The 69,650-nt window shown below is 37.1% G+C and overlaps 8 protein-coding genes, 1 long non-coding RNA gene and 3 pseudogenes across 12 annotated transcripts; 6 read left to right on the top strand and 6 right to left on the bottom strand.

The window, feature by feature from the left end:
- Positions 1-23,005: 23,005 nt before the first annotated feature.
- Positions 23,006-24,177, top strand: LOC112696116 (S-adenosylmethionine synthase 3-like; annotated as a pseudogene).
- A 381-nt stretch (positions 24,178-24,558) lies between these two features.
- Positions 24,559-26,849, bottom strand: LOC112696110 (thioredoxin-like 3-3). 4 transcript variants are annotated; one of them, XR_011864041.1, is made up of 4 exons: positions 26,270-26,757; positions 25,251-25,425; positions 25,134-25,159; positions 24,559-24,933 (listed from the first exon to the last, which is right to left on the bottom strand). XR_011864041.1 is itself a non-coding variant. In XM_072199502.1 (4 exons), the coding sequence occupies exons 2-4, from the start codon at positions 25,389-25,391 to the stop codon at positions 24,800-24,802; spliced, it is 285 nt and encodes a 94-aa protein (XP_072055603.1). In that variant the 5' UTR covers positions 25,392-25,425; positions 26,270-26,810; the 3' UTR covers positions 24,559-24,799. The 4 variants fall into 4 exon arrangements, 1 of the variants encoding a protein (XP_072055603.1); XM_072199502.1 differs by having other exon boundaries at positions 24,559-24,917; positions 26,270-26,810; XR_011864040.1 differs by lacking the exon at positions 25,134-25,159 and having other exon boundaries at positions 24,559-24,952; positions 26,270-26,849.
- A 330-nt stretch (positions 26,850-27,179) lies between these two features.
- LOC112696025 (S-adenosylmethionine synthase 3-like) lies at positions 27,180-28,869 on the top strand. Its single transcript, XM_025748612.3, has one exon. It carries the CDS (start codon positions 27,661-27,663, stop codon positions 28,840-28,842), a length of 1,182 nt encoding a protein of 393 aa, XP_025604397.1. The 5' UTR covers positions 27,180-27,660; the 3' UTR covers positions 28,843-28,869.
- Positions 28,870-29,191: 322 nt separating this feature from the next.
- On the bottom strand, positions 29,192-31,458 carry LOC112746989 (uncharacterized). Its single transcript, XR_003818887.2, has 3 exons — positions 30,878-31,458; positions 29,799-30,090; positions 29,192-29,582 (listed from the first exon to the last, which is right to left on the bottom strand). It is a non-coding gene; the product is annotated as an uncharacterized lncRNA (long non-coding RNA).
- Positions 31,459-32,278: 820 nt separating this feature from the next.
- On the top strand, positions 32,279-33,451 carry LOC112696054 (S-adenosylmethionine synthase 3-like). Its single transcript, XM_025748640.3, has one exon. It carries the CDS (start codon positions 32,279-32,281, stop codon positions 33,449-33,451), a length of 1,173 nt encoding a protein of 390 aa, XP_025604425.2.
- A 350-nt stretch (positions 33,452-33,801) lies between these two features.
- On the bottom strand, positions 33,802-36,266 carry LOC112696067 (thioredoxin-like 3-3). Its single transcript, XM_025748672.3, has 4 exons — positions 35,489-36,266; positions 34,527-34,701; positions 34,409-34,434; positions 33,802-34,192 (listed from the first exon to the last, which is right to left on the bottom strand). The coding sequence occupies exons 2-4, from the start codon at positions 34,665-34,667 to the stop codon at positions 33,973-33,975; spliced, it is 387 nt and encodes a 128-aa protein (XP_025604457.1). The 5' UTR covers positions 34,668-34,701; positions 35,489-36,266; the 3' UTR covers positions 33,802-33,972.
- On the top strand, positions 36,056-38,090 carry LOC112696036 (S-adenosylmethionine synthase 3-like). The gene has a single exon (XM_025748622.3). The coding sequence runs from the start codon at positions 36,882-36,884 to the stop codon at positions 38,061-38,063; it is 1,182 nt and encodes a 393-aa protein (XP_025604407.1). The 5' UTR covers positions 36,056-36,881; the 3' UTR covers positions 38,064-38,090.
- Positions 38,091-38,413: 323 nt separating this feature from the next.
- LOC112696083 (thioredoxin-like 3-3) lies at positions 38,414-39,308 on the bottom strand. Its single transcript, XM_025748683.3, has 3 exons — positions 39,139-39,308; positions 39,021-39,046; positions 38,414-38,804 (listed from the first exon to the last, which is right to left on the bottom strand). Exons 1-3 carry the CDS (start codon positions 39,277-39,279, stop codon positions 38,585-38,587), a joined length of 387 nt encoding a protein of 128 aa, XP_025604468.1. The 5' UTR covers positions 39,280-39,308; the 3' UTR covers positions 38,414-38,584.
- A 4,135-nt stretch (positions 39,309-43,443) lies between these two features.
- LOC112696045 (S-adenosylmethionine synthase 3-like) lies at positions 43,444-44,913 on the top strand (annotated as a pseudogene).
- Positions 44,914-45,102: 189 nt separating this feature from the next.
- LOC112696092 (thioredoxin-like 3-3) lies at positions 45,103-46,153 on the bottom strand. Its single transcript, XM_025748695.3, has 3 exons — positions 45,826-46,153; positions 45,710-45,735; positions 45,103-45,493 (listed from the first exon to the last, which is right to left on the bottom strand). Exons 1-3 carry the CDS (start codon positions 45,964-45,966, stop codon positions 45,274-45,276), a joined length of 387 nt encoding a protein of 128 aa, XP_025604480.1. The 5' UTR covers positions 45,967-46,153; the 3' UTR covers positions 45,103-45,273.
- Positions 46,154-50,264: 4,111 nt separating this feature from the next.
- On the top strand, positions 50,265-51,437 carry LOC112696063 (S-adenosylmethionine synthase 3-like; annotated as a pseudogene).
- A 347-nt stretch (positions 51,438-51,784) lies between these two features.
- Positions 51,785-52,747, bottom strand: LOC112696100 (thioredoxin-like 3-3). The gene is made up of 3 exons (XM_025748706.3): positions 52,509-52,747; positions 52,392-52,417; positions 51,785-52,175 (listed from the first exon to the last, which is right to left on the bottom strand). Exons 1-3 carry the CDS (start codon positions 52,647-52,649, stop codon positions 51,956-51,958), a joined length of 387 nt encoding a protein of 128 aa, XP_025604491.1. The 5' UTR covers positions 52,650-52,747; the 3' UTR covers positions 51,785-51,955.
- Between the last annotated feature and the right edge of the window lie 16,903 nt (positions 52,748-69,650).

Below are 69,650 nucleotides of genomic sequence, written 5' to 3'. Positions count from 1 at the left end.
AACTCTAGAAAACCCTAGAAAATCCTAGTAAACCCTAAAAAATCTCAAAAAACCTAGAAAATATTAGAAACCCTAGAAAAACCTAGAAACCCTAGAAAACTCAAGAAAACCTTAGAAATCTCTAGATAACCCTTGAAAATCCTAGAAAATCCAATTAAACCCTAAAAACCCTCGAAAACACTAGATAACCCTAAAAAACACTAGATAACCCTAGAAAATCCTAGAAAATACTATAATAACCTAAAAAACCCTAAAATATCCTAGAAAACCCTAGATAACCCTAGAAAATCCTAGAAAAACCTAGAAAATCCTAGAAACCCTAGAAAAACCTAAAAACCCTAGAAAACTCAAGAAAACCCTAGAAAACCGTAGAAACACTAGAAAACCCTAGAAAACCCTGGATAACCCTAGAAAACACAAAAAAACCCTAGAATACCCTACAAAACTTTAGATAACCCTAGAAAATCCTAGAAATCCTAGAAAATTCTAGAAAACCCTAGAAAACCCTAAAAAATCCTAGATAGTCCTGGAAAATCTTAGAAAACCCTAGAATACCCTAGAAAATCCTAGAAAATCCTAAAAGACCCTAGATAACCAAAGAAAATCCTAGAAAACCCAAAAAAACCCTAGAAAACCTTAGAAAACCCTAGATAACACTAGAAAACCCTAGAAAAACCTTAGAAAAACTTTAGAAAAACCTAGAAAAACCTAGAAACCCTATAAAACTCTAGAAAACCCAAGAAAATCCTAGAAAATCCTAGAAAACCCTAGATAACACTAGAAAACCCTAAAAAACTTTAGAATACACTAGAAAACCCTAGAAAACTCTAAAAATCCTAGGAAACCTTAGAAACCGTAGAAAACCCTAGAAAACCCAAAAAAACCCTAAATAACCATGAAAAACCCTAAAAAACCCTAGAATACCATTGAAAATCCTAAATTATCCTAGAAAACCCTAGATAACCCTAGAAAATCTTTGGAAAACCTAGAAAATCCTAAAAAACCCTAGAAATCATGGATAACGCTAGAAAACTCTAGAAAATCCTAGAAATCCCTAGATGACTCTAGAGAACCCTAGAAAATCCTAGTAATCCCTAAAAATCCTAAAAAATCCTTGAAAATCCTAGAAAAACCTAGAAACCCTAGAAAACTCTAGAAAACCCTAGAAGACTCTAGAAAATCCTAGAAAACTCAAGATAACGCTAGAAAAATCTAGAAACCCCTAGATAAACCTAGAAAACCCTAGAAAACCCTAGTGAACCCTAAAAACCCTCGAAAATACTAGAAAATCCTAGAAAAACCTAAAATCCCTAGAAAACTCTAGAAAACCTTAGAAAATCCTAAAAAACCTTAGAAAATCCTAGAAATCCTAGATAACCCTAGAAAATCCTTGAAAACCCAAGAATAACCTAGAAAATCCTAAAATATCCTAGAAAATCCTAGATAACTCCAGAAAATTCTAGAAAACCCTAAAAAATCCTAGATAATCTTAGAAAAACCTAGAAATTATAGAAAACTCTAGAAAATCCTAGACACCCTAGATAATCCTAAAAAACCCTAGAAAACCCTAGATAACCCTAGAAAATCCTAAAAAACTCTAGAGTAGCGTAGAAAACCCAAGATAATCCTAGAAAATCCTAGAAAACCCTAGAAACCCAAGAAATGCCAAGAAACCCTCGAAAACTCTAGAAAATAATATAAATCCCTAAAAAACCCTAGATAACCCTAGAAAATCCTAGAAAATCCTAAAATACCCTAGAAAATCCTAAATTACCCTAGAAAACCCTAGATACCCTAGAAAATCCTAGAAAAACCTAGAAAACCCTATAAAATCCTAGAAACCATAGATAACACTAGAAAACTCAAGAAAACCCTAGAAACCCCTAGATAATCCTAGAAAACCCTAGAAAATCTTATTAAACCCTAAAAATTCTCGAAAACCCTAGAAATCCTAGAAAAACCTAGAAGCCCTAGAAAACCCTAGAAAATCCTAGAAAACCCTAGAAAACCCTAGAATAACATAGAAAATCATAAAATATCCAAGAAAACCCTAGATTACCCTAGAAAACCCTAGAAAACTCTAGAAACCCTAGAAAACTCTAGAAAATCGTAGAAACTCTAGAAAACCCTAGATAACCCTAGAAAATCCTAGAAAATCCTAGAAAACTCTAGAAAATAATAGAAAACCCTAAAAGACCCTAGATAACCTTAGAAAATCCTAAAATCCCTAGAATAACCTAGAAACCCCTAAAATATCCTAGAAAACCCTGGATAACCCTAGAAAATTCTAGAAACCCTAGAAAATCCTAGAAACCCTAGAAAACCCTAGAAAACCGTTAAAAAACTCTAGATAACCCTGGAAAATCCTAGAAAATCCTAGAATACCCTAGTAAACGCTAGAAAACTCTAGAAAACCTAGATAACCCTAGAAAATCCTAAAAAAATCTAGAAAATTCTAGAAACACTAGATAACGCTAGAAAACTCTAGAAAACCCTAGAAATCCCTCGATAACACTAGAAAACCCTAGAAAATTCTAGTAAATTCTAAAAACTGTCAAAAACCCTAGAAAACTTTAAAAAAAACTAGAAACTCTAGAAAACTCTAGAAAACCCTAAAAAATCTTAGAAAATCCTAGATAACCCTAGAAAATCCTTGAAAACCCTAGAATAACTTAGAAAACCCTTAAATATCCTAGAAAACCCTAGATAACCCTAGAAAATCCTCGAAAATCCTAGAAAACCCTAGAAAATTCTAGAAAAACCTAGAAATCCTAGAAAACTCTAAAAAATCCAAGAAAACCCTAGAAATCCTAGAAAACCCTAGAAAGCCCTAGATAACACTAGAAAACCATAGAAAACCCTAAAACCCTAAAAAAAACTTAGAAACCCTAGAAAAATGCTAGAAAACCCAAAAAAACCCTAGATAACCTTGGAAAATCCTAGAAAACCCTAGAATACTAGAGAAAACCCTAAATTACGCTAGGAAACCCTAAATAACCCTCGAAAATCTTAGAAAAACCTAGAAAATCCTAAAAAACCTTAGAAATCCTAGAAAATACTACAAACCCCTAGATAACCCTAGAAAACCCTAGAAAATTCTAGTAAACCCTAAAACCCTCAAAAATCCTAAAAAACCCTAGAAAAACCTAGAAACCCTAGAAAACTCAAGAAAATCCTGGACAACCCTAGAATCCCTAGATAACGCTAGAAAACTCTAGAAAATCCTAAGAACCTCTAGATAACTCTAGAAAACCCTAGAAAATCCTAGTAAACCCAAAAAACCCTCGAAAATCTTAGAAAATATTTGAAACCCTAGAAAAACCTAGAAATCCTAGAAAACTCAAGAAAACCTTAGAAATCCCTAGATAACCCTAGAAAATCCTAGAAAATCCTATTAAACCCTAAAAACCTTCGAAAATACTAGAAACCCTAGAAAAACCTAAAAACCCTAGAAAACTCTAGAAAACCCTAGAAAACCCTAGAAAACTCTAGAAAAAAAATAGAAAATCCTAGAAAATCCTAAAAGATCATAGATAACCCTAGAAAATCCTAAAAATCCTAGAATAACCTAGAAAACCCTAAAATATCCTACAGAACCCTAGATAACCCTAGAAAATCCTAGAAAACCCTAGAAAACCATAGAAAACTTTAGAAACCCTAGCAAATTCTAGAAAACTCCAGAAAACTCTAGAAACCCTAGAAAATCCTAGTAAACCCTAGATAACGCTAGAAAACTCTATAAAACCCTAGAAACCCTAGAAAATCTTAGAAACTCTAGAAAACTCTAGAAAATCCTAAAAACCCTAGATAACACCGAAAAACCCTAGAAAACCCTAGAATGCCAAAGAAAACCCTAAATTATCCTAGAAAATCCTAGATAACCCTAGAAAATCCTAGAAAAACCTAGAAAATCCTAGAAACCCTAGATAATGCTGGAAAACTCTAGAAAATCCTAGAAACCCCTAGATGACTCTAGAAAATCCTAGAAAATTCTAGTAAACTCTAAAAACCCTCGAAAACCCTAGATAACACTTCAAAACTCTAAAAAACTCTTGAAACCCCTAGATAACCCTAGAAAACCCCAGAAAATCCTAGTAAATCCTAAAAACCCTCGAAAACCCTAGAAACCCTAGAAAAATCTAGAAACCCTTGAAAACTTTAGAAAACCCTAGAAAACCCTCGATAACCCTAAAATACCCTAAATAACCCTAAAGGATCCTAAAAAACACTAAAATAACCTAGAAAAGCCTAAAATATCCTCGAAAACCCTAGATAATCCTAGAAAACCCTAGATAATCCTAGAAAACCCCAGAAAACCTTAGAAAAACCTAGAAACCTTAGAAAACTCTAGAAAACCCTAGAAAACCCTAGAAAACCTTAGAAAACCTTAGATAACCCAAAAAAACCCTAAAAACCCTAGAATATCGTAGAAAATCCTAGATAACCCTAAAAAATCCTAGAAAACCCTAGAAAACGCTAGAAAATCCTAAAAATCCTATAATTCCCTAGAAAACCCAAGATAACACTAGAAAATACTAGAAAATCCTAGATACCCTAGAAAACCCTAGAAACTCTAGAAAACCCTACAAAACCCTAAAAAACCCTAGATAACCCTGAAAAATCCTAGGATTTTCTAGAGTTTTCTAGGGTTTCTAGGTTTTTCTAGGGTTTTCTTGGGTTTTCAATAGTTTTTAGGGTTTACTAGGATTTTCTAGGGTTTTCGGGGTTTTCTAGAGTTTTCTAGCGTTATCTAGAGTTTTTAGGATTTTCTAGAGTTTTCTAGGTTTTTCTAGGATTTTCTAGGGTTATCTAGGGTTATTTAGGATTTTCTAGGGTATTCTAGGGTTTTCCAGGATTATCTAGGATTTTTAGGATTTTCTAAGATTTTTTAGGGTTTCTAGAATTTTCTACGGTTTTTAAGATTTTCTATGGTTTTGTAGGGTTTTTTATAGAGTTTTCTAGGCTTTTTAGGTTTTTCTAGGGTTTTTAGGATTTTTGAGGGTTTTTAGAGTTTACTAGGATTTTCTAGGGTTTTCTAGGGTTATCTAGGGGTTTCTAGGATTTTCTACAGTTTTCTAGTATTATCTAGGATTTCTAGGGTTTTCTATGTTTTTCTAGGTTTTTCTGGGATTTTCTAGGGTTATCTAGGGTTTTCTAGAGTAATTTAAGGTTTTCTAGGGTATTCTAAGGTTTTCTAGGGTTTTCCAGGGTTATCTAGGGTTTTTAGGGTTTTCTATGATTTTCTAGGATTTTCTAAGATTTTCTAGGGTTTCTAGGGTTTTCTAGGAATTTTTTGGGTTTTTAGGGTTTTCTAGGAATTTTTAGGGTTTCTAGGGTATTCTAGGGTTTTCTAGGGATATTCTAGGGTTTTCTAGAGATTTTCAGGGGTATTTAGAAATTTTTAGGTTTTTCTAGAGTTTTCTAGGGTTTTCTAGAGTTTCTAGGGTTTTCTAGGATTTTCTAGGGATATCTAGGGTTTTCTAGGGTATTCTAGGAATTTTTAGGGTTTTCTAGGGTATTCTAGGAATTTTTAGGGTTTTCTAGGGTTTTCTAGATTTTTCTAGAATTTTCTAGAGCTTTCTGGGGTTTCTAGGGTTTTCTAGGATTTTATAGGATTATCTAGGGTATTCTAGGGTTTTCTAGTGTTTTTCAGGGTTATCTAGGGTTTTTTAGGTTTTTCTAGGGTTTTCTATGATTTTCTAGGATATTCTAGGGATTTCTAGGGTTTTCTAGGGTTATCTAGGATTTTTTAGGGATTTCTTGGGTTTTCTAGGATTTTCTATGGTTTCTAGGATTTTCTAGGATTTCTTGAGTTTTTAGGGTTTTCTATGGTTATCTAGGTTTTTCTAGAGTATTCTAGCCTTTTTAGTATTTTCTAGGGTTATCTAGGATTTTCTAGGGTTTTCTAGAGCTTTCTAGGGTTTCTAGATTTTTCTAGGGTTTCTAGGGTTTTCTAGGATTTTCTAGGGTTATCTAGGGTATTTTAGGGTTATCTAGGGTTTTCTATGGTTTTCTAGGATTTTCTAGGATTTTCTAGGATTTTCTAGAGTTTTCTAGGGTTTATAGGTTTTTCTAGGGTTTTCGAGGATTTTTAGGATTTACTTGGATTTTCTAGGGTTTTCTAGGGTTATCTAGGGTTTCTAGGGTATTCTAGGGTTTTCTAGTCTTTTCTAGGATTTTCTAGAGTTATCTAGAGTTTTCTAGGATAATTTAGGGTTTTCTAGGGTATTCTAGGATTTTCAAGGGTTTCTAGAATTTTCTAGGGTTTTGTAGAGTTTTCTAGGGTTATTTAGGGTTTTCTAGGGTATTCTTGGATTTTTTAGGGGTTTCTATGGTTAGATAGGATTTTCTAGGATTTTCTAGGGTTTCTATGGTTTTCTAGGGTTTTCTAGAGTTTTCAAGTATTTCTAAGTTTTTTAGGGCTTCTAGTGTTTTCTAGGGTTTTCTAGGGTTATCTAGGTTTTTCTAGGTTATTCTAGGGTTTTATAGGATTTTCTACGGTTATCTAGGATCTTCTAGGATTTTCTAGGATTTTCTAGGGTTTCCTAGGTTTTCTAGGGTTTTTTAGGGTTTTCTAGGTTATTCTAGGGTCTACTAGGATTTTCTAGGGTTATCTAGGGTCTTTTAGGGTTATCTAGGCTTTTCTGGGGTTATCTAGGGTTTTCTAGGATTATCTAGACTTTTCTAGGGTTTTCTAGGATTCTCTAGGGGTTTCTAGGGTTTTCTAGAGTTTTCTAGCGTTATCTAGGTTTTCTAGAATTTTCTAGGGGTTTCTAGATTTTTTAGGATTTTCTAGGATTATCTATGGTTTTCTAGGGTAATTTAGGGTTTTCTAGAGTATTCTAGGATTTTCTAGAATTTTCTAGGGTTATCTAAGGTTTTTTAGGGTTTTCATGGGTTTTCTAGGATTTTTAGGGTTTTCTAGGGTTATCTAGGGTATTCTAGGATTTTTTAGGGTTTTCTCGGGTTATCTTGGGTTTTCTAGGGTTTCTAGTTTTTTTAGGATTTCTAGATTTTTCTAGGGTTTTCTAGGTTTTCTAGGGTTTCCTAGGATTCTCTAGGGTTATCAAGGATTTTCTATGATTTTCTAGGGTTATTTATATTCTTTTAGGGTAGCTAGGATTTTCTAGGGTTTTCTAGGCTTTTCTAGGGTTTTCTAGGGTCATCTAGGGTTTTCTAGGGTTTTCTAGGGTTATCTAGCGTTATCTAGGGTTTCTAGGTTTTTTAGGATTTTTGAGGATTTTTCGGGTTTACTAGGTTTCTCTAGGGTTTTCTAGGGTTATCTAGGGCTTTCTAGGGTTTTCATGAGTTTTCTAGCATTATCTAGGGTTTCTAGGATTTTGTAGGTTTTTCTAGGTTTTTCTAGGGTTATCTAGGGTTTTCTAGGGAAATTTAGGGTTTTCTAAGGTATTCTAGGGTTTTCTAGGGTTTTCTAGGATTATCTAGGGTTTTTAGGGTATTTAGGATTTTCTAGGATTTCTAGGGTTTTCTAGGGTTTCTACGATTTTCTAGGGTTTTCCAGGATTATCTAGGCTTTTTAGGGTGTTTAGGGTTTTCTAGGATTTCTAGGATTTTCTAGGATTTCTACGGTTTTTTAGGGTTTTCTAGGGTTATCAAGGGTTTCTAGGATTTTCTAGGGGTTTCTAGGATTCTCTAGGTTTATCTAAGATTTTCTAGGATTTTCTAGTGTTATCTAGGGTCTTTTAGGGTTTTCTACGGTTTTCTAGGGATTCAGGATTTTCTAGGGTTTTCTAGGGTTTTCGAGGGTTTTTAGGGTATACTAGGGTTTTCTAGGGTTATCTAGGGGTTTCTAGGATATTTTAGATTTTTCTAGTGTTATCTAGGATTTCTAGGATTTTCTTGGGGTTTCTAGGGTTTTTAGGATTTTCTAGGGTTATATAGGATTTTCTAGGGTAATTTAGGGTTTTTTAGGGTATTCTAGGATTTTCTAGGATTTTCCAGGGTTATCTAGGATTTTTTAGGGTTTTCTAGGGTTTTCTAGGATTTCCTAGGGTTTCTAGGGTTTTGTAGGATTTTCTAGGGTATTCTAGGGGTTTTTAGGGTTTTCTAGGGTTTCTAGGGTTATCTAGCATTTTCTAGAGTTTTCTAGGGTTTTTAGGTTTTTTAGGGTTTCTAGGGTTTTCTAGGTTTTTCTAGGATTTTCTAGGGTTATCTTGGATTTTCTTGGGTAATTTAGTGTTTTCTAGGATATTCTAGGGTTTTCTAGGATTTTTCAGGGTTATCTAGGGTTTTTTAGGATTTTCTAGGGTTTTCTAGGGTTTCTAGGGTTATCTAGGATTTTCTAAAGTTTCTAGGTTTATAGGGTTTTCTAGGGTTTTCTAGAATTTCTAGGGTTATCTAGGATTTTCTAGGATTATTTAGTTTTCTCTAGGATATTCTAGGGTTTTCTAGGGTTTTCCTGGGTTATCTAGAGTTTTTAGGGTTTTCTAGGATTCTCTAGGATTTCTAGGGTTTCCAGGGGGTTCTAGGGGTTTTAGGGTTTTCTAGGGTATTCTAGGGATTTTAATGTGTTTTAGGGTTTTCTAGGGTTTCTAGAAATTTCTAGGATATTCTAGGGTTTTTTAGGATTTTCTAGGATTATCTAGGATTTTCTAGAGTTTTCTAGAGTTTCTAGGTTTTTCTAGGATTTCTAGGATTTTCTAAGGTTTTCTAGGATTTTCTATGGTTATCTATGGTTTTCTAGGATATTTAGGATTTTCTATATTATTCTAGGATTTTCTAGGATTTTCTAGGGTTATCTAGGTTCTTTTAGGGTTGTCTAGGGTTTTCTAGGGTTTTCTAGGATTTTCTAGGATTCTCTAGGATTTTTTAGGATTATCTAGGATTTTCTAGGATTTTCTTGGGTTTTCTAGAGTTTTTTAGGGTTTCTAGGTTTTTCAAGGGTTTAGGGTTTAGGGTTTAGGATTTAGGGTTTAGGGATTTAGGGTTTTAAGGGTTTAGGGTTTGGGATTTAGGGTTTTGAGGATATGGTTTTAGGAGTTTAGGGTTTTAGGGTTTTAGGTTTAGGGTTTAGGGTTTTAGGGTTTTATGGTTTAGGGTTTTAGGGTTTAGGGGTTAGGGGTTAGGGTTTATGGTTTAGGGTTTAGGGCTTAGTATTTGTGGTTTATGGTTTATGGCTTAGCGTTTTGGGTTTTGTGTTTTGGGTTTATGGTTTATGGTTTATGGTTTAGAGTTTTGAGTTTAGGGTTTAAGATTTAGGGTTTAGGGTTTACGGTTTAGAGTTTAGGGTTTATGGTTTATGGTTTACGGTTTAGGATTTATGGTTTAGGGTTTGGCATTTTCGGGTTAGGGTTTTGGGTTTTGGGTTCTTGGTTTATGGTTTAGGATTATTACAAAAATAAAAATAAAATTAAAATTAAAAACAAATTACAAAATGAAATTCTTAATCTAGTTTCTGTGTGTCTTGTGCCTTTGAGTGATGTCCAAAAGTTTTATTTGCTTTGGACTTGAAGAATAGTGAATTGATTTGGATTTGGCCTTTGGATGAATTTGGATCAGGTGGGTCAGGGTGTGTTTAGTGAGGCTCCAGTGGAGCGCTCCGTTGGATTAGTGAGCGTTGCGCTCACTTGCCTTGTGTGCTTCTCTTGTCCCAGGCTCCTTGGTGTAGCGCTCAGTTAGAATTGTGAACGTAGCGCTACACATGCTGCCTTGTTCCCCTTCGAGCCTTGGTTGCTCCCCTTTGTGCCAATTTCCTCTTGGGGTAGCGCTCCGTTTGGATCTTTGAACGTAGCGCTCTTTTGATGCCTTGGTCTCCTCTTCGAGCCTTGGTTGCTCCCCTTTGTGAGTGCTACGGTTTGTTTTTCTTGCATTGGAAGCCCGAAAACGCTCAATTAAATGAGCGTAGCGTTCACTTTAACGAACGCTTGCCTTTGCATGGTTCATGGATAATTTCAACGCTCATTGCCTATTGAACGCTAGCGTTCTCTTTTATGAGCGCTCTTCCTTGCCTTTGGTGAGCGCTACGTTGCTTCATTTTAACGTTACATGCATTCTTTCATTGCTCTCTTTAGTAATGCCATATTTATTCATTGCATTCATTCACTTGACATTAATGATTTAGTGCTTCGTGCCTGCATTCATTGTATTTTAATTAATAAAGCCAATTGCATTAGAAATGTATGGCTTTAATGAATAATGCTAATGCATTAACGTTAAAGCATTCATTAATTCATTGGCTTTAATAATGTATTACATGCATGCTTGATTAGTAATGTCGTAAAGCTCATTCATTTAATTCATTCTAATTAAATGCATGCACTAGTTATTAAATCATGTATGCATACGGCAGTAATAATCATATGCATGCTTTAGTTATTAATTCATGCATGCATAAAGCATTAATAATTTAATGCATGCATGCCTTAGTTATTAATGATAAATTTATGCATAAGGCATTAATGCATATGCGTGCCACGGCTTCATGGTCATGGGCCACGCTTTTAAAAGCGTGGCCTAAGGTTCCAAAGCGTGCTCAATCTTCAAAGCGTGCCCAAAATTCCTCTTTTCTTTTTTTAGCTTATTTTGTGTTTTTTTTGCTTCTTTTTCTTCTTATTTCCTACAAAGTTTATAAAATCAAAAGATCAAAGAAATATGCCATTTAAGCACAAAAGAATGCAATATTTAAACACTAATCATCAATTTCTTGTACGAAAAAGCATAGAAAAATATGACATGATGACATGTCATCAAGTCCACATTTGGACGAAAGAGTTGTGAATTCATTTCCACATGTTATTAATAAAAGAGGTATTACAAGTTAACTCAAATAGTTGGTATAGACTATTAGTTATTTTGTTTGAAAATCTCATGTACATAAACTTGTTGACTATACATTGGTCATCTATAGTGATTCAAAAATCTCTAATGAGATCCAGCTCTAAATGTTAGAGAATGTAAGGATTCCTTTAGTGTTGATCCTCAAAAAGGTCAGGTCACTACAAGAAAAAAGGCCTATGGCCACGCTTTTTTTAGCCACGCTTTAAAAGCATGGCCAAAAGTGGTCAATAGCCACGCTTTTATGAGGGTGGCAATTGAAGAGAGATTTGGCCACCTTTTTTTGCTACGCTTCAAAAGCGTGGCAAAAACGGTTAATGGCCACGCTTTTATGAGGGTGGCAATTGATTAGAGATTTGGCCATGCTTTTTTTTCTATGCTTAAAAAGCGTAGCCATAGAGAAAAACAGGCACGCTTTTAAAGCGTGGCGACAGAGTTTAATTATTGTGTCATTTTAAAAGCGTAGCCGTTTCCTACAAGTCTTTTGGCACGCTTCAAAAGCGTGGCCAAAAGGTTCCAAAGGCAAAAAAAAAAAACATTTCAATGAAGTCCCTTCGAAATGACCTTGACTTACACAATTGGCACACCCTCTCTCTTCGAAACTTCATCTTTCTCCATCTTCATGGTGCACTGGCCCTATCCCGTTTCTCCCTCTTTCAAAGAACCTAAACCCTAACTCGTTCAAATGGCAGTGGTTAACCCTCTCTTCATTATCCCTCACCCTAAACACTGATGATTAACCCTCTCTTCAGCACTCCAAAGAACACCGAAGAACCCTAGCACTCCGCCAAGAACCACAGCGCTCTACAAAGAACATCGCCGACGCTCGCAATGCCTCCGTCAATGCTCCCTTCGCCGCCATTCCCTTCCTTTGCTGCAAACCCCTAACCTTTTTCCATTTTTCACTAGGCTATCGAGCCAGCAGGTAGTAGCATCTTCATCCCCTGCACCATCGTGTCGAGCCCCTTCGCCCTCCATCTTTGAGCCCCGTCCAGCCGTCGTCGTCTAGTGCCTCTCCCTTTCTGGTAGCCACTGTGTCTTCCTCCACTTCCTACACTACAGTCCTTTCAACATAGAGCTAGCGATCGGACATCGCAAGGTGCATGAACTTCACAACTTTGAACTTCTGTATTTCCAAATTTTTTTCTTCTTTTCATCATTCTCACTCTTTGATCTCTCCAAAAATCTCATTCTCCTCTCTTCCTTCTATGATTCAAAGGAGTTTTGCTTCGAATTTTTTCCCTTTTTCCTAGTGAGGGTTTTTGTGTTACGGAGAGAGCGAGAGAGAGAGAGAGGGAGAGAGAGAAAGAGAGAGAACGATGATGATTTCCATTTCGAGAGGCTTGTTCGGGTGGTGACCCGCCGCACGTACAACCGCTCGCGCCGGTATTGGCGCCGTAGGTGTCACCATCATCGTACCTTGACATAATCCCTGCCACTCTTTGTTTGCATCATCAAGAATGGAGCCTTTGACTCAGGTTGGTTCTTGATTTTTTTTTGTCTGATTTTTCACTGCATCTATTTGTTTTTCTATTCTGTTCTTGAGTTATTTCTGGTCTGTTCCTAAGTATTTCAGTTCTTGATTTTTGTTATAATTTTTAATTTGTTCTTGATTCTTGGTTGGCATATTTTTTGCAGTTCTCTAGTATTCTCTTGGTTGCTATTCTTGATTCTTGATTTTTTGTTATGATTTTTTAATGCTTCTATTTTTTCATGTTCTATACTTGAGTTGATTCTGTTCTTGATTTTTGTTTCTTGATTTTTCATTGCATCTATTTTTTCATTGCTCGATTCTGTTCTTGATTTCTATTCTTGTATTTTGTCTGCATCTATTTTTCACTGCCAGTTTCTATTCTGCTCTTGATTCTTGATTTTTGTTGATTTTAAATTTGTTTTCCAATTTTTGGACAAATACTGTGTTGATTTCACTGTCTACATAACTAATTTGGAAGCACTGGCCATTTTTTTGGAGTTATATTAAGTTTATAGCTTCTAACGGATAATGAATTTGGATAAACCAAAGTGAATCTTCCCTCTAATTTACCTCAAGTTTTTCACCAAGCAAGTTAATCCAATAAATAACTTATATACATGAGTGAAGGGTGAAGATTGCTAACATTCACCCTATAGCAGTGAAGGTTATAATTCTCTTAGAGGGTTTCTTAACCTTCACTCCTATAGAGTGAAAACCTTAAAGGTGATATTGTTAACCTTCACCATTATAGCATTCCCCATACATATATATCCACCAAGAAATTCTAGTTATGTCTTTCAACATTATAATGAGAAGTTCCAAAAATGGATAGGTTCATCTATCTTTTAACTATTATAAAATATTCTTAGGTAATACTTTTATTTATGAATAATAGTAAAATGTCATGATACCTCTATGATTTTTCTGTCTTGTTTGCCTTCAGTTGACTTAGTTAAAAACCTTGTAATATCATGTTATTTTAAAAAATATAATGTGCTGCATATCAAAGATGGTTGCTATATGTATTTTGTAAAAACCATCATTCTAATATAATGGTTTGGTTATTTAGGTCTTGCTCAGTCAGTGGTTTGGGAAGCCATGGTGCCTTCCAAAAAGAGGAGTTGTGTGGGTCGTCCTAAGGCTTCTTCTGTTGAAAAGCTGACAAAAGACTTATGCACTAGTTAATTGATGAGCAATGATGTCAATGATGTAGTTAATTGAGCAAAACATCTCTTTGCAAAACATCATATTCATATTTTTCTGCATTTGATTTCCAGGGTTTCTACAACGCAAACAAATTTGCCAAGCTTGTGAGAAGAAGAGAGTTCATGGCCAGCGCTGCCGAGGGAACCACCGGGGCTCTTACCTGCGCCACTTGTGGCTGCCATAGAAACTTCCATAGAAGAAAGGAACTAGCTGCACCATCCAGGTAGTTGCTACCTCTTTTCTTTCTTTCTTAACACAGACATAGATACTTCAATTCTACTTAGCTTCTAAAATTAAACAAAATGTTTGAAACTATTGCTGCTTCAATTATCTAGTTTTATTATTATTATTCAATTGTGGGGATTCTTGTTTTGTTATTGTTAAAGAGGGTTTTGATTTATTGATGGGGCTCATCAATGTGTAGAGTTCCATTTTGCTTTGTTGTATGTTGAAATTTTAATAGAAAAGTGTGGGCTTAAATGAGAGTGTTTATTTTTAGGCAAGACTATTATTATGATAAAAAAAATTAAATATATATGGTGGGGATCCTAGATTCTTAGGGGAAATGTTACTTTAAGTAGCCATCATTTTGTAGTTCTATTCACGTTTTTGTCCTAAAGTAAGACCAAATTAAAATTTAATGGCAAATTTGAATTTCTGATGAAAGAAATAACTAACTTATCCCAAGCTTGATGTTATGAGAAAACTATCAATCAACAACTTGATCCTTTATCCCAACTCTAATAATATGTATTTGGATGGCAATTGATCCAAGATGCTTAATCTGGCTTAATAGGGACTCATACATGAGTTTAATGTACCTGAAAGAGCAAATCCAGCATCAGCTGAGTTTCAACCCTCATGGATTTGGAAATGGCATGTTTGCTTTAGTTCTATCCTTTGGCCTACTGCTTATAGCATTGAGAAGCCGAAAAGCAAGGTCTTGGCGGTATGGTTCAAGTATCGAATTTTTTTTATCTGTATAGTTAATTTGTGGATTATTGATAGAAAGTTCCAAGAAATATTAAGCACTTCCATTAGGATATTCTTTAATCATGTTTTAAATAATTCTTATAACAAAATTTATGCGAAGATGATATGTGAGAACCGTTAAATTGATTCATATAAAAATATATATATTCATGTAAAATACTAATCAAACTGAAGACAAAAAGGACTTGATCTAGTAGTATTTTAATTGATTTTATTAGCAAAAATCATAATATCTAATCGAATATATATAAATTATATTACAAAATTTACGTGGCTGGTGAGTGCAAACATGTACGGAAATGATAGTTAACCGCTTTTGTGCGCTGAAAAGATTGGAGGGAACATGTACAGAAATGAAAAGTTGCTAGGTGTAATACGGGGTTTTATGGAAAATATTTTTTTTCCTATTTCATTTTATGGAAAATACTTGCCAGTCCTGCTTTCATTTTACAAACTTATTTGTACATCTCTATCGTTTCAATGTTTTCTCTTATTTTGTAGTCTAGAGACAGTGCCTATGTTAGGCTGTACACAATTCCCCAGAAGAGCTAGTGCCTTAATATTGAAGTAAGTTTTTCTATTTTTGAAGTTTCAAAATTTATACATAGCTGCTGATCCATGTATGTTTTCTCTGACATCATGAGTTTCTATAATTGATTATCTTCTAGTCATGTTTTTTCTCGCTTTAAGTTCCTGTGAGGTGGATTTCTACTATGATGATCAAAGATTCTAGTTGAGAGAGTGAATTTTAGTCGCCAGTTAAGGAAATTTCTAAACATGTTTTTTGTTCCCTTGTTGATTTTGCTATTTTTGAATTGCATACTTTGATTGATGTATGAGCTGACTGTTCTTTTTTATTTTCTGCCATAGATCGCTGTACTATTTATGCAAAGATGGTGTATTGATCAAGCACTTCAGAAAGCAATAGATTATGCTTGTGGGAATGGAGCTTTGTAGTGCTATTCTCCAAAATGGATCTTGTTACCAACCATTGTGCTGATGGTGTTGAATTGGAGTGAGGTGGGAGTTGAGATTTAGGTGGGTGTTGAATTGAAACTCTTTTAACTATAAATTGTGCAAATTTTGATCTGTTTTAGAGATTTATTTGTTCTTTATCAAAGTATGCATTTGGATGGTTTAGTTTTAGAATTTGAACTTGAGATTTATTTTGTATTTGAGTATTAGTTTTTTAATGTATAAAACAATTATAACAAAAATTATATATGTCACTAATTAGGTTTGATTTGCCTTGTAATAAAAATTGCATACTATATTTATAGGTTTGGTAATAAAAAACGACAGAAAATTTATATTGTGCAGCGATGAAGGTAAAATCAGAAAAAGGATTTTCTTTTAATTTGATAAGGCTGTCGCCACGCCACGCTTTAAAAGCGTAGCCGTATCTCGCTATTGCCACGCTTTAAAAGCGTGGCCATATCGATCTCTATCGCCACGCTTTTAAAGTGTGGCCATGTCTATCTCTATTGTTACGCTTCAAAAGTGTGGCCATATCTCACATATAGCCATGCTTTAAAAAGCATGAAAAAAAAGCGTGGTGATAGGTCACCAAAAGTGTGGCGATAGAGCAACCGTCACGCTAGCAGTTGTGACCCTTTTAAAAGCGTGGCGGTAGCTTAAAAAGCGTGGCGAAAAGCTATCGCCACGCTTTTTGCCATGCTTTAAAAGTGTGGCAATAGACGTATTTTCTTATAGTGGGTTTAACCCAACAAACATACGATTGCAGCAAACTTAATTTGAATGGGCAAAGATTTATCAAGTTTGAATAATGAAATGCGTGGTTTTGAAAATTAGATTAATACTTTTAAAGATATCCTTTTTGATCTCTGGATTTGAAGTAAACCTGCCCTAGAGTTCACCAAGAAGCCACCTAATTGGTAAAGAAAACATGTTTAATACAATGAATTTGCCACAAGGTAGTGGAAATATGGTTGTATCTAAAAGTGAACCTGACAAGATAGAAAGTTCAGGTGCAATTAACTTTATGTGAAGTTGATAGTTCATAGTTGTTAAATGATAATTTAGTCAAACCTGCCAAAACATATAATGACTCTCGACTATAAACTTCACATAAAGTTAACTGCGTTCTACCTTTCTTCAATCATCTCTCTCAAAAAGGTCAAGTTAAACACCATTAATTTTCCAAATACAAACTTACACAACAATATTATTATATCTATTTCAATAACTCCTATAATGATTTATATATCTTTTCAGGTCAATCCGTATCAATAAGTATTTACTATTCAAACAATGAACAAGCAAATGAGGTCAAACAAAGTCAAATGTCATTACTAAATTGGGATGAGAATGTAGAAATTAGTGCGCTCTTTGAAAGGAGCTATTCTAGAGGTAAGTCAATTGCAGGATATAAATATACTCAAGTCTAGGAAACACAAAATTTTAGAAAAATATATGACATGTTTGATGAAATTCTAACTACTTGATTAAACTAAGCAGATATTACAAAGAATGATGAACTTCAATGCACATAAACACAATCCATCCGAAGAGCATTTAATAACTTCGACGAAGCTGAGGGTGGCGCAACCAAAAACCCAAAAGCAAAATGATAGTGAGCACATAGGAGAAAGGATCAGCACAAATAGAAGCAATTCTAGATACATAGAGGAAGAGGGAGAAGAACTAGTTAGCATAGAAAGGAATTGGTGAGAAAACCGAGTGAGAAGAATGGTTTTGATTTGATTTGGATTGAGCTGTCTAAGTCCAAACTTTGATCTAAAGGTGGATTTTTTTTTTGTCTAGATATAAAGTTGGATTAAATTTACATTTTGAATATGATTAAAAATAGTCTTTAGCTGCTGTATCTTCATTCAAACCCAAACTTAGACGTTAATTACTTGATTAAATTACTTACTGTGGTTGCAGATGAGTTTTAAGCTAAACTGCTATAGAGTTCTCCCGTCAATACATTATCTGCAAAGCTGAAAAATCTAGCATCTTCAAAACTACTCTTATTGCTATAAACCTCAGATACCTTCCTTTTGTTGTTTGAAGTTTTTGTTACAATGTTTTAAAGGAAGAATAAAGATTATTCAACTGAATAACTTAAATTAGAATCACCACTAATAAGTATTTTTTTAATGTAGTCCTCATGCATTGACATTCTATAACTGTCTTTAGTGTTAAAAGCTTCTATTAGTTCTATTTTATTTATAACTAAGATTCAAGATATCACAATCTCATTTTCAACACTTTGAAACTACACTCTTATACAATAACTTAAACAATTGCTGTGAAGCTTCATTTGTTGTTTGAGATGTGAAAGAGAACAAATTATAAAAGTTCAATTTATTTTACTTTTTTATTAAAAAATTTTTAAAAAAATATAATAATAAAAAGTATAATTATAAAAAATTAACAAAAATAATGAAAGAAAAAAGAAAAAATAGATTGTGTCTTTTGTTATTGTCTCTATGTCTTTTGTGCCATGATGGATACAAAATATATTAATTCAGTATTTTTGAACACAATATCTTTGTCCATTCTCATTTACCAAATACAATTTTGTGTCTCTATAGTTCTATTTTAGTGTCCTGTACTTATAAATAAACGCAGCTTTATAGAGGTCTTCTGATCAGTGCCGTATTCACACCAATGGACTACGAATCCCTTTACAATTTCCTAATCATCCATGATATTTTTCCTTTTCAAACTGGCTAATGAAGCTGAGTTTTGTTGTATTGCTCCACCTATTCTATTTGTGTATACCTGTTTATGTTCTCATGGACCACACATGGTTCTTGCCGTTTGTCCTCATCTTTACAACATTATCCAGCCTCCAGTTCTGTTTGTTTTCCTTTTTTTAATGTTATTTAAAGCCTTTGTTATCAACCTTAAAAATCACATAACTTCATAAAATTCTAAAATAAACTCTATGTACTTATCTTCGCCGTTTATGTTTGTCACCAGTGGCCCATAATATGGTATCTATTTCAACTATAAACACATTCAGTCCCTATTAATATAAATATATCTCTTAATCTAACTACAACTTCCATTCAATCTCTAATTTCTCTGTATTTTTTTCAATTTATTTGCTTTATATGTTTGTTTTTATTTATTTGTTGAACTTTATTTTAGCTAACCAAAGCATAATTAATATGAAAATTATGTGTTTTTAAAAAAATTTTAATTTGATTTATAGCAAAAAATGTTTCAATTTATATACATTATAATACTTGAAAATTATCCCCATCCAACCAGGCATAGTAGTTAGAATTTCGATTTAACTCTTAAAATTTTTTGATATTATGATTTTAAATAAGTTTATCAATTTTACAAAATTCATACTAAGTCTAATGATTTTACGATTTAAATCTTGTTAAGATTTTATGTTTTACGTTCTTAATTTACTTTTTTTATTTTACGTAAAATCTCGATTTTCATAAAAACTATTCTATTGTTTCTTGTAAACTGCCTATTTCTTCCAATACCTCTAGTTAGCATTTTATTAGTCCAGGTGTTGTATTATTATTTCTTTGATGGAAAGAATCCTTAATTTATTAAAGGTATGAGACTAACTTGGGATAGAAATTCACAATAATAGTATTCCTTAGCAATGTTAATCTCCAATTTATTAAACACACTACTATATATTTATGTAGTTATTATAATCAAAGATTTGTATTCCGCATTGTTTTTTTTAATAAAAAACTTTCTATCAGAGTTATCAAAGTTACTTACCTCAAATTTTATTTCCCGACTCTTGTCTATTCGGTGTGCTCCTTATTTTCTAATGATTTTATTTAAGACTATTTACGTGTTTTTAATATATCTTTTACGGTTAATTTTTAAAAAAATGTAAGACTAATTTAACAATAATTTTATAAGAACAACCTTTAATAAAAATAAATCAAACATAATTTTTATGCATTATTATCAATTTTAAAATTATAAGACAATTTTAAAAATTATTTCTATAATTTATTCCTACTTTAAATTATTTATTAGCAATTTTTATATTGTCAAATTCAACATCACATCCTCATAGTACTAAAAAAATATATAATTGAATTGAACTTTTTTTCACTTTGCTTGGGCTGGAAAGTCATTCCTGACGTCACTGGATCTGTTTGTGACCATACCATGATATTATTCAAGCATCGAATCCAAGACAAAAAAAAAAAACATTGAATCCATCAATTTAAATAATGGCTAAAATACTTTCATAATTGGGACTTTGGTCAGACTTAATCCCTTTTTATGTATATTTAGGACTTAATGAATCTTAAACCCACGTGCATTGGACAAATTATATCACCTTCAAAGCCTACCAAAATTTTGTGAAAAACAATGATGAAATTTGTCTTATGTTAATACATGTGTAAAGGTTACACATTATATCATCTAAATTCTTTTTAACAATCTAATGCAATTTCTTATCCCAGGATTCTTTGAGACTAAAGATTTGGAGAACCGATTTTGTGATTGGTCTTTAGCATTATTTATTTGCTTCTGTCTTTAGAATTAAATCGAGATTCTAGTTAATAAACAGAAATATATTGATTCACTAAAACATATTTTTAACCTTTAAATTATGCAATTCAAAAGTATAAACATAAAAAAGTTTAAATAGTGATATTTTTAAAAACTCATCGCTCAATTTCTCAGACACCAAAAGACTAAATCAACATTTCATTTTGTCAATTTAGTGGCCGCAGTGTGGATATGATAAAGCTACTTGTCAAGTAACAATAGGAAGCCATTATTAGGGCTCATCTCACCCTTTGGGATAGGACTGATGAGGAGTGAAAAATTTTGCTGTAATAATATAAGACTGAAAAATGGCATTTGTTTTTATAATTGTTAAATACTATCTAAAAAAAAAAGTTTAGAGGCCATTATTTTTATTAAAATTTAGTCAACACTTAATCTGCAAAAAAAAAAAAAAACAATTTTATATTATTAATATAATTTCACACCATTAAAAATATTAATAATAACTAATTACTAATCACAAAACAAAATCTGCTGCTCCAAACATTCTTCCTATCTAAAATTTAATTCTGATTTTTACACTTTGTCATGCAAAGAGAGAGGCTTGTTTTCTTTTCTTTTGTTCACACACAACTACACAAGCAATCTATCATATACGTGCTACTACTTGCAACTATTGAAACACTTTTCATATATGTTGGTGGTTCAATTAAAAAAAATATCACGGCATTCTATAAAGTTATAGGGTAAAAGTATTCTTATGGTGTATATAATTGATAAATTATTACGTGTTTCATTAACTAAAATAGATTATTTTTAATCTTTTTACATTAATTAGATAAGGGCATTGGTATCTTTATATATAAGCAATGTAGAGAAAATTTTTAATAAGATAATTAATAATTGACAATAAATATAAAATTTTATTGATAGATAAATTGAATCAGTAATATAAATAGAATAATACTATTTATTAAAATGTTTTGTGTATTTTTATGAGATTTTTTTAAATAAATAAATTAAATATTTTATTCATAGAATATTTATCAATTTCTATTTTTTTATATATTTTATTTATAGCGTAAACGAATTAAAATTACTCATATTTAGTTTACATTGTAAATGAAATAAGACACGATTTTATTTGGTTTGATTTCGTTTGCAAAACGAAATATATAAAATTTGAAAAAATACACATATTTTTTTTTTACCGTGCAAACGAGATAAATTTATAATTATTTTGTTTACACTATAAACGATATATATGTATTTGTAAATATAAAAATATAATTTTTGAAAATAATAAAAAATAAGAATCGATGTACTTTGTAATTATTTAGATCGACTTTAATTAATTTATATGTGATCTATATTTTAAATTTTAAATTAATAACTTCGTTTGTTTGTACGAACTCTTCAAAACAGAACATTTCAAATAATAGAAAAAATGAACGGTTTCAAATAATAAGAAAGATGACCGGTTTTAAAATAGAGATGGTAATACCACCCGAACCCGCGGGTATCCACCCCACCTCTACCTGTTTGGGGCGGGTAATTACCCGCCCCGCACCGGGGCAGTTTTTAGTGGGACAGGTTGTTGGGAAGGGCGGGGTGGGGTCGGGTTTAGGTAATACCCGCCCCGCTATATATACAATATATATAATTTTAATATATAATATGTATAATATATGTAAAATAATTAGTAAATGATTAATAATATTGTATCATATTTAAATTTTTACTTTAATTTATGTTATGTATGTGATGATAATTATATAAATTTTGAAATTTAATTTTATTTATTGAATTTTAATAATTATAAGGGCGGATAGGGCGGGGCGGGTACCCGCATGGGCGGGTTAGGGTTCAACGTTTTACTACCCGCGGGTAGAAGCGGGATAGATTTTATGTGGATTGTTATACGACAGGACAGGGTCGGGTAGAGCAAAAATCCGCCCCGTTGCCACCCCTATTTCAAAATGATAGGGGAGATAGGCGGTTTTAACTCACAGATTAGTGGACAACTAGAAGTATTACGAAATTTGAAACTGTCAATTTAAAACTAGTACATTATTTTCCTAAAAATTAACACATTTAAATTAGTACTAAAAAAATAAAAATTATATAAAAATTTTAGTTGGTGCACGTATTTGAATGTGTTGTTCTTCTGGTTCTTCTTGTTTGGACTTGTGCGGAATTATTCGTTTGTTATTATTGCCTTTATCCAAATCCATTTGGATCTGCTCCACATTATCGTTATCAAGATCTGGTATAAAATATTTGTGGCTCTCGATTTCTGCAGCTCATTCAGATCTATATGCCCTTTCTTTTTTTTTTTTGTGTTTGTGATTTTTTTTATTTGCTTGGTGATTATGCTTGCATGAAGTAATAATAAAGTGAAATTGTAATTCTCTAGTGAAAGCTCAGAGAATTGAGAGATCGGTTGTGCGGTTTTTGATCTATTTTATCAAGCATGAAACGAAGTAGCTTTTGAAAATAAATATTTGCAAGCTAGTAGAAGCCAAAACTATCGCTACCTTTCCTAGAATCATTAGAGTAACGATAAATCAACGTGTCGACTTTACTTAAAATTACGCAGTGCTTGATTCCTGTTGTAAACATTTCACATCGTAGATCTACATACGATTCAATGATTTCATCACAGATTTAATGTGATAATGAAATCTAATTTCATCTTCATTGACCTGAGATGTATATAAAGTATGATAGATATAACAACAAATCAACTGTACAAGTGCAACTCCTAACTAACTCACGAACTGTTATACTGCATAACTTCATTATATGCAAAGACATTTGGCCAAAAGGTTATCTACGATCATTATGGCTTTACATGGAGCTATAATGGCTGACAACTTATGCACTAATCAATCGATTAAAACATATTTGAAGGTGCTACAGAAATTTGATATTTGTTAATTTCATGCATTAGAATGTACATTGTTTACTCTTTGATTATTGTTTTATATATTATTCATTAAACACATTTCAACATATCTTTTCTCACCTGACACCCTTTTTCCTTATTTAATGTCAGATATGGAGACCTTTCTCTTCACCTCCGAATCTGTAAATGAAGGTCACCCTGACAAGATCTGTGACCAGGTTTCGGATGCCATCCTTGATGCTTGTTTGGAGCAAGACCCGGAGAGCAAGGTTGCCTGTGAGACCTGTACAAAAACCAACATGGTTATGGTCTTTGGTGAGATCACAACCAAGGCAAATGTGAACTATGAGAAAATAGTTCGAGACACTTGCAGAGGCATTGGGTTTGTTTCAGTTGATGTCGGTCTTGATGCTGACAACTGCAAAGTTCTGGTCAACATTGAGCAACAGAGCCCTGATATTGCCCAAGGAGTTCATGGTCACATGACTAAAAAGCCTGAGGAAATTGGTGCTGGTGACCAGGGACACATGTTTGGCTATGCCACAGATGAAACACTTGAGCTAATGCCACTTACTCATGTCCTTGCTACTAAACTTGGTGCCAAGCTCACTGAAGTTAGAAAGAACAAAACATGCCCATGGGTGAGACCTGATGGAAAAACTCAGGTTACTGTTGAGTACAAGAATGATAATGGAGCCATGATCCCGATTCGTGTGCACACTGTCCTCATCTCAACACAACATGATGAAACTGTCACCAATGACAAGATAGCAGCGATTTGAAGGAGCATGTAATAAAACCTGTCATCCCAGCTAAATACCTTGATGACAAGACTATCTTCCACCTCAACCCTTCTGGTCGTTTTGTGATTGGTGGACCCCATGGAGATGCAGGGCTAACTGGCCGTAAGATCATCATTGACACCTATGGTGGTTGGGGTGCTCATGGTGGAGGTGCCTTCTCCGGCAAGGACCCAACCAAGGTTGATAGGAGTGGTGCATACATTTTTAGGCAAGCAGCGAAAAGTGTGGTAGCTTCAGGGCTTGCTCGACGCTGTCTTGTGCAGGTTTCTTATGCAATTGGAGTCCCAGAGCCACTCTCTGTTTTTGTAGACACCTACAAAACAGGAAAGATTCCAGACAAGGACATATTGGCTCTGATTAAGGAAAATTTTGACTTCAGGCCAGGAATGATTGCCATCAATCTTGACCTCATGAGAGGAGGCAACTTCAGGTACCAGAAGACTGCTGCTTACGGACATTTCGGACGTGACGATCCTGATTTCACTTGGGAGACGGTGAAGATGCTCAAGCCCAAGGCTTGATGAGATAGTCAGATTACAGGTGGTTATCATCGCAACCATCTTTCAAACTTTGGGTAAACAAGAAAATAAAAGGAGTTTCAATGCGTACCTCTTATTGAAGATTACGTTTCACAGTTTGATGAGGAACGAGGGTTAGATATGCTTCTTAGGCGGATACGTTAGTAAAATAGGAGTTTGCAGCATTAGCTGCCTCTTTTTTTTTTTCGGTTTTACCACTTCAAATTTCTTAAACTGTTACCGATTCTTTTCCCATTTCTGCTGTTAATTGTTTTGCAGCCAATCTCGTGTAGTTGGTGTAAACTTAAAATGCTATCTACGTGATATTTTTTTTTATCAATTTATGAAGCTGTTTACCTCATAAAAGGACGGTTTATATGGTTGTAGTTTCAAATGGAAACATTGGATACTGGGTTTGCCTGAATATTCACTGAATTGTTCATGATTCACATTGTTACATCTACTGGAAAATTGCAAGCATGTCACTTAACTCTGACAATAAAAATGACATTGTATAGTGTACTCAAGAGTGCAACCAGACGCGATCACGCAGCCTCTCTTCTCCAGCACCATACATTTCATCTACCTTTTCACCATCTCGAAAAAATTGAAAAGTAGGGGTGTATCAAATGTGTTGAGTTGTTTCTGGGCATTCATCAATATCTGCATAGACGAAGGAGAGCTTTGGAAAATTATTGCTCAATCTATGGAATGCAGGGAGGATTTCACTGCACACGCGGCACCTGAAAAACCAGGAAACTAGATCATTCATAATCTCCTGTTCTATATTTCAATTTCACACAACCACCTTACAAGTTACAACAATCAAGTAAGCCTAAATGGTAAAAGATGCTACCTGCTTTTGTGTTCACTTAACATCAGTTTTCATTATTATATCGATTCTTAATACCTTGTATAGTAATATAAATCAAACATATTCAGAGAAGAGATAAACATACCAAGAGGCGCCATAATTGATAATAGCCTGCAAAAAAAAATAATCAAACATATGTCATATTAGAAATTGCAGAAAGATGAAGGGAAGAGATTGTTGGGAAATGGAAAGGGGTGGTTACGGAAGTTTTGGAGGTTTTGATGTTGAAGAGGATGTGAGCGAGGTCATCGTCGGTGGAATCAGTTTTGAAGTTGGAATGAGGGGTGAGAGGTAACCCTTCCTTGCTGCTGCTGGTGGTGATGCTACTTAAGCCCTTCTCCATTCTATGCCTACCGGTAATCAATCCCAATACAATCCTAGGGATGTATAAGTCAATTCAGTAACAGAATTCCAAGAAAGTATGAGTGATATCAAACCTAGTTGTCAGAACCGAACCAATAATCAAACCGGTTAGACTACTAGATCACTAGGTTATTAGTTCAACTAGTGGATCACAAGTTGAACCGGTCTCAAATAAAAATATAAAATCATCAAAATTAAAATTTAAAATACTCGTCTTCATTAACACTTTAACAACAATCAAGTCTCAATTTCTAAAAATAACTAATAGAAAAATAGACATCAAATAGTTAGTACTACAATAGGCGAATAACTAATTCGCCGCGGATTTGTGCTCCGTTTAAGGGTTTGCCGCGCCAATGAGTTCCTGCATATACAAGACGATATTCGAATCGATACTTGCTTAAGCGAATTAGTGAGTTAACCGATAGACTAATCCAAGTTGATTTGCTTAATAGGATCTTAATTTGACACAATAAAAGTGCAAACATAACAATCCATAAATTATGTCCAAGGAGTTTGTGAGAAGCATCTTAAACACTGTTTAAAAAAAAAATCAAAAAATCAATCACAAATCAATATACACATGACACAATAATTTACAATCATCTTATTACATTAATCATCATTTGTACATACAAATACAATTAGCATCAATACAATTAAAAAAAAAACAAAAAATATGTCCAAGGAGTGAAAGCATCTAAAACACGTTAAAAAAAAATCAATCAATCACAGCCAGATACAAAACAAGACAAAAAAAAAAAAAAAAAAAAAAAAAAAAAAAAAAAAAAAAAAAAAAAAAAAAAAAAAAAAAAAAAAAAAAAAAAAAAAGAATAACTAAAAAAATAAAAAACTGACCTACAGCAGAAGCAGAAACAGAGTCAGTGACGGTTTTCCAACTTGGAGTCGGTGCAGGTTGCGCCGTTGCAGAGCAGACCACTGGCGAGAGAGGGCAGAGCTTCCAAGAGGAGCAGAGGGGAGTTTGCAGAGGAGCCAACACGATGACGACGGAGGCAGCAGAGGCAGACAAGCACAAGGCTGAGGCAGAACAGGTGAGGCACGGCACAAACAAGCGGCCGGAAAGATAGAGACGGAGGTGGCAGAGGCGAACAAACACTGGCGGCGTGGGGACGAGGCGGAGGAGCCGGCGAGGAGAGTGTGTGAGTGAGATAGAGAGGTGAGAGTGTGTGAGTGAAGCTGTGATTCTTGGGAGATAGTGAGTTGAGGTTGGGGATGACCAGATGGTTTGGGGTGCCGTTGGAAAATTAGGTTTTTTTTTTTTTCAAATTCATAAACCAAAATGGCGTCGGAATAAGAGAATTTTTCTAATCTTGCTTAAAAAACCCATTAAAATTATTGAATGTGTTGTTCTTCTGGTTCTTCTTGTTTGGACTTGTGCGGAATTATTCGTTTGTTATTATTGCCTTTATCCAAATCCATTTGGATCTGCTCCGCATTATCGTTATCAAGATCTGGTATAAAATATTTGTGGCTCTCGATTTCTGCAGCTCATTCGATCTATATGTCCTTTTTTTTGTGTTTGTGATTTTTTTTTATTTGCTTGGTGATTATGCTTGCATGAAGTAATAATAAAGTGAAATTTTAATTCTCTAGTGAAAGCTCAGAGAATTGAGAGATCGGTTGTGCGGTTTTTGATCTATTTTATCAGGCATGAAACGAAGTAGCTTTTGAAAATAAATATTTGCAAGCTAGTAGAAGCCAAAACTATCGCTACCTTTCCTAGAATCATTAGAGTAACGATAAATCAACGTGTCGACTTTACTTAAAATTACGCAGTGCTTGATTCCTATTGTAAACATTTCACATCGTAGATCTACATACGATTCAATGATTTCATCACAGATTTAATGTGATAATGAAATCTAATTTCATCTTCATTGACCTGAGATGTATATAAAGTATGATAGATATAACAACAAATCAACTGTACAAGTGCAACTCCTAACTAACTCACGAACTGTTATACTGCATAACTTCATTATATGCAAAGACATTTGGCCAAAAGGTTATCTACGATCATTATGGCTTTACATGGAGCTATAATGGCTGACAACTTATGCACTAATCAATCGATTAAAACATATTTGAAGGTGCTACAGAAATTTGATATTTGTTAATTTCATGCATTAGAATGTACATTGTTTACTCTTTGATTATTGTTTTATATATTATTCATTAAACACATTTCAACATATCTTTTCTCACCTGACACCCTTTTTCCTTATTTAATGTCAGATATGGAGACCTTTCTCTTCACCTCCGAATCTGTAAATGAAGGTCACCCTGACAAGATCTGTGACCAGGTTTCGGATGCCATCCTTGATGCTTGTTTGGAGCAAGACCCGGAGAGCAAGGTTGCCTGTGAGACCTGTACAAAAACCAACATGGTTATGGTCTTTGGTGAGATCACAACCAAGGCAAATGTGAACTATGAGAAAATAGTTCGAGACACTTGCAGAGGCATTGGGTTCGTTTCAGCTGATGTCGGTCTTGATGCTGACAACTGCAAAGTTCTGGTCAACATTGAGCAACAGAGCCCTGATATTGCCCAAGGAGTTCATGGTCACATGACTAAAAAGCCTGAGGAAATTGGTGCTGGTGACCAGGGACACATGTTTGGCTATGCCACAGATGAAACACCTGAGCTAATGCCACTTACTCATGTCCTTGCTACTAAACTTGGTGCCAAGCTCACTGAAGTTAGAAAGAACAAAACATGCCCATGGGTGAGACCTAATGGAAAAACTCAGGTTACTGTTGAGTACAAGAATGATAATGGAGCCATGATCCCGATTCGTGTGCACACTGTCCTCATCTCAACACAACATGATGAAACTGTCACCAATGACAAGATAGCCAGCGATTTGAAGGAGCATGTAATAAAACCTGTCATCCCAGCTAAATACCTTGATGACAAGACTATCTTCCACCTCAACCCTTCTGGTCGTTTTGTGATTGGTGGACCCCATGGAGATGCAGGGCTAACTGGCCGTAAGATCATCATTGACACCTATGGTGGTTGGGGTGCTCATGGTGGAGGTGCCTTCTCCGGCAAGGACCCAACCAAGGTCGATAGGAGTGGTGCATACATTGTTAGGCAAGCAGCGAAAAGTGTGGTAGCTTCAGGGCTTGCTCGACGCTGTCTTGTGCAGGTTTCTTATGCAATTGGAGTCCCAGAGCCACTCTCTGTTTTTGTAGACACCTACAAAACAGGAAAGATTCCAGTCAAGGACATATTGGCTCTGATTAAGGAAAATTTTGACTTCAGGCCAGGAATGATTGCCATCAATCTTGACCTCATGAGAGGAGGCAACTTCAGGTACCAGAAGACTGCTGCTTACGGACATTTCGGACGTGACGATCCTGATTTCACTTGGGAGACGGTGAAGATGCTCAAGCCCAAGGCTTGATGAGATAGCCAGATTACAGGTGGTTATCATCGCGGCCATCTTTCAGACTTTGGGTAAACAAGAAAATAAAAGGAGCTTCAATGCGTACCTCTTATTGAAGATTACGTTTCACAGTTTGATGAGGAACGAGGGTTAGATATGCTTCTTAGGCGGATACGTTAGTAAAATAGGAGTTTGCAGCATTAGCTGCCTCTTTTTTTTTTCGGTTTTACCACTTCAAATTTCTTAAACCGTTACCGATTCTTTTCCCATTTCTGCTGTTGATTGTTTTGCAGCCAATCTCGTGTAGTTGGTGTAAACTTAAAATGCTATCTACGTGATATATTTTTTTTATCAATTTATGAAGCTGTTTACCTCATAAAAGGACGGTTTATATGGTTGTAGTTTCAAATGGAAACATTGGATACTGGGTTTGCCTGAATATTCACTGAATTGTTCATGATTCACAATGTTACATCTACTGGAAAATTGCAAGCATGTCACCTAACTCTGACAATAAAAATGACATTGTATAGTGTACTCAAGAGTGCAACCAGGCGCGATCACGCAGCCTCTCTTCTCCAGCACCATACATTTCATCTACCTTTTCACCATCTCGAAAAAATTGAAAAGTAGGGGTGTATCGAATGTGTTGAGTTGTTTCTGGGCATTCATCAATATCTGCATAGACGAAGGAGAGCTTTGGAAAATTATTGCTCAATCTATGGAATGCAGGGAGGATTTCACTGCACACGCGGCACCTGAAAAACCAGGAAACTAGATCATTCATAATCTCCTGTTCTATATTTCAATTTCACACAACCACCTTACAAGTTACAACAATCAAGTAAGCCTAAATGGTAAAAGATGCTACCTGCTTTTGTGTTCACTTAACATCAGTTTCCATTATTATATCGATTCTTAATACCTTGTATAGTAATATAAATCAAACATATTCAGAGAAGAGATAAACATACCAAGAGGCGCCATAATTGATAATAGCCTGCAAAAAAAAATAATCAAACATATGTCATATTAGAAATTGCAGAAAGATGAAGGGAAGAGATTGTTGGGAAATGGAAAGGGGTGGTTACGGAAGTTTTGGAGGTTTTGATGTTGAAGAGGATGTGAGCGAGGTCATCGTCGGTGGAATCAGTTTTGAAGTTGGAATGAGGGGTGAGAGGTAACCCTTCCTTGCTGCTGCTGGTGGTGATGCTACTTAAGCCCTTCTCCATTCTATGCCTACCGGTAATCAATCCCAATACAATCCTAGGGATGTATAAGTCAATTCAGTAACAGAATTCCAAGAAAGTATGAGTGATATCAAACCTAGTTGTCAGAACCGAACCAATAATCAAACCGGTTAGACTACTAGATCACTAGGTTATTAGTTCAACTAGTGGATCACAAGTTGAACCGGTCTCAAATAAAAATATAAAATCATCAAAATTAAAATTTAAAATACTCGTCTTCATTAACACTTTAACAACAATCAAGTCTCAATTTCTAAAAATAACTAATAGAAAAATAGACATCAAATAGTTAGTACTACAATAGGCGAATAACTAATTCGCCGCGGATTTGTGCTCCGTTTAAGGGTTTGCCGCGCCAATGAGTTCCTGCATATACAAGACGATATTCGAATCGATACTTGCTTAAGCGAATTAGTGAGTTAACCGATAGACTAATCCAAGTTGATTTGCTTAATAGGATCTTAATTTGACACAATAAAAGTGCAAACATAACAATCCATAAATTATGTCCAAGGAGTTTGTGAGAAGCATCTTAAAACACTGTTTAAAAAAAAAATCAATCAATCACAGCACCTATTATCTAATAACACTCTCTCTGACAAATTCTTCCCATTCCAATCTCTTGATTCACAGAACCTATGAGCATCAATATTACCTATAAAATTACAAATACAATTCATCTAAACCTATTACAAATTAAATCAATCAGTTGTACATACAAATACAATTAGCATCAATACATTAAAACAGCAAAAATCCAGTATAAAAATTAAAAAGAATAACTAAAAAAATAAAAAACTGACCTACAGCAGAAGCAGAAACAGAGTCAGTGACGGTTTTCCAACTTGGAGTCGGTGCAGGTTGCGCCGTTGCAGAGCAGACCACTGGCGAGAGAGGGCAGAGCTTCCAAGAGGAGCAGAGGGGAGCTTGCAGAGGAGCCAACACGATGACGACGGAGGCAGCAGAGGCAGACAAGCACAAGGCTGAGGCAGAACAGGTGAGGCACGGCACAAACAAGCGGCCGGAAAGACAGAGACGGAGGTGGCAGAGGCGAACAAACACTGGCGGCGTGGGGACGAGGCGGAGGAGCCGGCGAGGAGAGTGTGTGAGTGAGATAGAGAGGTGAGAGTGTGTGAGTGAAGCTGTGATTCTTGGGAGATAGTGAGTTGAGGTTGGGGATGACCAGATGGTTTGGGGTGCCGTTGGAAAATTAGGTTTTTTTTTTTTTTCAAATTCATAAACCAAAATGGCGTCGGAATAAGAGAATTTTTCTAATCTTGCTTAAAAAACCCATTAAAATTATTGAATGTGTTGTTCTTCTGGTTCTTCTTGTTTGGACTTGTGCGGAATTATTCGTTTGTTATTATTGCCTTTATCCAAATCCATTTGGATCTGCTCCGCATTATCGTTATCAAGATCTGGTATAAAATATTTGTGGCTCTCGATTTCTGCAGCTCATTCGATCTATATGTCCTTTTTTTTGTGTTTGTGATTTTTTTTTATTTGCTTGGTGATTATGCTTGCATGAAGTAATAATAAAGTGAAATTTTAATTCTCTAGTGAAAGCTCAGAGAATTGAGAGATCGGTTGTGCGGTTTTTGATCTATTTTATCAGGCATGAAACGAAGTAGCTTTTGAAAATAAATATTTGCAAGCTAGTAGAAGCCAAAACTATCGCTACCTTTCCTAGAATCATTAGAGTAACGATAAATCAACGTGTCGACTTTACATAAAATTACGCAGTGCTTGATTCCTATTGTAAACATTTCACATCGTAGATCTACATACGATTCAATGATTTCATCACAGATTTAATGTGATAATGAAATCTAATTTCATCTTCATTGACCTGAGATGTATATAAAGTATGATAGATATAACAACAAATCAACTGTACAAGTGCAACTCCTAACTAACTCACGAACTGTTATACTGCATAACTTCATTATATGCAAAGACATTTGGCCAAAAGGTTATCTACGATCATTATGGCTTTACATGGAGCTATAATGGCTGACAACTTATGCACTAATCAATCGATTAAAACATATTTGAAGGTGCTACAGAAATTTGATATTTGTTAATTTCATGCATTAGAATGTACATTGTTTACTCTTTGATTATTGTTTTATATATTATTCATTAAACACATTTCAACATATCTTTTCTCACCTGACACCCTTTTTCCTTATTTAATGTCAGATATGGAGACCTTTCTCTTCACCTCCGAATCTGTAAATGAAGGTCACCCTGACAAGATCTGTGACCAGGTTTCGGATGCCATCCTTGATGCTTGTTTGGAGCAAGACCCGGAGAGCAAGGTTGCCTGTGAGACCTGTACAAAAACCAACATGGTTATGGTCTTTGGTGAGATCACAACCAAGGCAAATGTGAACTATGAGAAAATAGTTCGAGACACTTGCAGAGGCATTGGGTTCGTTTCAGTTGATGTCGGTCTTGATGCTGACAACTGCAAAGTTCTGGTCAACATTGAGCAACAGAGCCCTGATATTGCCCAAGGAGTTCATGGTCACATGACTAAAAAGCCTGAGGAAATTGGTGCTGGTGACCAGGGACACATGTTTGGCTATGCCACAGATGAAACACTTGAGCTAATGCCACTTACTCATGTCCTTGCTACTAAACTTGGTGCCAAGCTCACTGAAGTTAGAAAGAACAAAACATGCCCATGGGTGAGACCTGATGGAAAAACTCAGGTTACTGTTGAGTACAAGAATGATAATGGAGCCATGATCCCGATTCGTGTGCACACTGTCCTCATCTCAACACAACATGATGAAACTGTCACCAATGACAAGATAGCCAGCGATTTGAAGGAGCATGTAATAAAACCTGTCATCCCAGCTAAATACCTTGATGACAAGACTATCTTCCACCTCAACCCTTCTGGTCGTTTTGTGATTGGTGGACCCCATGGAGATGCAGGGCTAACTGGCCGTAAGATCATCATTGACACCTATGGTGGTTGGGGTGCTCATGGTGGAGGTGCCTTCTCCGGCAAGGACCCAACCAAGGTCGATAGGAGTGGTGCATACATTGTTAGGCAAGCAGCGAAAAGTGTGGTAGCTTCAGGGCTTGCTCGACGCTGTCTTGTGCAGGTTTCTTATGCAATTGGAGTCCCAGAGCCACTCTCTGTTTTTGTAGACACCTACAAAACAGGAAAGATTCCAGTCAAGGACATATTGGCTCTGATTAAGGAAAATTTTGACTTCAGGCCAGGAATGATTGCCATCAATCTTGACCTCATGAGAGGAGGCAACTTCAGGTACCAGAAGACTGCTGCTTTCGGACATTTCGGACGTGACGATCCTGATTTTACTTGGGAGACGGTGAAGATGCTCAAGCCCAAGGCTTGATGAGATAGCCAGATTACAGGTGGTTATCATCGCGGCCATCTTTCAGACTTTGGGTAAACAAGAAAATAAAAGGAGCTTCAATGCGTACCTCTTATTGAAGATTACGTTTCACAGTTTGATGAGGAACGAGGGTTAGATATGCTTCTTAGGCGGATACGTTAGTAAAATAGGAGTTTGCAGCATTAGCTGCCTCTTTTTTTTTTCGGTTTTACCACTTCAAATTTCTTAAACCGTTACCGATTCTTTTCCCATTTCTGCTGTTGATTGTTTTGCAGCCAATCTCGTGTAGTTGGTGTAAACTTAAAATGCTATCTACGTGATATATTTTTTTTTATCAATTTATGAAGCTGTTTACCTCATAAAAGGACGGTTTATATGGTTGTAGTTTCAAATGGAAACATTGGATACTGGGTTTGCCTGAATATTCACTGAATTGTTCATGATTCACAATGTTACATCTACTGGAAAATTGCAAGCATGTCACCTAACTCTGACAATAAAAATGACATTGTATAGTGTACTCAAGAGTGCAACCAGGCGCGATCACGCAGCCTCTCTTCTCCAGCACCATACATTTCATCTACCTTTTCACCATCTCGAAAAAATTGAAAAGTAGGGGTGTATCGAATGTGTTGAGTTGTTTCTGGGCATTCATCAATATCTGCATAGACGAAGGAGAGCTTTGGAAAATTATTGCTCAATCTATGGAATGCAGGGAGGATTTCACTGCACACGCGGCACCTGAAAAACCAGGAAACTAGATCATTCATAATCTCCTGTTCTATATTTCAATTTCACACAACCACCTTACAAGTTACAACAATCAAGTAAGCCTAAATGGTAAAAGATGCTACCTGCTTTTGTGTTCACTTAACATCAGTTTCCATTATTATATCGATTCTTAATACCTTGTATAGTAATATAAATCAAACATATTCAGAGAAGAGATAAACATACCAAGAGGCGCCATAATTGATAACAGCCTGCAAAAAAAAAATAATCAAACATATGTCATATTAGAAATTGCAGAAAGATGAAGGGAAGAGATTGTTAGGAAATGGAAAGGGGTGGTTACGGAAGTTTTGGAGGATTTGATGTTGAAGAGGATGTGAGCGAGGTCATCGTCGGTGGAAGCAGTTTTGAAGTTGGAATGAGGGGTGAGAGGTAACCCTTCCTTGTTGCTGCTGGTGGTGATGCTACTTAAGCCCTTCTCCATTCTATGCCTACCGGTAATCAATCCCAATACAATCCTAGGGATGTATAAGTCAATTCAGTAACAGAATCCAAGAAAGTATGAGTGATATCAAACCTAGTTGTCAGAACCGAACCAATAATCAAACCGGTTAGACTACTAGATCACTAGGTTATTAGTTCAACTAGTGGATCACAAGTTGAACCTGTCTCAAATAAAAATATAAAATCATCAAAATTAAAATTTAAAATACACGTCTTCATTAACACTTTAACAACAATCAAGTCTCAATTTCTAAAAATAACTAATAGAAAAATAGACATCAAATTAGTTAGTACTACAATAGGCGAATAACTAATTCGCCGCGGATTTGTGCTCCGTTTAAGGGTTTGCCGCGCCAATGAGTTCCTGCATGTACAAGACGATATTCGAATCGATACTTGCTTAAGCGAATTAGTGAGTTAACCGATAGACTAATCCAAGTTGATTTGCTTAATAGGATCTTAATTTGACACAATAAAAGTGCAAACATAACAATCCATAAATTATGTCCAAGGAGTTTGTGAGAAGCATCTTAAAACACTGTTTAAAAAAAAAATCAATCAATCACAGCGCCTATTATCTAATAACACTATCTCTGACAAATTCTTCCCATTCCAATCTCTTGATTCACAGAACCTATGAGCATCAATATTACCTATAAAATTACAAATACAATTCATCTAAACCTATTACAAATTAAATCAATCAGTTGTACATACAAATACAATTAGCATCAATACATTAAAACAGCAAAAATCCAGTATAAAAATTAAAAAGAATAACTAAAAAAATAAAAAACTGACCTACAGCAGAAGCAGAAACAGAGTCAGTGACGGTTTTCCAACTTGGAGTCGGTGCAGGTTGCGCCGTTGCAGAGCAGACCACTGGCGAGAGAGGGCAGAGCTTCCAAGAGGAGCAGAGGGGAGTTTGCAGAGGAGCCAACACGATGACGACGGAGGCAGCAGAGGCAGACAAGCACAAGGCTGAGGCAGAACAGGTGAGGCACGGCACAAACAAGCGGCCGGAAAGACAGAGACGGAGGTGGCAGAGGCGAACAAACACTGGCGGCGTGGGGACGAGGCGGAGGAGCCGGCGAGGAGAGTGTGTGAGTGAGATAGAGAGGTGAGAGTGTGTGAGTGAAGCTGTGATTCTTGGGAGATAGTGAGTTGAGGTTGGGGATGACCAGATGGTTTGGGGTGCCGTTGGAAAATTAGGTTTTTTTTTTTTTTTCAAATTCATAAACCAAAATGGCGTCGGAATAAGAGAATTTTTCTAATCTTGCTTAAAAAACCCATTAAAATTATTGAATGTGTTGTTCTTCTGGTTCTTCTTGTTTGGACTTGTGCGGAATTATTCGTTTGTTATTATTGCCTTTATCCAAATCCATTTGGATCTGCTCCGCATTATCGTTATCAAGATCTGGTATAAAATATTTGTGGCTCTCGATTTCTGCAGCTCATTCGATCTATATGTCCTTTTTTTTGTGTTTGTGATTTTTTTTTATTTGCTTGGTGATTATGCTTGCATGAAGTAATAATAAAGTGAAATTTTAATTCTCTAGTGAAAGCTCAGAGAATTGAGAGATCGGTTGTGCGGTTTTTGATCTATTTTATCAGGCATGAAACGAAGTAGCTTTTGAAAATAAATATTTGCAAGCTAGTAGAAGCCAAAACTATCGCTACCTTTCCTAGAATCATTAGAGTAACGATAAATCAACGTGTCGACTTTACTTAAAATTACGCAGTGCTTGATTCCTATTGTAAACATTTCACATCGTAGATCTACATACGATTCAATGATTTCATCACAGATTTAATGTGATAATGAAATCTAATTTCATCTTCATTGACCTGAGATGTATATAAAGTATGATAGATATAACAACAAATCAACTGTACAAGTGCAACTCCTAACTAACTCACGAACTGTTATACTGCATAACTTCATTATATGCAAAGACATTTGGCCAAAAGGTTATCTACGATCATTATGGCTTTACATGGAGCTATAATGGCTGACAACTTATGCACTAATCAATCGATTAAAACATATTTGAAGGTGCTACAGAAATTTGATATTTGTTAATTTCATGCATTAGAATGTACATTGTTTACTCTTTGATTATTGTTTTATATATTATTCATTAAACACATTTCAACATATCTTTTCTCACCTGACACCCTTTTTCCTTATTTAATGTCAGATATGGAGACCTTTCTCTTCACCTCCGAATCTGTAAATGAAGGTCACCCTGACAAGATCTGTGACCAGGTTTCGGATGCCATCCTTGATGCTTGTTTGGAGCAAGACCCGGAGAGCAAGGTTGCCTGTGAGACCTGTACAAAAACCAACATGGTTATGGTCTTTGGTGAGATCACAACCAAGGCAAATGTGAACTATGAGAAAATAGTTCGAGACACTTGCAGAGGCATTGGGTTCGTTTCAGCTGATGTCGGTCTTGATGCTGACAACTGCAAAGTTCTGGTCAACATTGAGCAACAGAGCCCTGATATTGCCCAAGGAGTTCATGGTCACATGACTAAAAAGCCTGAGGAAATTGGTGCTGGTGACCAGGGACACATGTTTGGCTATGCCACAGATGAAACACCTGAGCTAATGCCACTTACTCATGTCCTTGCTACTAAACTTGGTGCCAAGCTCACTGAAGTTAGAAAGAACAAAACATGCCCATGGGTGAGACCTAATGGAAAAACTCAGGTTACTGTTGAGTACAAGAATGATAATGGAGCCATGATCCCGATTCGTGTGCACACTGTCCTCATCTCAACACAACATGATGAAACTGTCACCAATGACAAGATAGCCAGCGATTTGAAGGAGCATGTAATAAAACCTGTCATCCCAGCTAAATACCTTGATGACAAGACTATCTTCCACCTCAACCCTTCTGGTCGTTTTGTGATTGGTGGACCCCATGGAGATGCAGGGCTAACTGGCCGTAAGATCATCATTGACACCTATGGTGGTTGGGGTGCTCATGGTGGAGGTGCCTTCTCCGGCAAGGACCCAACCAAGGTCGATAGGAGTGGTGCATACATTGTTAGGCAAGCAGCGAAAAGTGTGGTAGCTTCAGGGCTTGCTCGACGCTGTCTTGTGCAGGTTTCTTATGCAATTGGAGTCCCAGAGCCACTCTCTGTTTTTGTAGACACCTACAAAACAGGAAAGATTCCAGTCAAGGACATATTGGCTCTGATTAAGGAAAATTTTGACTTCAGGCCAGGAATGATTGCCATCAATCTTGACCTCATGAGAGGAGGCAACTTCAGGTACCAGAAGACTGCTGCTTACGGACATTTCGGACGTGACGATCCTGATTTCACTTGGGAGACGGTGAAGATGCTCAAGCCCAAGGCTTGATGAGATAGCCAGATTACAGGTGGTTATCATCGCGGCCATCTTTCAGACTTTGGGTAAACAAGAAAGTAAAAGGAGCTTCAATGCGTACCTCTTATTGAAGATTACGTTTCACAGTTTGATGAGGAACGAGGGTTAGATATGCTTCTTAGGCGGATACGTTAGTAAAATAGGAGTTTGCAGCATTAGCTGCCTCTTTTTTTTTTCGGTTTTACCACTTCAAATTTCTTAAACCGTTACCGATTCTTTTCCCATTTCTGCTGTTGATTGTTTTGCAGCCAATCTCGTGTAGTTGGTGTAAACTTAAAATGCTATCTACGTGATATATTTTTTTTTATCAATTTATGAAGCTGTTTACCTCATAAAAGGACGGTTTATATGGTTGTAGTTTCAAATGGAAACATTGGATACTGGGTTTGCCTGAATATTCACTGAATTGTTCATGATTCACAATGTTACATCTACTGGAAAATTGCAAGCATGTCACCTAACTCTGACAATAAAAATGACATTGTATAGTGTACTCAAGAGTGCAACCAGGCGCGATCACGCAGCCTCTCTTCTCCAGCACCATACATTTCATCTACCTTTTCACCATCTCGAAAAAATTGAAAAGTAGGGGTGTATCGAATGTGTTGAGTTGTTTCTGGGCATTCATCAATATCTGCATAGACGAAGGAGAGCTTTGGAAAATTATTGCTCAATCTATGGAATGCAGGGAGGATTTCACTGCACACGCGGCACCTGAAAAACCAGGAAACTAGATCATTCATAATCTCCTGTTCTATATTTCAATTTCACACAACCACCTTACAAGTTACAACAATCAAGTAAGCCTAAATGGTAAAAGATGCTACCTGCTTTTGTGTTCACTTAACATCAGTTTCCATTATTATATCGATTCTTAATACCTTGTATAGTAATATAAATCAAACATATTCAGAGAAGAGATAAACATACCAAGAGGCGCCATAATTGATAACAGCCTGCAAAAAAAAAATAATCAAACATATGTCATATTAGAAATTGCAGAAAGATGAAGGGAAGAGATTGTTAGGAAATGGAAAGGGGTGGTTACGGAAGTTTTGGAGGATTTGATGTTGAAGAGGATGTGAGCGAGGTCATCGTCGGTGGAAGCAGTTTTGAAGTTGGAATGAGGGGTGAGAGGTAACCCTTCCTTGTTGCTGCTGGTGGTGATGCTACTTAAGCCCTTCTCCATTCTATGCCTACCGGTAATCAATCCCAATACAATCCTAGGGATGTATAAGTCAATTCAGTAACAGAATCCCAAGAAAGTATGAGTGATATCAAACCTAGTTGTCAGAACCGAACCAATAATCAAACCGGTTAGACTACTAGATCACTAGGTTATTAGTTCAACTAGTGGATCACAAGTTGAACCGGTCTCAAATAAAAATATAAAATCATCAAAATTAAAATTTAAAATACACGTCTTCATTAACACTTTAACAACAATCAAGTCTCAATTTCTAAAAATAACTAATAGAAAAATAGACATCAAATTAGTTAGTACTACAATAGGCGAATAACTAATTCGCCGCGGATTTGTGCTCCGTTTAAGGGTTTGCCGCGCCAATGAGTTCCTGCATGTACAAGACGATATTCGAATTGATACTTGCTTAAGCGAATTAGTGAGTTAACCGATAGAGTAATCCAAGTTGATTTGCTTAATAGGATCTTAATTTGACACAATAAAAGTGCAAACATAACAATCCATAAATTATGTCCAAGGAGTTTGTGAGAAGCATCTTAAAACACTGTTTAAAAAAAAAATCAATCAATCATAGCGCCTATTATCTAATAACACTATCTCTGACAAATTCTTCCCATTCCAATCTCTTGATTCACAGAACCTATGAGCATCAATATTACCTATAAAATTACAAATACAATTCATCTAAACCTATTACAAATTAAATCAATCAGTTGTACATACAAATACAATTAGCATCAATACATTAAAACAGCAAAAATCCAGTATAAAAATTAAAAAGAATAACTAAAAAAATAAAAAACTGACCTACAGCAGAAGCAGAAACAGAGTTAGTGACGGTTTTCCAACTTGGGGTCGGTGCAGGTTGCGCCGTTGCAGAGCAGACCACCGGCGAGAGAGGGCAGAGCTTCCAAGAGGAGCAGAGGGGAGCTTGCAGAGGAGCCAACACGATGACGACGGAGGCAGCAGAGGCAGACGAGCACAAGGCTGAGGCAGAACCAAGGTTTAGAAAACCGGACCGGTCATCAAACCGCTCTAGCTACTGGTTCACTGGTTCAATTGTCCAACCGGTTTAACTGATGGTTCAACCGGGAAAACCGTTTTAAAATAAAATAATAAATAAATTATAAATAAACATCCTAAAAATAGTATAATATAAATATTAAAATAATTTTCAAATTTAAAAAACTACCTTAAATGTCATCGATCAAATTCATATACTCTTATTAATATACAAACTCAAGTTAAATAATATAAAAAAATATCAAATATTAAATGTCAACATAAAAATTTATCAATCAGAGAAGTGGTTAATGGAAATACAAAACAATCAGAGAAGTGGTTAATGAAAATACAAAAAATCAAAATAATGCATGCTTTTTTCTCAAGGTGTGATAGAATCTTATGGCATGGGAGAGACCTTCACCAATTATCTTACGTTCGTGGGGAGTCAAGATTCTCTGATCAAGTGATCATAGACCTGTGTATAGCATATTCTCAGCAGAAGTTGATCAAAGAAGCTCTAGTGGCAAAAATATTTCAGCAAAACCAGCATTCAACATTCCAAAACCAGCAAAACCAGCAACTATAAATGACCATAAGTCTCTTTACCCAAGTCAAAATAAACAACTATATCTGAACTCAACAATCAGCCTTCAGCACCAAACATTACAAAACATTAACCAATAGTCACACTAAACCTGCAACCTGCAATTACAAAATAGCAACTACAAAACAGCAACAAACATTAACAAGAAAAATTAACCATGTTCTTAACCTAAAGCAGGAGCCAAACACAATGGAAACTAACAGCATATTCTTAACCACAACACAAGACCATATCTGCCTCAGACATTCAGCCATTCAACACAAGGTAATTCTGCCTACAGCCTACAGCATTCATCCATTCAAGTATTCAAATACAAAGCAGAATTCAGCCATTCAAATACAAGTATTCATCAACATTCTAACAAATTAGGAGTTCTTGAATCATTGAATCAGAATTCAAATACAAATATTCATCAACATTAGGCGTTCTGGAATCACTGAATCAGAATTCAGAACCATACATTCTAACAAATTATCAAATACAAAGCATTCAGCCATTCAACAAATAAACAAATACAAAGCATCAAAATACAAAAACATCAACATTAGGCGTTCTGGAATCACTGAATCAGAACCATACAATCTACGAGAGGCCAGCAAAAAAATTAGGAGCCATCCGCAACTAGTAAGCCAGATAACAAACTAACAGAGCAATCGAGCCATTGAGCAATTAGAAAATATTCACACTAAAACAGAGTAACAAACTAACAGAGGGAACGAGCCATGAGTAAAGAAGAAGAAGACCAAAAATTGAAAACAGTCACACTAAAAATGGAACAAAAATTGAAGAAGAAGACTGAAGAAGAAGAACAAAGAATAACAATTTCAGAACTTCAAAGTTCAAACCAAGAAGAAGACCGAACAATCAGTGAAAAAAAATAGTAAAATACCTAGAAGAACAGAGCTGGTGATGGAGGCATGAACAGAACTGGCGACGGAGGCAGGAACAGAGCTTGCGACGGAGGAGCAAAGTTTGCGACGGAGGAACAGAGCTACTCGACAGAGGCAGGAGGCAAGCCCGGTGACTGTGCTTCCATTGCTGAGAGTATGAGACGTTAGCTGAGTGAGGGACCGAGTGAGCTTCGAAGCTCCAACCGGCGACAGCGTCAGGAGCAGTTCGGCGGCTGAACGAAAGGGAGGGATTGAGCTCGCCGATGTTGAGAGGAACCGCCAGCTCGAGGGTAATGGGAGGGACGAGAGAGGGAGTGTGCTGCGCCATTGGAGAATCAGAGGGAGTTAGGGTTGGTAGGGCTGGGGACTGGGGTGTTCGATTGAATGCTAAACGCCTGCGTTTTGGCGTTTTTGGGCAAAATAAGAAAATCGGCCGGGTTCCGGTTTGGTTCGACCGACCGGTTTTCGACCGGTTCAGCGGTTTGAAAACGATTTTGATTCTGCCGGTTTTTTGTGTTGAACCAAACCGTAAAGACTACTGGTTCACGGTTAAATCGGTCGGACCGGCCGGTCCGGTCCGGTTTTCAGAACCTTGGGCAGAACAGGTGAGGCACTGCACAAACAAGCGGCCGGAAAGACAGAGACGGAGGTGGCAGAGGCGAACAAACACTGGCGGCGTGGTGACGAGGCAGAGGAGCCGGCGAGGAGAGTGTGTGAGTGAAGTTGTGATTCTTGGGAGATAGTGAGTTGAGGTTGGGGATGACCGGATGGTTTGGGGTGCCGTTGGGAAATTAGGTTTTTTTTTTTCAAATTCATAAACCAAAATGGCATCGGAATAAGAGAATTTTTCTAATCTTGCTTAAAAAACCCAATAAAATTATTGAATGTGTTGTTCTTCTGGTTCTTCTTGTTTGGACTTGTGCGGAATTATTCGTTTGTTATTATTGCCTTTATCCAAATCCATTTGGATCTGCTCCGCATTATCGTTATAAAGATCTGGTATAAAATATTTGTGGCTCTCGATTTCTGCAGCTCATTCGATCTATATGTCCTTTCTTTTTTTTTGTGTTTGTGATTTTTTTTATTTGCTTGGTGATTATGCTTGCATGAAGTAATAATAACGTGAAATTGTAATTCTCTAGTGAAAGCTCAGAGAATTGAGAGATCGGTTGTGCGGTTTTTGATCTATTTTATCAGGCATGAAACGAAGTAGCTTTTGAAAATAAATATTTGCAAGCTAGTAGAAGCCAAAACTATCGCTACCTTTCCTAGAATCATTAGAGTAACGATAAATCAACGTGTCGACTTTACTTAAAATTACGCAGTGCTTGATTCCTGTTGTAAACATTTCACATCGTAGATCTACATACGATTCAATGATTTCATCACAGATTTAATGTGATAATGAAATCTAATTTCATCTTCATTGACCTGAGATGTATATAAAGTATGATAGATATAACAACAAATCAACTGTACAAGTGCAACTCCTAACTAACTCACGAACTGTTATACTGCATAACTTCATTATATGCAAAGACATTTGGCCAAAAGGTTATCTACGATCATTATGGCTTTACATGGAGCTATAATGGCTGACAACTTATGCACTAATCAATCGATTAAAACATATTTGAAGGTGCTACAGAAATTTGATATTTGTTAATTTCATGCATTAGAATGTACATTGTTTACTCTTTGATTATTGTTTTATATATTATTCATTAAACACATTTCAACATATCTTTTCTCACCTGACACCCTTTTTCCTTATTTAATGTCAGATATGGAGACCTTTCTCTTCACCTCCGAATCTGTAAATGAAGGTCACCCTGACAAGATCTGTGACCAGGTTTCGGATGCCATCCTTGATGCTTGTTTGGAGCAAGACCCGGAGAGCAAGGTTGCCTGTGAGACCTGTACAAAAACCAACATGGTTATGGTCTTTGGTGAGATCACAACCAAGGCAAATGTGAACTATGAGAAAATAGTTCGAGACACTTGCAGAGGCATTGGGTTCGTTTCAGCTGATGTCGGTCTTGATGCTGACAACTGCAAAGTTCTGGTCAACATTGAGCAACAGAGCCCTGATATTGCCCAAGGAGTTCATGGTCACATGACTAAAAAGCCTGAGGAAATTGGTGCTGGTGACCAGGGACACATGTTTGGCTATGCCACAGATGAAACACCTGAGCTAATGCCACTTACTCATGTCCTTGCTACTAAACTTGGTGCCAAGCTCACTGAAGTTAGAAAGAACAAAACATTCCCATGGGTGAGACCTGATGGAAAAACTCAGGTTACTGTTGAGTACAAGAATGATGATGGAGCCATGATCCTGATTCGTGTGCACACTGTCCTCATCTCAACACAACATGATGAAACTGTCACCAATGACAAGATAGCCAGCGATTTGAAGTAGCATGTAATAAAACCTGTCATCCCAGCTAAATACCTTGATGACAAGACTATCTTCCACCTCAACCCTTCTGGTCGTTTTGTGATTGGTGGACCCCATGGAGATGCAGGGCTAACTGGCCGTAAGATCATCATTGACACCTATGGTGGTTGGGGTGCTCATGGTGGAGGTGCCTTCTCCGGCAAGGACCCAACCAAGGTCGATAGGAGTGGTGCATACATTGTTAGGCAAGCAGCGAAAAGTGTGGTAGCTTCAGGGCTTGCTCGACGCTGTCTTGTGCAGGTTTCTTATGCAATTGGAGTCCCAGAGCCACTCTCTGTTTTTGTAGACACCTACAAAACAGGAAAGATTCCAGACAAGGACATATTGGCTCTGATTAAGGAAAATTTTGACTTCAGGCCAGGAATGATTGCCATCAATCTTGACCTCATGAGAGGAGGCAACTTCAGGTACCAGAAGACTGCTGCTTACGGACATTTCGGACGTGACGATCCTGATTTCACTTGGGAGACGGTGAAGATGCTCAAGCCCAAGGCTTGATGAGATAGCCAGATTACAGGTGGTTATCATCGCGGCCATCTTTCAGACTTTGGGTAAACAAGAAAATAAAAGGAGCTTCAATGCGTACCTCTTATTGAAGATTACGTTTCACAGTTTGATGAGGAACGAGGGTTAGATATGCTTCTTAGGCGGATACGTTAGTAAAATAGGAGTTTGCAGCATTAGCTGCCTCTTTTTTTTTTCGGTTTTACCACTTCAAATTTCTTAAACCGTTACCGATTCTTTTCCCATTTCTGCTATTGATTGTTTTGCAGCCAATCTCGTGTAGTTGGTGTAAACTTAAAATGCTATCTACGTGATATATTTTTTTTTATCAATTTATGAAGCTGTTTACCTCATAAAAGGACGGTTTATATGGTTGTAGTTTCAAATGGAAACATTGGATACTGGGTTTGCCTGAATATTCACTGAATTGTTCATGATTCACAATGTTACATCTACTGGAAAATTGCAAGCATGTCACCTAACTCTGACAATAAAAATGATATTGTATAGTGTACTCAAGAGTGCAACCAGACGCGATCACGCAGCCTCTCTTCTCCAGCACCATACATTTCATCTACCTTTTCACCATCTCGAAAAAATTGAAAAGTAGGGGTGTATCGAATGTGTTGAGTTGTTTCTGGGCATTCATCAATATCTACATAGACGAAGGAGAGCTTTGGAAAATTATTGCTCAATCTATGGAATGCAGGGAGGATTTCACTGCACACGCGGCACCTGAAAAACCAGGAAACTAGATCATTCATAATCTCCTGTTCTATATTTCAATTTCACACAACCACCTTACAAGTTACAACAATCAAGTAAGCCTAAATGGTAAAAGATGCTACCTGCTTTTGTGTTCACTTAACATCAGTTTCCATTATTATATCGATTCTTAATACCTTGTATAGTAATATAAATCAAACATATTCAGAGAAGAGATAAACATACCAAGAGGCGCCATAATTGATAACAGCCTGCAAAAAAAATAATCAAACATATGTCATATTAGAAATTGCAGAAAGATGAAGGGAAGAGATTGTTAGGAAATGGAAAGGGGTGGTTACGGAAGTTTTGGAGGATTTGATGTTGAAGAGGATGTGAGCGAGGTCATCGTCGGTGGAAGCAGTTTTGAAGTTGGAATGAGGGGTGAGCGGTAACCCTTCCTTGCTGCTGGTGGTGGTGATGCTACTTAAGCCCTTCTCCATTCTATGCCTACCGGTAATCAATCCCAATACAATCCTAGGGATGTATAAGTCAATTCAGTAACAGAATTCCAAGAAAGTATGAGTGATATCAAACCTAGTTGTCAGAACCGAACCAATAATCAAACCGGTTAGACTACTAGATCACTAGGTTATTAGTTCAACTAGTGGATCACAAGTTGAACCGGTCTCAAATTAAAATATAAAATCATCAAAATTAAAATTTAAAATACTCGTCTTCATTAACACTTTAACAACAATCAAGTCTCAATTTCTAAAAATAACTAATAGAAAAATAGACATCAAATAGTTAGTACTACAATAGGCGAATAACTAATTCGCCGCGGATTTGTGCTCCGTTTAAGGGTTTGCCGCGCCAATGAGTTCCTGCATGTACAAGATGATATTCGAATTGATACTTGCTTAAGCGAATTAGTGAGTTAACCGATAGAGTAATCCAAGTTGATTTGCTTAATAGGATCTTAATTTGACACAATAAAAGTGCAAACATAACAATCCATAAATTATGTCCAAGGAGTTTGTGAGAAGCATCTTAAAACACTGTTTAAAAAAAAATCAATCAATCACAGCGCCTATTATCTAATAACACTATCTCTGACAAATTCTTCCCATTCCAATCTCTTGATTCACAGAACCTATGAGCATCAATATTACCTATAAAATTACAAATACAATTCATCTAAACCTATTACAAATTAAATCAATCAGTTGTACATACAAATACAATTAGCATCAATACATTAAAACAACAAAAATCCAGTATAAAAATTAAAAAGAATAACTAAAAAAATAAAAAACTGACCTACAGCAGAAGCAGAAACAGAGTTAGTGACGGTTTTCCAACTTGGAGTCGGTGCAGGTTGCGCCGTTGCAGAGCAGACCACCGGCGAGAGAGGGCAGAGCTTCCAAGAGGAGCAGAGGGGAGCTTGCAGAGGAGCCAACACGATGACGACGGAGGCAGCAGAGGCAGACGAGCACAAGGCTGAGGCAGAACCAAGGTTTAGAAAACCGGACCGGTCATCAAACCGCTCTAGCTACTGGTTCACTGGTTCAATTGTCCAACCGGTTTAACTGATGGTTCAACCGGGAAAACCGTTTTAAAATAAAATAATAAATAAATTATAAATAAACATCCTAAAAATAGTATAATATAAATATTAAAATAATTTTCAAATTTAAAAAACTACCTTAAATGTCATCGATCAAATTCATATACTCTTATTAATATACAAACTCAAGTTAAATAATATAAAAAAATATCAAATATTAAATGTCAACATAAAAATTTATCAATCAGAGAAGTGGTTAATGGAAATACAAAACAATCAGAGAAGTGGTTAATGAAAATACAAAAAATCAAAATAATGCATGCTTTTTTCTCAAGGTGTGATAGAATCTTATGGCATGGGAGAGACCTTCACCAATTATCTTACGTTCGTGGGGAGTCAAGATTCTCTGATCAAGTGATCATAGACCTGTGTATAGCATATTCTCAGCAGAAGTTGATCAAAGAAGCTCTAGTGGCAAAAATATTTCAGCAAAACCAGCATTCAACATTCCAAAACCAGCAAAACCAGCAACTATAAATGACCATAAGTCTCTTTACCCAAGTCAAAATAAACAACTATATCTGAACTCAACAATCAGCCTTCAGCACCAAACATTACAAAACATTAACCAATAATCACACTAAACCTGCAACCTGCAATTACAAAATAGCAACTACAAAACAGCAACAAACATTAACAACAAAAATTAACCATGTTCTTAACCTAAAGCAGGAGCCAAACACAATGGAAACTAACAGCATATTCTTAACCACAACACAAGACCATATCTGCCTCAGACATTCAGCCATTCAACACAAGGTAATTCTGCCTACAGCCTACAGCATTCAGCCATTCAAGTATTCAAATACAAAGCAGAATTCAGCCATTCAAATACAAGTATTCATCAACATTCTAACAAATTAGGAGTTCTTGAATCATTGAATCAGAATTCAAATACAAATATTCATCAACATTAGGCGTTCTGGAATCACTGAATCAGAATTCAGAACCATACATTCTAACAAATTATCAAATACAAAGCATTCAGCCATTCAACAAATTAACAAATACAAAGCATCAAAACACAAAAACATCAACATTAGGCGTTCTGGAATCACTGAATCAGAACCATACAATCTACGAGAGGCCAGCAAAAAAATTAGGAGCCATCCGCAACTAGTAAGCCAGATAACAAACTAACAGAGCAATTGAGCCATTGAGCAATTAGAAAATATTCACACTAAAACAGAGTAACAAACTAACAGAGGGAACGAGCCATGAGTAAAGAAGAAGAAGACCAAAAATTGAAAACAGTCACACTAAAAATGGAACAAAAATTGAAGAAGAAGACTGAAGAAGAAGAACAAAGAATAACAATTTCAGAACTTCAAAGTTCAAACCAAGAAGAAGACCGAACAATCAGTGAAAAAAAAATAGTAAAATACCTAGAAGAACAGAGCTGGTGATGGAGGCATGAACAGAACTGGCGACGGAGGCAGGAACAGAGCTTGCGACGGAGGAGCAAAGTTTGCGACGGAGGAACAGAGCTACTCGACAGAGGCAGGAGGCAAGCCCGGTGACTGTGCTTCCACTGCTGAGAGTATGAGACGTTAGCTGAGTGAGGGACCGAGTGAGCTTCGAAGCTCCAACCGGCGACAGCGTCAGGAGCAGTTCGGCGGCTGAACGAATGGGAGGGATTGAGCTCGCCGATGTTGAGAGGAACCGCCAGCTCGAGGGTAATGGGAGGGACGAGAGAGGGAGTGTGCTGCGCCATTGGAGAATTAGAGGGAGTTAGGGTTGGTAGGGCTGGGGACTGGGGTGTTCGATTGAATGCTAAACGCTTGTGTTTTGGCGTTTTTGGGCAAAATAAGAAAATCGGCCGGGTTCCGGTTTGGTTCGACCGACCGGTTTTCGACCGGTTCAGCGGTTTGAAAACGGTTTTGATTCTGCTGGTTTTTTGTGTTGAACCAAACCGTAAAGACTACTGGTTCACGGTTAAATCGGTCGGACAGGCCGGTCCGGTCCGGTTTTCAGAACCTTGGGCAGAACAGGTGAGGCACTGCACAAACAAGCGGCCGGAAAGACAGAGACGGAGGTGGCAGAGGCGAACAAACACTGGCGGCGTGGGGACGAGGCAGAGGAGCCGGCGAGGAGAGTGTGTGAGTGAAGTTGTGATTCTTGGGAGATAGTGAGTTGAGGTTGGGGATGACCGGATGGTTTGGGGTGCCGTTGGGAAATTAGGTTTTTTTTTTCAAATTCATAAACCAAAATGGCGTCGGAATAAGAGAATTTTTCTAATCTTGCTTAAAAAACCCAATAAAATTATTGAATGTGTTGTTCTTCTGGTTCTTCTTGTTTGGACTTGTGCGGAATTATTCGTTTGTTATTATTGCCTTTATCCAAATCCATTTGGATCTGCTCCGCATTATCGTTATAAAGATCTGGTATAAAATATTTGTGGCTCTCGATTTCTGCAGCTCATTCGATCTATATGTCCTTTCTTTTTTTTTGTGTTTGTGATTTTTTTTATTTGCTTGGTGATTATGCTTGCATGAAGTAATAATAAAGTGAAATTGTAATTCTCTAGTGAAAGCTCAGAGAATTGAGAGATCGGTTGTGCGGTTTTTGATCTATTTTATCAGGCATGAAACGAAGTAGCTTTTGAAAATAAATATTTGCAAGCTAGTAGAAGCCAAAACTATCGCTACCTTTCCTAGAATCATTAGAGTAACGATAAATCAACGTGTCGACTTTACTTAAAATTACGCAGTGCTTGATTCCTGTTGTAAACATTTCACATCGTAGATCTACATACGATTCAATGATTTCATCACAGATTTAATGTGATAATGAAATCTAATTTCATCTTCATTGACCTGAGATGTATATAAAGTATGATAGATATAACAACAAATCAACTGTACAAGTGCAACTCCTAACTAACTCACGAACTGTTATACTGCATAACTTCATTATATGCAAAGACATTTGGCCAAAAGGTTATCTACGATCATTATGGCTTTACATGGAGCTATAATGGCTAACAACTTATGCACTAATCAATCGATTAAAACATATTTGAAGGTGCTACAGAAATTTGATATTTGTTAATTTCATGGATTAGAATGTACATTGTTTACTCTTTGATTATTGTTTTATATATTATTCATTAAACACATTTCAACATATCTTTTCTCACCTGACACCCTTTTTCCTTATTTAATGTCAGATATGGAGACCTTTCTCTTCACCTCCGAATCTGTAAATGAAGGTCACCCTGACAAGATCTGTGACCAGGTTTCGGATGCCATCCTTGATGCTTGTTTGGAGTAAGACCCGGAGAGCAAGGTTGCCTGTGAGACCTGTACAAAAACCAACATGGTTATGGTCTTTGGTGAGATCACAACCAAGGCAAATGTGAACTATGAGAAAATAGTTCGAGACACTTGCAGAGGCATTGGGTTCGTTTCAGCTGATGTCGGTCTTGATGCTGACAACTGCAAAGTTCTGGTCAACATTGAGCAACAGAGCCCTGATATTGCCCAAGGAGTTCATGGTCACATGACTAAAAAGCCTGAGGAAATTGGTGCTGGTGACCAGGGACACATGTTTGGCTATGCCACAGATGAAACACCTGAGCTAATGCCACTTACTCATGTCCTTGCTACTAAACTTGGTGCCAAGCTCACTGATGTTAGAAAGAACAAAACATTCCCATGGGTGAGACCTGATGGAAAAACTCAGGTTACTGTTGAGTACAAGAATGATGATGGAGCCATGATCCTGATTCGTGTGCACACTGTCCTCATCTCAACACAACATGATGAAACTGTCACCAATGACAAGATAGCCAGCGATTTGAAGTAGCATGTAATAAAACCTGTCATCCCAGCTAAATACCTTGATGACAAGACTATCTTCCACCTCAACCCTTCTGGTCGTTTTGTGATTGGTGGACCCCATGGAGATGCAGGGCTAACTGGCCGTAAGATCATCATTGACACCTATGGTGGTTGGGGTGCTCATGGTGGAGGTGCCTTCTCCGGCAAGGACCCAACCAAGGTCGATAGGAGTGGTGCATACATTGTTAGGCAAGCAGCGAAAAGTGTGGTAGCTTCAGGGCTTGCTCGACGCTGTCTTGTGCAGGTTTCTTATGCAGTTGGAGTCCCAGAGCCACTCTCTGTTTTTGTAGACACCTACAAAACAGGAAAGATTCCAGACAAGGACATATTGGCTCTGATTAAGGAAAATTTTAACTTCAGGCCAGGAATGATTGCCATCAATCTTGACCTCATGAGAGGAGGCAACTTCAGGTACCAGAAGACTGCTGCTTACAGACATTTTGGACGTGAAGATCCTGATTTCACTTGGGAGACGGTGAAGATGCTCAAGCCCAAGGCTTGATGAGATAGCCAGATTACAGGTGGTTATCATCGCAGCCATCTTTCAAACTTTGGGTAAACAAGAAAATAAAAGGAGCTTCAATGCGTACCTCTTATTGAAGATTACGTTTCACAGTTTGATGAGGAACGAGGGTTAGATATGCTTCTTAGGCGGATACGTTAGTAAAATAGGAGTTTGCAGCATTAGCTGCCTCTTTTTTTTTTCGGTTTTACCACTTCAAATTTCTTAAACCGTTACCGATTCTTTTCCCATTTCTGCTGTTGATTCTTTTGCAGCCAATCTCGTGTAGTTGGTGTAAACTTAAAATGCTATCTACGTGATATTTTTTTTATCAATTTATGAAGCTGTTTACCTCATAAAAGGACGGTTTATATGGTTGTAGTTTCAAATGGAAACATTGGATACTGGGTTTGCCTGAATATTCACTGAATTGTTCATGATTCACAATGTTACATCTACTGGAAAATTGCAAGCATGTCACCTAACTCTGACAATAAAAATGACATTGTATAGTGTACTCAAGAGTGCAACCAGACGCGATCACGCAACCTCTCTTCTCCAGCACCATACATTTCATCTACCTTTTCACCATCTCGAAAAAATTGAAAAGTAGGGGTGTATCGAATGTGTTGAGTTGTTTCTGGGCATTCATCAATATCTGCATAGACGAAGGAGAGCTTTGGAAAATTATTGCTCAATCTATGGAATGCAGGGAGGATTTCACTGCACACGCGGCACCTGAAAAACCAGGAAACTAGATCATTCATAATCTCCTGTTCTATATTTCAATTTCACACAATCACCTTACAAGTTACAACAATCAAGTAAGCCTAAATGGTAAAAGATGCTACCTGCTTTTGTGTTCACTTAACAACAGTTTCCATTATTATATCGATTCTTAATAACTTGTATAGTAATATAAATCAAACATATTCAGAGAAGAGATAAACATACCAAGAGGCGCCATAATTGATAACAGCCTGCAAAAAAAAAAAATCAAACATATGTCATATTAGAAATTGCAGAAAGATGAAGGGAAGATATTGTTGGGAAATGGAAAGGGGTGGTTACGGAAGTTTTGGAGGATTTGATGTTGAAGAGAATGTGAGCGAGGTCATCGTCGGTGGAAGCAGTTTTGAAGTTGGAATGAGGGGTGAGAGGTAACCCTTCCTTGCTGCTGCTGGTGGTGATGCTACTTAAGCCCTTCTCCATTCTATGCCTACCGGTAATCAATCCCAATACAATCCTAGGGATGTATAAGTCAATTCAGTAACAGAATTCCAAGAAAGTATGAGTGATATCAAACCTAGTTGTTAGAACCGAACCAATAATCAAACCGGTTAGACTACTAGATCACTAGGTTATTAGTTCAACTAGTGGATCACAAGTTGAACCGGTCTCAAATAAAAATATAAAATCATCAAAATTAAAATTTAAAATACACGTCTTCATTAACACTTTAACAACAATCAAGTCTCAATTTCTAAAAATAACTAATAAAATAACTAATAGAAAAATAAACATCAAATTAGTTAGTACTACAATAGGCGAATGATGAGCGGATAATTTGTACGCTTTTTGGCATTGTTTTTAGTATGTTTTTAGTATGATCTAGTTAGTTTTTAGTATATTTTTATTAGTTTTTAGTTAAAATTCACTTTTCTGGACTTTACTATGAGTTTGTGTGTTTTTCTGTGATTTTAGGTATTTTCTGGCTGAAATTGAGGGACCTGAGCAAAAATCTGATTCAGAGACTAAAAAGGACTGCAGATGCTGTTGGATTCTGACCTCCCTGCCTTCGAAGCGGATTTTCTGGAGCTACAGAAGCCCAATTGGCGTGCTCTCAACGGCTTTGGAAAGTAGACATCCTGGGCTTTCCAGCAATATCTGATAGTCCATACTTTTTCCAAGATTTGATGGCCCAAACTGGCGTTCAAAGTCACCCTCAGAATTCCCAGCGTTAAACGCCGGAACTGGCACAAGAATGGGAGTTAAACGCCCAAACTGGCATAAAAGCTGGCGTTTAACTCCAAGAAGAGTCTCTACACGAAAATGCTTCAATGCTCAGCCCAAGCACACACCAAGTAGGCCCGGAAGTGGATTTTTATGTCATTTACTCATCTCTGTAAACCCTAGGCTACTAGTTCTCTATAAGTAGGACCTTTTACTATTGTATTTTTGGATCTTTGAGAGCTTTTTGATCATGTTTTTATGATTGAACCCTCTTTGGGAGGCTGGCCATTCGGCCATGCCTAGACCTTGTTCTTATGTATTTTCAACGGTGGAGTTTCTACACACCATAGATTAAGGTGTGGAGCTCTGCTGTACCTCGGGTGTTAATGCAATTACTATTGTTCTTCTATTCAATTCCGCTTGTTCTTGTTCCAAGATATCACTTGTTCTTCAACTTGATGAATGTGATGATCCGTGACACTCATCATCATTCTCACCTATGAACGTGTGCCTGACAACCACCTCCGTTCGACTTTAGATTGGGTGAATATCTCTTGGATTCCTGATACACGATGCATGGTTGATCGCCTGACAACCGAGTGCTCGCCTGACAACCGAGCCAGCCATTCCGTGAGATCAGAGTCTTCGTGGTATAGGCTAGAACTGATGGAGGCATTCAAGAGAATCCGGAAGGTCTAACCTTGTCTGTGGTATTCTGAGTAGGATTCAATGATTGAATGACTGTGACGAGCTTCAAATTCCTGAAGGCGGGGCGTTAGTGACAGACGCAAAAGAATCACTGGATTCTATTCCGGCCTGATTGAGAACCGACAGATGGATAGCCGTGCCGTGACAGGGTGCGTTGAACATTTCCACTGAGAGGATGGGAGGTAGCCACTGACAATGGTGAAACCCTTGCATAAGCTTGCCATGGAAAGGAGTAAGAAGGATTGGATGAAGACAGTAGGAAAGCAGAGAGACGGAAGGGACAAGCATCTTCATACGCTTATCTGAAATTCCTACCAATGAATTACATAAGTATCTCTATCTTTATCTTTATGTTTTATTCGTATATCACCATTATCCATTTGAGTTTGCCTGACTAAGATTTACAAGGTGACCATAGCTTGCTTCATACCAACAATCTCTGTGGGATCGACCCTTACTCGCGTAAGGTTTATTACTTGGACGACCCAGTACACTTGCTGGTTAGTTGTGCGAAGTTGTAGTGATCACAATTTCGTCCACCAAGTTTTTGGCGCCGTTGCCGGGGATTGTTCGAGTTTGGACAACTGACGGCTCATCTTGTTGCTTAGATTAGGTATTTTTTCTTCAGAGTTCTCAAGAATGAATTCTAGAGTTTCATGATGATCTGTTGAAATCTGGCTGGCTGTGAAGCCATGTCTAATTTCATTGGACCGAGGTTTCAACTTATCATCACAAGAGCTTGTTGATTTCTATCAATCTTGCTATTGGAGCAGTGATCTGCTAAGGCTTGGCTGGCCTTTGGCCATGTCTAGTGTTTTGGACCGAAGCTTTCTTTGAAAGCTTGGCTGGCTGTGAAGCCATGTCTAATTCCTGGACCGGAGTCTTAGACTAAACATTGCATGATTCCTGGAATTCTCATTAAGAATTTTGATACCTTTATTTTCTTTTTCCACTTAATTTTCGAAAAAAAGCACAAAAAAATTACAAAATCATAAAATCCAAAAATATTTCTTGTTTGAGTCTAGTGTCTCATTTTAAGTTTGGTGTCAATTGCATGTTTCTGTTCTTTTTGCATTCATGCATTTGTCTTCATTTAATCTTCAAGTTGTTCTTGATGATTTCATTGCTCTGATTTTTAAATTCTCTTGACTTGAGTGTTTATGTGTCTCATATGCATTCTCATTAGTGTCAGTAGTATACAAACTGCTAAGTTTGGTATCTTGCATGCATTGTTATTTGATTTTAGTTGCATTTTGATTATTCCTCATGATTAAAAATCCAAAAATATTTTTAATTTGTGTCTTTTCAAGTCAATAATACAGAGAATTGAAGATTCAGAACATTCAGCAGAGGAATTGCACAGAAAAAGCTGGGCGTTCAAAACGCCCAGTGAAGAAGGACAGACTGGCGTTTAAACGCCAGCCAGGGTGCCTGGCTGGGCGTTTAACGCCCAAAAGGGTAGAGTTTTGGGTGTTAAACGCCAGAATGTGCACCATTCTGGGCGTTTAACGCCAGGATGGCACAAGAGGGAAGATTTTGTTTTCAATGCAAATTTTTTTTCAATTTTTCAAAATTTTTCAAAACCAAATCTTTTTCAAATCAAATCTTTTCAATCAAATCTTTTTCAAATTCAATTTCTTTCTATTTTCAAGGATACTTGCTATCAATTGATGACTTGATTCAACATATCAAGTATGTTACCTTTTCTGTTGAGAAAGGTTTAATGTTTGAATCATATCTTTTCTTGATAGCCAAGTCATTAATTTTCAAAATCAAATCTTTTAAATGTTTTTCAAATCATATCTTCTCAATCACATCTTTTTAAAACCAATCATATCTTCTTAACCACATCTTTTTCAAAATAACTTTCAATCAAATCTTTTTGATTTCTAATTTCAAATTCTTTTTAAAAAATCACTTGATTTCTTTCCCACTTTTATTTTCGAAAATCAATTAGTGTTTTTCAAAATGTTTTCAAAATCTTTTACTTGATTTTCGAAAATTACTTCCCCTCTTCTCACATCCTTCTATTTATGGACTAACACTATTCCTTAATGCAAAATTCGAACTCCATCTTCTTTGATAAGTTTGAATTTTCTACTTCTGCCTTCTATTTTTCTTTTCCTCTGACACCTCAAGGAATCTCTATACCGTGACATAGAGGATTCCACATTTTCTTGTTCTCTTCTCTTTCTTATGAGCAGGAGCAAGGACAAAAGCATTCTTGTTGAGGCTGATCCTGAACCTGAAAGGACCTTGAAGCGAAAGCTAAGAGAAGCCAAGGCACAACTCTTTGTAGAGGACCTAACAGAAATCTTCAAAGAAGAAGAACCCATGGCAGCCGAAAACAACAACAATGCCAACAATGCAAGGAAGGTGCTGGGTGACTTTACTGCACATACTCCCGACTTCTATGGGAGAAGCATCTCTATCCCTGCCATTGGAGCAAACAACTTTGAGCTTAAGCCTCAATTAGTTTCTCTAATGCAACAGAATTGCAAGTTCCATGGACTTCCATTGGAAGATCCTCATCAGTTTTTAGCTGATTTCTTGCAAATCTGTGACACTGTCAAGACTAATGGGGTTGACCCTGAGGTCTACAGACTTATGCTATTCCCTTTTGCTGTAAGAGACAGAGCTAGAACATGGTTAGATTCACAACCTAAAGAAAGCCTGAACTCTTGGGAAAAGCTAGTCAATGCCTTCTTGGCAAAGTTCTTTCCACCTCAAAAATTGAGTAAGCTTAGAGTGAAAGTCCAGACCTTCAGATAGAAGGAAGGAGAATCCCTCTATGAAGCTTGGGAAGGATACAAACAATTAATCAGAAAGTGTCCCTCTGATATGCTTTCTGAATGGAGCATCATAGGTATTTTCTATGATGGTCTCTCTGAACTATCCAAGATGTCTTTGGATAGCTCTGCTGGAGGATCTCTTCATCTGAAGAAGATGCCTACAGAAGCTCAAGAGCTGATTGAAATGGTTGCAAATAACCAATTCATGTACACTTCTGAAAGGAATTCTGTGAATAATGGGACCAATCAGAAGAAAGGAGTTCTTGAGATTGACACTCTGAATGCCATACTGGCTCAGAATAAAATATTGACTCAACAAGTCAATATAATTTCTCAAAGTCTGTCTGGAATGCAAAATGCACCAAGCAGTACTAAGGAAGCTTCATCTGAAGAAGAAGCTTATGATCCTGAGAACCCTTCAATAGAAGAGGTGAATTACATGGGAGAACCCTATGGAAACACCTATAATCCTTCATGGAGAAATCATCCAAATCTCTCATGGAAGGATCAACAGAGACCTCAACAAGGTTTCAACAACAATAATGGTGGAAGAAATAGGTTTAGCAATAGCAAGCCTTTTCCATCATCTTCTCAGCAACAGACAGAGAGTTCTAAGCAGAATACCTCTGACTTAGCAACCATGGTCTCTGATCTAATCAAAACCACTCAAAGTTTCATGACTGAAACAAGGTCCTCCATTAGAAATTTGGAGGCACAAGTGGGTCAGTTGAGCAAGAAAATTGCTGAACTCCCTCCTAGTACTCTTCCAAGCAATACAGAAGAAAATCCAAAAGGAGAGTGCAAAGCCATCAACATGGCCAAATTTGGAGAGGAGGAAGAGGCAGTGAACGCCACTGAGGAAGACCTCAATGGACGTCCACTGGCCTCCAATAAGTTCCCCAATGAGGAACCATGGGAATCTGAGGCTCAAAATGAGACCATAGAGGTTCCATTGGACTTACTTCTGCCATTCATGAGCTCTGATGAGTATTCTTCCTCTGAAGAGGATGAGTATGTCACTGAAGAGCAAGTTGCTAAATACCTTGGAGCAATCATGAAGCTAAATGACAAGTTATTTGGGAATGAGACTTGGGAGGATGAACCCCATTTGCTCACCAAAGAACTGGATGACTTGTCTAGGCAAAAACTGCCTCAAAAGAGACAGGATCCTGGGAAGTTTTCAATACCTTGTACCATAGGCACCATGACCTTCAAGAAGGCCTTGTGTGACCTAGGGTCAAGTGTAAACCTCATGCCTCTCTCTGTAATGAAGAAGCTAGGGATCTTTGAGGTGCAAGCTGCAAAAATCTCACTAGAGATGGCAGACAATTCACGAAAACAAGCTCATGGACTTGTAGAGGATGTTCTGGAAAAGGTTGAAGACCATTACATCCCTGCTGATTTCATAGTCCTAGAGACTGGGAAGTGCATGGATGAATCCATCATCCTTGGCAGACCCTTCCTAGCCACAGCAAAAGCTGTGATTGATGTTGATAGAGGAGAGTTGATCATTCAAGTGAATGAAGAATCCTTGGTGTTTAAGGCTCAAGGATATCCCTCTGTCACCATGGAGAGGAAGCATGAAGAGCTTCTCTCAAAACAGAGCCAAACAGAGCCCCCATAGTCAAACTTTAAGTTTGGTGTTGGGAGGCCACAACCAAACTCTAAGTTGGTGTTGAACCCCCACATTCAAACTCTAAGTTTGGTGTTGGGAGGTTCCAACATTGCTCTGAGCACCTGTGAGGCTCCATGAGAGTCCTCTGTCAAGCTACTGACATTAAAGAAGCGCTTGTTGGGAGGCAACCCAATGTTATATTTTATCTATTCTCTTTTGTTATTTTATGTTTTCTGTAGGTTGATGATCATGAGAAGTCACAAAATCAATGAAAAAAGCAAAAACAGAATGAAAAACAGAAAGAAAAACAGCACACCCTGGAGGAAGAACCTGCTGGCGTTTAAACGCCAGTGAGGCTAGCAGATGGGCGTTTAACGCCCAGTCTGGCACCATTCTGGGCGTTTAACGCCAGAAATGGGCACCAGACTGGCGTTAAACGCCAGAAAAGGGCAAGCTCTTGGCGTTAAACGCCAGAAATGGGCACCAGCCCGGCGTTTAACGCCAGAATTGGCTCAAAACGCATTTTTGCATGCCATTTGGTACAGGGATGACTCTTCCTTGACACCTGACGATTAGATTTTTGATGGTATAGAATTTCACAAATGAATTCTCGTTGAAAGTATAGTTTCTAAACCAACAATAATCCTTTCATACAAAAGATTGTTTGTCACAAGTAACAAACCCCTAATTTTACAAACCGAAGTATTCAAACCTCGGGTCGTTCTCCCTAGGAATTACAATAAAGTGTCTTGTTATTGGTTGTGAGTTATTTTGGGGGTTTTGATATGAAGCATGAAAGATAAATGGCAAGAAAGTAAACTAAGGCCTAAAAAGGTCTTGGCAAGGGTTGGTGGTCAAGAATCTCTATCCTAATCACTAACCACAATATGAGAATTGGCAAGGATTAATCTTATTAAATCATCCTCTAACTAGTAGTAAAGGAAAGTCAAATGAGCTATATCAATCCTAGTCCATAGGTCCTAACCCTCCACTAATCCAATTAGTTAGAACTAGAGTAAATGGCTCCCAATCATCAATCACTTGGACATTAGTGACTCAAGAGGTCCTAAGTTACCTTTCCAAGCCAAGAGTATAAAATTCTACGCTAAAATCCAACCAAGCATTTCATCAAACACTTGGAAGGCACAAAAGAAAAGCATAGTAAATTGACAACAAGAATTAATTCTAACAACAATCAAATGTAAAGAATTAGCAACAACAATTAAAGGAAACAAGATCTACATGAATTACCTCTTATTGAATTGAAAGAAAATGGAAGAAACAATAGTAGATCTACAACAAAACATAAGAACAACATAAAAGAGATTACACCAAAAGAATAGAAGAAGAGTGAATGTAACTATAAGGAATTGAGAAGATAGAAGTAGAAGAAGATGAATTAAAGTCTAGATCTAAGAACTAAACCTAATCCTAATCCTAATCCTAGAGAGAAGTGAGAGCTTCTCTCTCTAGAAACTACTTCTCAAACTAAACTATGCTAAACTAAACTAATGGTAACTAACATATGGTAAAGTATGTTCATTCCCCCTTCAATCCTTGGCTTAAATATCATTAGAAATGAGTTGGATTGGGCCCACAAGGCTTGTAAATTCGCTAGCCACGAGTTTGCATGAAGTGATCACGTGCACCAACGGCGCGTGCGCGTACTTTGCGCGTGCGCGCCACCATACGTGTAGCAACTATGGCAAATATTATATCGTTTCGAAGCCCCGGATGTTAGCTTTCTAACCCAACCGGAACCGCATCATTTGGACCTCTGTAGCTCAAGTTATGGTCGTTTAAGTGCGAAGAGGTCGGCTTGACAGCTTTCCGGTTCTTTCATTTCTTCATGAGTTCTCCAACTTTTCATGCTTCTTTCTTCATTCCCTTGATCCAATCTTTGCCTCCTAAATCTTAAATCACTTAACAAACATATCAAGGCACCTAATGGAATCAAGGAGAATTAGATTTAGCTATTTTAAGTCCTAAAAAGCATGTTTTCACTCTTAAGCACAATTAAAGGAGAAGTTATAAAACCATGCTATTTCAATGGATAAATGTGGGTAAAAGGTGATAAAATCCCCTAAAATCAATACAAGATAAACCGTCAAATTGGGGTTTGTCAACACCTCAGGATCTGTGGACCCCATAGGATCCCCACCTACCCTACCACTCTCTCTCTTCTTCACCCATTCACCAATCACCTCAACACCTCTTCCCCAAAAACCCTTCACCTATCAAATCCTATCTTTCTCTTCACCACTCACATCTATCCTTCATAAAACCCCACCTACCTCACCCTTCAAATTCAAACCACTTTCCTTCCCAAACCCACCCATACATGACCGAAACATGAGCCCCCCCACTCCTATATAAACCCTTCTTCACTCCTTCATTTTCACACAACCTAAACACCACTTCTCTCCCTTTTTGGCCGAACACAAAGCCATTCCCTTCTTTCTCATTTCTTCTTCTTCTTCTACTCTCTTCTTTCTTCTTTTGCTCGAGGACGAGCAAACCTTTTAAGTTTGGTGTGGTAAAAGCATTGCTGTTTGTTTTTCCATAACCATTTATGGCATCCAAGGCCGGAGAAACCTCTAGAAAGAGGAAAGGGAAGGCAAAAGCCTCTACCTCCGAGTCATGGGAGATGGAGAGATTCATCTCAAGGGTGCATCAAGACCACTTCTATGAAGTTGTGGCCTTGAAGAAGGTGATCCCCGAGGTCCCTTTTTCACTCAAAAAGAGTGAATATCCGGAGATCCGACATGAGATCCGAAGAAGAGGTTGGGAAGTTCTTACCAACCCCATTCAACAAGTCGGAATCTTAATGGTTCAAGAGTTCTATGCCAATGCATGGATCACCAAGAACCATGATCAAAGTGTGAACCCGGATCCAAAAAATTGGCTTACTATGGTTCGGGGGAAATACTTGAATTTTAGTCCGGAAAATGTAAGGTTGGCATTCAACTTGCCCATGATGCAAGGGGATGAACATCCTTACACTAGAAGGGTCAACTTTGATCAAAGGTTGGACCAAGTCCTTATAGACATTTGTGAAGAGGGCGCCCAATGGAAGAGAGATTCAAGAGGGAAGCCGGTTCAATTGAGAAGGCATGACCTCAAACCCGTGGCTAGAGGATGGTTAGAGTTTATCCAACGCTCAATCATTCCCACTAGCAACCGGTCTGAAGTTACTATAGACCGGGCTATCATGATTCATAGCATCATGATCGGAGAAGAAATAGAAGTTCATGAGGTTATATCCCAAGAACTTTATAAGGTGGCGGACAAGTCCTCTACCTTGGCAAGGTTAGCCTTCCCTCATCTCATTTGTCACCTCTGTTATTCAGTTGGAGTTGACATAGAGGGAGACACCCCTATTGATGAGGACAAGCCCATCACTAAGAAGAGGATGGAGCACACAAGAGACCCCACTCATCATGAGATCCCTGAGATACCTCAAGGGATGCACTTTCCTCCACAAAACTATTAGGAGCAACTAAACACCTCCCTAGGAGAATTGAGTTCCAACATGGGACAACTAAGGGTGGAGCATCAAGAACACTCCATCATCCTCCATGAAATTAGAGAAGATCAAAGAATCATGAGAGAGGAGCAACAAAGACAAGGAAGAGATATTGAGGAGCTCAAGCACTCCATAGGATCTTCAAGAGGAAGAAAGAGCCGCCATCACTAAGGTGGACCCGTTCTTTAATTTCCTTGTTCTTTATTTTCCTGTTTTTCGAAAATTAATGCTTATGTTTGTCCATGTTTGTGTCTTGTGATCATTAGTGTCTTAGTGTCTATGCCTTAAAGTTATGAATGTCCTATGAATCCATCACCTTTCTTGAATGAAAAATGTTCTTAATTGAAAAAGAAAAGAATTGCATGAATTTTGAATTTTATAACAGTTTGATTATTTTGATGTGGTGGCAATATTTTTGTTTTCTGAATGTATGCTTAAACAGTGCATATGTCTTTTGAATTTGTGGTTCATGAATGTTGGCTCTTGAAAGAATGATGAAAAAGGAGACATGTTACTGAGGATCTGAAAAATCATAAAAATGATTCTTGAAGCAAGAAAAAAGCAGTGAATACAAAAAAAAAAAGAAAAAGAAAGAGAAAAAGAAAGAAAAAGAAAGAAATAAAGTTGTGATCCAAGGCAAAAAGAGTGTGCTTAAGAACCCTGGACACCTCTAGTTGGGGACTCTAGCAAAGCTGAGTCACAATCTGAAAGGGTTCACCCAATTATGTGTCTGTGGCATGTATGTATCCGGTGGTAATACTGGAAGACAGAGTGCTTTGGGCCACGGCCAAGACTCAATAAGTAGCTGTGTTCAAGAATCATCATACTTAACTAGGAGAATCAATGACACTATCTGGACTCTGAGTTCCTAAAGAAGCCAACCATTCTGAATTTCAAAGGATAGAGTGAGATGCCAAAACTATTCAGAGGCAAAAAGCTAAAAGCCCCGCTCATCTAATTAATACTGATCTTCATAGATGCTTTTGGAATTCATTGCATATTCTCTTCTTTTATCTTGTTTGATTTTCAGTTGCTTGAGGACAAGCAACAATTTAAGTTTGGTGTTGTGATGAGCGGATAATTTGTACGCTTTTTGGCATTGTTTTTAGTATGTTTTTAGTATGATCTAGTTAGTTTTTAGTATATTTTTATTAGTTTTTAGTTAAAATTCACTTTTCTGGACTTTACTATGAGTTTGTGTGTTTTTCTATGATTTCAGGTATTTTCTGGCTGAAATTGAGGGACCTGAGCAAAAATCTGATTCAGAGACTAAAAAGGACTCCAGATGTTGTTGGATTCTGACCTCCCTGCACTCGAAGCGGATTTTCTGGAGCTACAGAAGCCCAATTGGCGCGCTCTCAACGGCGTTGGAAAGTAGACATCCTGGGCTTTCTAGAAATATATGATAGTCCATACTTTGCCCAAGATTTGATGGCCCAAACCGGCGTTCAAAGTCACCCTCAGAATTCCCAGCGTTAAACGCCGGAACTGGCACAAGAATGGGAGTTAAACGCCCAAACTGGCATAAAAGCTGGCGTTTAACTCCAAGAAGAGTCTCTACACGAAAATGCTTCAATGCTCAGCCCAAGCACACACCAAGTGGGCCCGGAAGTGGATTTTTATGTCATTTACTCATCTCTGTAAACCCTAGGCTACTAGTTCTCTATAAGTAGGACCTTTTACTATTGTATTTTTGGATCTTTGAGAGCTTTTTGATCATGTTTTTATGATTGAACCTTCTTTGGGAGGCTGGCCATTCGGCCATGCCTAGACCTTGTTCTTATGTATTTTCAACGGTGGAGTTTCTACACACCATAGATTAAGGTGTGGAGCTCTGCTGTACCTCGAGTGTTAATGCAATTACTATTGTTCTTCTATTCAATTCCGCTTGTTCTTGTTCCAAGATATCACTTGTTCTTCAACTTGATGAATGTGATGATCCGTGACACTCATCATCATTCTCACCTATGAACGTGTGCCTGACAACCACCTCCGTTCGACCTTAGATTGGGTGAATATCTCTTGGATTCCTGATACACGATGCATGGTTGATCGCCTGACAACCGAGTGCTCGCCTGACAACCGAGCCAGCCATTCCGTGAGATCAGAGTCTTCGTGGTATAGGCTAGAACTGATGGCGGCATTCAAGAGAATCCGGAAGGTCTAACCTTGTCTGTGGTATTCTGAGTAGGATTCAATGATTGAATGACTGTGACGAGCTTCAAACTCCTGAAGGCGGGGCGTTAGTGATAGACGCAAAAGAATCACTGGATTCTATTCCGACCTGATTGAGAACCGACAGATGGATAGCCGTGCCGTGACAGGGTGCGTTGAACATTTCCACTGAGAGGATGGGAGGTAGCCACTGACAACGGTGAAACCCTTGCATAAGCTTGCCATGGAAAGGAGTAAGAAGGATTGGATGAAGACAGTAGGAAAGCAAAGAGACGGAAGGGACAAGCATCTTCATACGCTTATCTGAAATTCCTACCAATGAATTACATAAGTATCTCTATCTTTATCTTTATGTTTTATTCGTATATCACCATTATCCATTTGAGTTTGCCTGACTAAGATTTACAAGGTGACCATAGCTTGCTTCATACCAACAATATCTGTGGGATCGACCCTTACTCGCGTAAGGTTTATTACTTGGACGACCCAGTACACTTGCTGGTTAGTTGTGCGAAGTTGCAGTGATCACAATTTCGTCCACCAGCGAATAACTAATTCGCCGCGGATTTGTGCTCCGTTTAAGGGTTTGCCGCGCCAATGAGTTCCTGCATGTACAAGACGATATTCGAATCGATACTTGCTTAAGCGAATTAGTGAGTTAACCGATAGACTAATCCAAGTTGATTTGCTTAATAGGATCTTAATTTGACACAATAAAAGTGCAAACATAACAATCCATAAATTATGTCCAAGGAGTTTGTGAGAAGCATCTTAAAACACTGTTTAAAAAAAAATCAATCAATCACAACACCTATTATCTAATAACACTATCTCTGACAAATTCTTCCCATTCCAATCTCTTGATTCACAGAACCTATGAGCATCAATATTACCTATAAAATTACAAATACAATTCATCTAAACCTATTACAAATTAAATCAATCAGTTGTACATACAAATACAATTAGCATCAATACATTAAAACAGCAAAAATCCAGTATAAAAATTAAAAAGAATAACTAAAAAAATAAAAAACTGACCTACAGCAGAAGCAGAAACAGAGTCAGTGACGGTTTTCCAACTTGGAGTCGATGCAGGTTGCGCCGTTGCAGAGCAGACCACCGGCGAGAGAGGGCAGAGCTTCCAAGAGGAGCAGAGGGGAGCTTGTAGAGGAGCCAACACGATGACGACGGAGGCAGCAGAGGCAGACGAGCACAAGGCTGAGGCAGAACAGGTGAGGTGGCAGAGGCGAACAAACACTGGCGGCGTGGGGACGAGGCGGAGGAGCCGGCGAGGAGAGTGTGTGAGTGAGATAGAGAGGTGAGAGTGTGTGAGTGAAGCTGTGATTCTTGGGAGATAGTGAGTTGAGGTTGGGGATGACCGGATGGTTTGGGGTGCCGTTGGGAAATTAGGTTTTTTTTTTTTCAAATTCATAAACCAAAATGGCGTCGGAATAAGAGAATTTTTCTAATCTTGCTTAAAAAACCCATTAAAATTCAATGTCAAAAATAAATTTTAAAAATAATTTTGTTATTATAAAATATGAGTTATTCTTGTCAAAATTTCAAAAAGATGGATACAATTTTTAATTTTTAATAGTTTACTGTTTATCTAAATTTAAAAAAAAAATAAAAATTTAACTTGATTTTAAAAATTAAACTAATATCTGATTTTCATAAAACCTGCACTTAGAGGCTTAGAGCAATTTCAATGGATGAGTCTCTAACTCATTTTTTTGATTCGCGAACTTTTATATCTTGGAGAAGAAAAAAGTTAAGTCCTTTTACATAGTTCGAAGAAAAAAAACTCAAAGATTTTTTGTATCTAATGGTAACTTGTCATATAGTAAATTATCTTTAAAATAAATAATTATATTAAATTATAATTAATTAAATAATTATATTAAATTATTATTAAATATTATATATATTCTTGCAAGGATACTCTTTTTGAACTATACGTCGGCTCCTTGTTGATCTTGGTATGCTTGATAGTTTTAACTGGATCGGGAATATCCTTGTGAATTCGGACCCAAGCGTGGTACCTGCAAAAAGGACTCCAACGTCTAAGTCAGTAAAAGAATAATTTAAATAAAAAGCGTGTATACGATTGGGGATACTGTTCCGTAGTATGTTGTTATGAGACGAATTATTTGTGTGTTTTATCATTGACACTTTGCTCGTTTTATAGCTTGGTGTGGAATTCAACAGTTTGCTTCGTCCGAGATTTTGGTGACTGATTTCCTTCCGAGATTCTGGGGAGCGTTCTGTTGAGATAGAGCCGTTATGCCGAGGTATGACTCGATTTTATCCGAGATCTTAGGGGTACAGTACACAGCCCCAAGCTTGACATGATGTAATTTCAGCAAGTTAAGCTTTTTCTTAAAGTTATACCTCGGTATTTTGAGGTAGAATACTAAAGCCCCAAGCTCAACGTGCATTTCAAGCTTGGGTTAAAAAATAAATGGATTCAAAATATTAAAAATAAAAAAATAAAAAATGCTTTTTGAAAAAAGTTTTTGCTTTGTGAATTTGGCTATAATAAATTTGCGCTTAACTGTGATGGAGCCGGACCGTTTTGCATTGGGCGAGTAATTTTTGTTTTTCCAACTTCCCACTAGAATAGTGGGTTGTAATTAATTTCTGCCGTTTTGGAAAACACGAGACACAATGTAAACCCCGTTAAATTAGTAGATAATTAGTTAATAAATTAGTTTTTAATAAGGAAGATTAGAAATGCGGATATTATTATCAAATTAGGATAGAGCTCATCGAAACGAGAATTTTGACACTAATTTCGAAGAAATCGGTCCAAGATTAGACCGAATGGGCCGAACCGGTTGAATCGGGCCCAAACCGGGCCGTCGGTCCTATCGGACAGACCTATTAAATGAACCCAAGAATTGCCTTCTCCCTCATTTCAGCAACACGAAGCTGAAAGCCTCCCAGGGAGAAGAAGAACGAAACACTCCCGAAACCTTACGGCAACCTTCTGATCCCCGTAACTTCTCCGTTCGAACTCCGATTGTCGTACCGTTTACGGCCACGCGTCCACCGCGTTGGACTCTACATTTCTACCAGAACAATTTTACTAGTAACGTTTTTAATCACTCTCAGCCTCCTCTTCCCCCAATTTTTGAATTTCAGATAGGAATGTTGAATTTCTTTTATTTCTGATGTTTTAGGATCCAATTAGCTTGAGAAAAACGTTCACTCTTGCTTATGTGAAGCTTGGGTAAGGTGAGAATACGATAATTTTATTTTAATTTCATTGGATTTGAGCTTTGAGTATTAAATTGGATATATATATGTTATAAATGTGTATTAGGTTGAAAGTAAATAATTGGAGCTTGAAATTGTGAATATTGGAACATGGAGAAAGCTGAGCTTAGAGTTTGTTGGATTTTGAGGGGCCGCCTTGGTTCTAAATAAATTGCTTTGGTCATTACGTGGAAATTGGCCAAGGTATGGTTTAGGCTTCTTGCATTTAATATATAATGTTCTGTGAAAATATAGGCTAGATGACCATAGGATAAGTTGAATTGCACGGAATGGTAAAATGCTTAGTATATTTGATATTTATGATGAGATTTGACTGTGAAATAGAGCTTATTATTACGTGGACATTCTAATGAAATATGAATAATGAGATATGGGAAAGTTGATGATTTTATAGGTTATATGCATATTGATTGAAGGATTGATGGTTGTGTTGGTGTACGTATAATATTGATGGTTTGTGGTTGATAAATAGTGCAAAGTATTGTTGAGTTTTGTTATTGGCTTATGAGGTTGGATTTAGCAAGGTTAGTAAGGAATGGAATGGAAGTTTTGGAATGTAAATGAGTTTTAAAAGGTTTGTAAAGTTGGTTTTGGCCGAACTTTGGCAAGGCATAACTTGGCCTTCAGACCCTCAATTTTCTTCTAACTTGTTTTGAAATGAAAATTGGGTTTGTGAGGTTTATGCTACTCGAAGAACAGATGAAAAATATTGTAAAACGAAGAAGTTATGGGGATTGAAAGGTTGCACCTATAAACTGTCCTATTTTTAACAGATTCCATACTACTACTGCATTGCTACTGCATCTGCCTTATTTTTTTAAAAGGACGTACGCCCACGCGTACGCGTGGAGTGGATTTTTGGCGATGCGTACGCGACGAGTCCCATGCGTGCACGTAAGGAGCAAACAAGCATGTCCACGCGTACGTGTGACCCACGCGCACGCATGACATGAAGTTTACATCCACGTGTACGCATGACAAGGGACACGCGCGTGAGCTGTAGTTCTACATCACCACGCACATGCGTGAATCACACGTACGCGTGGACCCTATTTCAGCAAACATGATTTTTAATGTTTTAAACTATATTTCAACTCTCTAAACCTCTATTTTCATTCCTTTAATCATGAATACTAGTATTACACCTGATAATCAAATGAAGCTAGGAGATGGGGATAATTTGGAGGTGAAGTAAAGCTGAAAAGTGATGAATTGATTTGGAAATGTTATAAATGATCATGTATGATACTTGGCTTGAATAATTTAATGATATGAGATACGAGGTTCCCTGGATAAAGTGTCGTGACTTGCCATCACGTGTACCACGTTGACAACTCGATACTCTGTTGACCCTACGACATAAGGGTGACCGGGCACGATAAATTCCCGGAATGTAACCCCCATTGAGCAATATTGATTATTTGAGAAAAAGCTATGCATAGACAATTGGGGATGCACGCCGAGGGACAATCTAAGGTTTTTGGACTTGTCGGGTTGGCTGGATAATCGACAGATGAGCCTCATCAGCCATAGGACAGGCATGCATCATATGCATATTACGTCTGTGAATTGCTGACGGAGATGGAGGTATAGAGGAATGGCAGTATGGGACTTAGATTTAAGGTTAAGTTAAGTTGTGTTTATATACTCTTAGAAAACCACCTTTTATGGCTTCTGTTTAATACTTTAAGCTCTATAATCTGAGTGTCGGTGTTCTAGGATTGCCTCTGGCATTTCCAGGATCTTATATATTATGTGTGTGGCACCTTTACCATACTAAGGACCTCCGGTTCTCATTCCATACTATGTTGTTGTTTTCAGATGCAGGTCGTGAAGCATCTCACTAGACGTCTGGATACCTGAAGCAAAGTGGTTACTGGGTTATTTTGTTGTACAATGTTATATATATATGTACTCAACTCTTCTCTCCACATAACTTATTCTTTTTGATCCCTTTGGAGGTTTATGGAGAGGCAGGACTTTGTTTATGTACATTTGCGTTTTGGTTATGTATGTATATATGTGTAAATACTCTCCGGCCAGTCTTGACTTCGCAGATTGAGTTTGGAGCTTGTTATTTTGTATCTTTGGCACTCTATTCCTACTTTTATTATCTTATGTTTAATAGCTATAGTTTTCTTAGCACGCAAGTTTACACGTTC

Source organism: Arachis hypogaea, chromosome 1 (genome assembly GCF_003086295.3).
Source record: "Arachis hypogaea cultivar Tifrunner chromosome 1, arahy.Tifrunner.gnm2.J5K5, whole genome shotgun sequence".
Lineage (NCBI taxonomy): Eukaryota > Viridiplantae > Streptophyta > Magnoliopsida > Fabales > Fabaceae > Arachis > Arachis hypogaea.
This window is presented reverse-complemented; position numbering and strand designations above follow the sequence as displayed.

Excerpts from the sequence above, each read along its gene's own strand:
- LOC112696083 (XM_025748683.3), bottom strand. The coding sequence starts at position 39,279 with ATGGAGAAGGGCTTAAGTAGCATCACCACCAGCAGCAACAAGGAAGGG. Across the intron at positions 39,047-39,138 it reads TCAAATCCTCCAAAACTTCC|GCTGTTATCAATTATGGCGC; the intron begins GTAACCACCCCT and ends TTTTTTTTGCAG. Across the intron at positions 38,805-39,020 it reads ATCAATTATGGCGCCTCTTG|GTGCCGCGTGTGCAGTGAAA; the intron begins GTATGTTTATCT and ends CTGGTTTTTCAG.
- LOC112696054 (XM_025748640.3), top strand. The coding sequence starts at position 32,279 with ATGGAGACCTTTCTCTTCACCTCCGAATCTGTAAATGAAGGTCACCCT.
- LOC112696100 (XM_025748706.3), bottom strand. The coding sequence starts at position 52,649 with ATGGAGAAGGGCTTAAGTAGCATCACCACCAGCAGCAGCAAGGAAGGG. Across the intron at positions 52,418-52,508 it reads TCAAATCCTCCAAAACTTCC|GCTGTTATCAATTATGGCGC; the intron begins GTAACCACCCCT and ends TTTTTTTTGCAG. Across the intron at positions 52,176-52,391 it reads ATCAATTATGGCGCCTCTTG|GTGCCGCGTGTGCAGTGAAA; the intron begins GTATGTTTATCT and ends CTGGTTTTTCAG.
- LOC112696067 (XM_025748672.3), bottom strand. The coding sequence starts at position 34,667 with ATGGAGAAGGGCTTAAGTAGCATCACCACCAGCAGCAACAAGGAAGGG. Across the intron at positions 34,435-34,526 it reads TCAAATCCTCCAAAACTTCC|GCTGTTATCAATTATGGCGC; the intron begins GTAACCACCCCT and ends TTTTTTTTGCAG. Across the intron at positions 34,193-34,408 it reads ATCAATTATGGCGCCTCTTG|GTGCCGCGTGTGCAGTGAAA; the intron begins GTATGTTTATCT and ends CTGGTTTTTCAG.
- LOC112696025 (XM_025748612.3), top strand. The coding sequence starts at position 27,661 with ATGTCAGATATGGAGACCTTTCTCTTCACCTCCGAATCTGTAAATGAA.
- LOC112696110 (XM_072199502.1), bottom strand. The coding sequence starts at position 25,391 with ATGGAGAAGGGCTTAAGTAGCATCACCACCAGCAGCAGCAAGGAAGGG. Across the intron at positions 25,160-25,250 it reads TCAAAACCTCCAAAACTTCC|GCTATTATCAATTATGGCGC; the intron begins GTAACCACCCCT and ends TTTTTTTTGCAG. Across the intron at positions 24,918-25,133 it reads ATCAATTATGGCGCCTCTTG|GTGCCGCGTGTGCAGTGAAA; the intron begins GTATGTTTATCT and ends CTGGTTTTTCAG.
- LOC112696036 (XM_025748622.3), top strand. The coding sequence starts at position 36,882 with ATGTCAGATATGGAGACCTTTCTCTTCACCTCCGAATCTGTAAATGAA.
- LOC112696092 (XM_025748695.3), bottom strand. The coding sequence starts at position 45,966 with ATGGAGAAGGGCTTAAGTAGCATCACCACCACCAGCAGCAAGGAAGGG. Across the intron at positions 45,736-45,825 it reads TCAAATCCTCCAAAACTTCC|GCTGTTATCAATTATGGCGC; the intron begins GTAACCACCCCT and ends TTTTTTTTGCAG. Across the intron at positions 45,494-45,709 it reads ATCAATTATGGCGCCTCTTG|GTGCCGCGTGTGCAGTGAAA; the intron begins GTATGTTTATCT and ends CTGGTTTTTCAG.